At 46.1% G+C, this 72,089-nt stretch overlaps 1 protein-coding gene and 2 pseudogenes across 1 annotated transcript in view; 1 reads left to right on the top strand and 2 right to left on the bottom strand.

Moving 5' to 3' along the window:
* Positions 1–41,530: 41,530 nt before the first annotated feature.
* On the top strand, positions 41,531–43,484 carry LOC144374475 (repulsive guidance molecule B-like; annotated as a pseudogene).
* Positions 43,485–46,679: 3,195 nt separating this feature from the next.
* LOC144374474 (spermatogenesis-associated protein 22-like) lies at positions 46,680–63,702 on the bottom strand (annotated as a pseudogene).
* A 7,919-nt stretch (positions 63,703–71,621) lies between these two features.
* LOC144374476 (uncharacterized) overlaps positions 71,622–72,089 on the bottom strand; it is a 7,355-nt gene continuing 6,887 nt past the window's right edge. Inside the window, exon 1 of the mRNA XM_078037291.1 lies at positions 71,622–72,089. This exon is cut by the window's right edge and continues 6,887 nt beyond it. The gene's annotated coding sequence lies outside the window, so the exon portion shown is untranslated.

The raw sequence follows: 72,089 nt of genomic DNA, 5'->3' as shown, positions 1-72,089 counted from the left end.
GAATTAAAGGTTTGCAGTAGACATCAACTCCATCAGAACCTGGCCTTTGGATAGGGCCAGATGGGCAGCATGGGCAGATCAGGAGAGCAGTGAGGCCAGGAGAGTCTTCTCAAAGAACATGAACTTAGTCAAAGGTCTCCATGGACAGGAGTGAGGTGGAACAGAGAAGAACCAAGGCAGTTTCTTCTTCTTCCCCAAACACAAATCCCAGCCCCCTTCCCTTGTGCCCTTTCCGGCTTCTCCTGATCAGATTTTAATTGAATCCTGTCTCTCCAGTGAAGCCACTGGAATCAACTCTCTTCATTGGGTGGGGGTGGAAGGGTTGCTGCAAGCTGGGCAGCAGCATGAATCCTGCGCTCCTGGAACCCCATCAACACCACTTCCTGCCAGGCAGCAGTGTCCATGTTTTCACCCAAGGAAAGACTGGTGTCCCTGCAGACCCCACATTTCCTAGTCTCTGGTTCAATCTTCAGTTTCTCCAGTCCCAGCCCTTCCAAGTTCTGGGCCAGATGTGTCTCTCCCAGCTGGTCCTACAGTGCTCACTGTGGAGCCAACCCATGTCCCCATCCTGGCCACATACCTGCCTCCTGTGTGCTCGATGCCTGTCTTCTCATCTGCAAATTGGAGGAAACAGCAACCCCTGTGAGGCCAGGGAGCCTTGAGGAGCATGGAGTAACACATGGAGTGTGGCTGGCTTAAGCCACATGTGTGCTGTCCTTGCTGTGGTTATTTCCCAGATGCCAAGAGCTGCCCATGTGGGCTCTCCCCATGTTTACTTCTCCCACCTCCTGCTCTGGCTCTTCCCTCCTCACCACCTCACCCTCTCTCTTCCCACTGTCCCTGCTCGACTTGGCCCTACAGAGTCCCTCCTCTCTCCCCACCCCATCTTGCCCCTTCCTGTGCCCTCTTGTCCTCCACTGTCCCTCCCAAGCTGTGTCCTGGGATCATCCCCTCCTGGATGTTGCCCAATCACCTTCTACCAAGCAGTAGTGATTTTCTCCTGTTCCAAGCCTGCTCCTTCTCATCCTCCCAGTCACTTAACTATGCAGCAGCCACTGGTGGGCTGGTCCAACACCACCCTACTGCCTCCCACCTGTCCAGCCCTCCATCCCAGCTGCCTGGACAAGGCCCTGCCATTTCCCCTCTGTCCTGCCCTCCGTCCTCCTGTCCTGGCTGCAGCACACCTCTGACCTGGTCACTGCCCTGCTCTCCTACAGGGACTTTTTACCAAGGAGTGCTCCTCTCTCCCACCAGAATGAGACCAAACTCCTGGGTCCCCGCTGAAGCTAAGAGGCCCTCTGAGACCGCTGACCCATTTCACTCTCTATCTTTGGACCTTTTTCGGAATGCTTTGCTGTCGCTGTTGTGTTTCTCACTACTGAAAACAAAGAATAAACACAAACAGTAAACACACAAAAGCTCTTACATGAACTTTTACACAGGGATATACCCCTGCAACCACTCTCCTGAAGTCCCTGTGCTACCCCTGCCCCATAACCACTGTTCTGATTTCTGTCGCCAGCTCACAGTCTTTTCTATTTTAGAAACATCCTCAAGTAGAATGTGGAGGTGAGGCTGCTCCATGCTGTGTCTGTGCACCATGGTCCTGTCCCCTCTGCTCTGTGTTGCTGAGTGATGTGCTGTTGATGAGTGTGTCACACTGGGTCCATCTTTCTTTTGTTGATGGACAGACTGGGAATGAACAGTCATAAGTCCCTGGGGATGCTGACTTTCATGCCTTCTGACTATGTGGCTGGGAAAGAAAGTGATGGGGCACAGGGAGGCTGATGTGGAGTGCAAGAGTCAGCTTTCCATTGCTGTAACACAATGCTTGAGGAAGGGTTTATTTTGTCTCACAGTTTTAAAGGTTTCCAATCAGGGCTGCTTTGGGGCCTGTGGTGAGCCAACATATCATGGAGGAGACCATGGCAGAGCCAACTTCACAACTCACGTCTGGGATGCAAGAGAGAAAAAGGAAGAAACGGGGTGACTTGAATAAATCCTCCCACTAGGCCTGACCTCCTAAGTTCCACCACGTGGCAGAAGCACCATCTGGGGACTGGCCTTTAACACTTGGGCCTGTGGGGCACTCTGTCCTCCAGGCAGTCCTGCTGGGATCCATTCCTCTTGCTGCATGAGACACACCTACACTAAACAATTATTCTTGTTCCTGTGAAACCCAGATCCCACCAGTGCCCTTTCTGCTGAGGCAGGCCCAGGGCCTATGGGGTTGCCGATCTTTACCCTGTGGGGAAAGCATGAGGGCTGCCACTTCAGGGGTGAGTTGAATGTAAAGGGCAGGACAGAGCCACTGACATTTCCTGTTTCACTTGCCATCCCCATGGCTACCCCAGTGTCTGTCTCAGCCAGAGCCTTCCCTGCCTCCTGGATGGCATGGCCTCCCTCAGCCTCTTCACCCATCTGGTCTAGGCCATAGGTGACTCCAGGCCTTGGAAACAGCAGGAAAGGCACAGAGCTCTCAGAGCAGATGGGGGGCAGAAGGGTGGGCCTCCTCTCTGGAATCTCCCTCCAACTGTACCCCCAGTGACTGTGCTCCAACGACCTGCCCCAAAGCCCAGGAGCAGCTTGGGGTGGCCTGGGAAGGTGGGGCTCTGCCTTCAGGAGGACTTGCTGTGGGAGTCTGGCAGAGGAGGAGAAGGGAAGAAATGTGGGAGTCCAGGAGAGCACTGAAGAGACCCTGGAAGCTCAGACACTGCAGGTCCAGGCTGCTCATGGCCACTGGATGTGCAGGGAACATGGACAGCACCTCAGTGACGGGCCCAAGGTCAGTAGCCTGGGAACACTTGGGAGTCCCAGCAGGATCATAGGCACAGGAGAAGAACTTTTGTCTTCCTGGGGCCCAAGAATCTGCAGTCCCTGCTGATTGACTGGGGTATTGGCCAACATCAGAACCAAGAGAAGACAACGTAAAAAGGAAAAATGAATTTAATCACAATTTGGCCAAAACAGTGGAAGAAGCTGACCTGCATCTGCCTGTCCCACGGAAACACTGCCACCTACAGGAAGGAAGCCTGGGGACACGGATGGGCGGGCCCTGGGGACTCTGCTAAGGAGCATGGTCAGTCCCCTCCAGCCCTACTTTTCTTCCTGAGCCCGGGCTTTGCCTGGCAAATGCTTCCATCCTGGTCAAGGAAGGCTAGCCTGCAGGGAGCTGGGACACGGCAGGAAATGGCAGGGACGGAGGAAAAAGTAACTAGGAGCTTTTCTTTGAAATTTTCTGATTTTAATTGGGCGGTGTCACTGTCCTCCGTCTTGTCCATCCCACAGTCCTGAGGGATGTCGGGCTCCATGTCATCTGGCCCTTTATTGAGGGGGTGATGCTGAGATCCCCTCAAGGGCACCCAAACCTTGTGAGTGAAAAAGCCAACCTGCAAAGACGTCCACTGGCTCCACCTAGTGGAGGACATGGGAACCCTGCTCCAAGCCTTGACAACACCTGTTTTGGGCCATCTTCATTCTGACAATTCCCACGTCTCTGAATAATTTTTTCTGAAGACATTACTGATTGTCCACCAAGTGGTCTGAGCCCATGTCACCAGGATGGACTTGTCCCGTCATTTAGACTCATCTAAATGATCTTGTCAAAGGGACAGACTGTTAAGAGTCAGTGTCAAAAGACCAAATTTTTGCCAAATTTGAGCAACAAAACAGGCTTAGAAAGAGCGGTTCCCAGGATAAGCATTTACCTGAGTCCTGAAGCACCTGCCTGGGGTCTGCCAGGTGCAGCACCGGGAGGGCTTGCAGTGTGGAGCGAGCCTGGTCAGCATGTGCCCTCCTGCCCAGCCCCAGGCTCCAGGTTCCCTGGCTGCAGTCACTGTCCTGTGCAAGTTCCCAGGACCCTACTTCTCTCCAGGGCTCTGTGGGTGTCCACCATGAAGGTCACTGAGGAAGTCTGTGAGGCCATGGGGCTCATAGCAGGTGCTCAGACCCACCTCCCATCTCATTCCCCATCCTCCCAACCCTGGGTGCATGGAGAACTTTGCCATCTGAGCCCTCACTCTCTCCTCATTCACCCTTGGGCTACCTACACCTGATTGTGATGCCAAAACCCAGACACTTTCTCTAATGCTAGAGCTCAGAGCTCCTGCACCTCCTGTGCCTCATCCTCCCCCTTAAAAGTGTGGATCCAGCGGCTCTAGCCGGGAGTCCATCTGTGATCAGGAATAGGCTCCCGGAGGCCCCAGATGTGGGGTCAATGAGGCATCAGCAGAGTGACCCAGTGACGGTGGCTACAAACTCACACTCAGGGTCTTTAGGAAAACATTTTATCGGCAATTAAATTCTATCTTTATTGTGTTACAAACAGCACACGTCACTGGGGAAGGTGGAGAAGGTGAGAGCAGGAGGAAGCGGTGGGCTGCATGGAGACCCACAGGAGACCTCAGCCCTGGAGCCAGGTGGGCATCTCTGCGGTCTGTGAGCAGGGAGATGGAGCCCAGCAGAGCAGCCAAACCTTGAGCACTCCGCTGCTGAAGCTGATCGGGAGGCACTTGGTAGACGCCTCCACTCCACCTCTGACCAGGTTCACATTGGCCTTCACCTCCTTTCCACATGGCAGGGCTGAGCAAGGCCATTGTCTTAGAGGGCAGGGGACATCTGCAGTCGGATTTTCCAAAAGAGCCAAGGCTGCCTTTCCATGTGAAGATGGCTTGTGTTACCTGTCACTACAGCCACTTTTTCCCTGGAAGGGCAGAAATAAGAACCTCTCAGGTCAGTGTCATCCCTCAAGCCATGGGGATCAGATCTTTTCTCTAGTTATAGTCCCCCCATCAGTCTGTCCCTTTCATCTATGGACTAGACCCATCATCTCAGGCCTGGTCAGGAGCACAATCTGCATCCACACACTGATGTGCCAAGAGCCAGCATTAGGATCCAGGATGATCCCAGACCTGCCTGTGGAGGAAGCGAGTACCCAGCACACCACACCTGTCTCTGCCTCAGCACGCCTGGTCCTGCTGCCTGTGCGCTGTCAGCTGAGCTTGGCTCAGGTGTGTCTAGGATGGGGTTGCCCTGGTCTTTATCTTGGCATTTGTTTTGTCTTGACCTGGCTCAGCTCAGCCTGGACTTGGTCTGGGCTTTTAGTCTTGTATGGACCCTTGGCCTTGTGACTTATCCTACTCTGTTTACACAGGCTTCTGTGTGCTCCTAGATTTAACTTCAGTCTAGGTATGTGCAAGTCTCTGAATGAGCCCCCCAACCCATGGAGCTCCCTGGGGGTCAGCTGCTTGGTAAAGCGCCTGTCATCTCACTGGAACAGTCAGGCAGAACAGCCTCCTAGGCCACAGGACAGGACTCAGACTCTCCTTAGCCGGCCCCTGTCTGCATCCTTCCCTGGAGGGTGCTGCTAGTACCACACAGAGCATGGGCCCGGGGGGCAGATGGGCCTGGATTCTGGTACCTGGTCTGCCCCTCGTTGCTTGAGTTCCACTGACAAAGTCACACCAATCCCCTGAGCACCTTTGCCATTTGGAAACTGAGGGGATCCCTGCTCCCTTACAGACTTGAGGCAGGTGGTCCATGACATCAGGTGTGTCGAACATCCTGCTGACTCAGGGCAGGAAAAAAGCTCTCAACTTAGGAAAACTCTTTACTCCCCAGTTTTACCCCAAGATGGAGCCAGAAGCTCTTCCTACCCGTGTGCCTTTTCAAGTCAGACCAGACCTATGAAGTCCCTTCCCAGTGCCCCTCAGTTCCTGCTCCCACACAGCCGACTTGCTCTGTGCTCACATCCTCTCCCTGTGTCCCTCCAATCCTACTGCCTCTCTCCTCCTGCAAAAGGAGGCTCAGTCCCATGCCTTGAGCTGGGTGCTGGGGCAGAGGGCAGTCCTGCAGCTCAAGAGAGGGCCCTGCTTGTTTTGGAGGGTGATGGTGCCAGCTCTGTGGCTGTGCCCTTCTTGAGGGTGGCCTGCAGGTCTGGCTGAGGGATGGAGCTTGCACAAGAATGCTCCAGGGGGGTGGGCTGGGGATGTGGCTCAAGCCATAGCGCGCTGGCATGTGCGGGGCACTAGGTTCGATCCTCAGCACCACATAAAAATATAATAAAGATGTTGTGTCCACCAAAAACTAAAAAATAAATATTAAAAAATTCTCTCTCTCTCTCTCTCTCTCTCTCTCTCTCTCTCTCTCTCTCTCTGTCAAAAAAACAAAAACAAAAAAAGAATGCTCCAGGGCTACTGGGAGAGAGCTTCAGAGAGTTGCAGGCAGCAGTGCAGGGCTCTGGAGGCACAGGGCAAGCAGCCAGGGCAGAGGCCTGTGTGGGAAAGGCTGCTATATACCATCTAGTAGACAAATAGACTCTCCCCAAGACCAGCTAATGAATGCACGCATCATATTCCACAGACACATACCTGTGGACCAAGGGACACAACTCCAAGGGCAAAACTTCAGAACCAGAACTGTGCAGAGAGGGGGTGCCTTGTCCTGAGACCGTCTGACAGCTGGGTCTGTTCCTTCTCCCTGTGGCCTTCTGTGCAGCTAGCTGCACCATGTTCTGCCCAATCTGTCCAGCTTCTCAACTCCTTCACCTTCACTCTTCATCACATGGCGTTTCCTCCCTGGGTCTGAAACAGAATTTTCTTATCACACTGCACTGCCCAATTCATGGGCTCATCCTGCCTTACTGGATAAACACTTCCTCCTGCCCCTTTCAAGTGCTTTACAATTTCTAGAAGTGGACAAGTGAGCCAGAGTTCCTTCTGATTGTCCCATCTGCATTATTGAGCCCAAGGCATGTGTGCTGAGGCTGGGTTGTGTGCTGGTCCAGTTATGAACTTACTTTCCATATAGTTTCTACTAGCTTCTTGGCCTGTAGTTTATTTGGAAATATCCATTTCAACTCATCCTCAGTGACACTTGATATTTTCATTTTAAGAAATGACTTTGCTTATTAGAGGGTGGCTTTGCTTTTATTTGTGTTTCTGAGTGCCAGATCCTAAAGCCCTACTAAGGTGGATGTGTTTGCCCAATCTCTCAGTTTTCAGCGGTTTCTTTTTCTCCTGAAAGTCCCTGTTGGTTGCTCTGAATGAAGGTATATATGGTTTTCTTAAATTCTAACTTCAGGTTCAGAGGAGCCCTGCAGAGCCCAAGCCAAGTTGTGATCTTTGGTTTGGGTTCTTCTAGAGGGAAGCAGTGGTGGAGGCTCCAGGAGAAGAGTCATTTGGAGGGACTAGAGGGCCAGAAGAAGCCTGGGGAGGGAGAGCAGCCCTGGAAGCTGGATGGAAGCAGGGGAGACAGCAAACGGGTATTAGCCTTCACAGCTGGGCTGTAGGACAGAGCTGGCCCTGTGGCCCCAAACCCTGCCAGCTCTGCTGCATCCTGCCTCAATGCCATGTGTATATTTCCTTGTGCATGGGAACATGCGTGTAGAAGCTATGCTTGGCCATGGCAGGGCTCATGCTTGGACATTTCAGCCCAGCCTAGGCTGCTAGAATGAGACTCTGGGCCTCCTGTTCCCTGCTATTCTCATGGCTTATGACCTGGGGATCTCTCCACCGAGTCTTGCTATCACCTGAGTCTTTTTCAGTTGCAAACATGGCGTGCTCTACTCCAGGTCCCTTCCTAGCCATGCAGAGTACAGGTCACATGAGGCATCTACAAAAGGAAAATCGGCAATCACCACCTGTTGCAGGCTGGTTTGCTGTTTTGATAATTGTCTCAATTTAATGATGAGATGGAGAAAAGGTTAATAATGCAGGAATGTTTATGTCTGTAGCTATTCCATTGTGAATAGCTACAAAAGTGTGTGGAACTACACTTCCAGTACTCAACACTGGCATCCATTCAACGCAGAACACCCCTTTGCCCTACAAAAAGTAGTGCAATACACATGAATGTTCCGCTTGCTTTGTTTTTATCTTATGTATAAATGAAATTATCAACCAACATTCTTGTCAGAACTACACTCAATATCAGCCAGTGAACACCACAAGCAAATTCTCTCTTGAATCAGATAGCAGTGAAGCATTTGCTATGAGATTGATCTCGTCTATGGTAGTTCTGTGGCAACCATCAGCTGGCTACAGATACAAAAGTCCAGCAAGAACTGAAGCATTTGGTGAAAAGCCCTTGATCTGTGGAATTTACAATCAAGAGAGGTTTATTTTAAGATGACTTGTGAAGTCCACGTACCAGTGAAGTTAATAATGAGCACACAAGTGCTCTTCAGAAAGCCTGCTGATCCACATCCAATGGAACCACAGGTCGGGTGCAGGGAGGGGCCCACTGGTGACCTCTGAAGTCCCACCAGAGCTAAGGGGCATGGCACACCACTGGGTGAGGCCCAGGACAAAGCAGGGCCCAGGCCCACCCCACTCAGATCCTTTCCCCACTCACCTGCTAGGCCTGGAGCTCTTGTTCCTCCCCTCCGTGCTGCTCCTCGACTGGGTACAGAGCAGAACTTGGCGAGTATGTCCCCAAAATGCTGCACTCAAGATGGGAAAGGAGAACCCACTCTCAAACCCCAACACTTCCTCCAGGAAGGAACAGCCAGGACAGCCAAATGTCTCCAGCAAGCATCACAAGCTGGGGCCATGAAGGTCAGATACACATTTAGAGCAGCCATGCACCGCACCATGGGCAGCCAAGAAATTCAAACATCCAGTATCTCAAGAACCCAAAAGAAATGACACAATAAGCTCTAAAAAAACAAGCAAAAAAGGAAATACTCAAAAGAGTCCAGGTGACTGAGCAGGCAGACCAGAGTGAATGAGAGCCCAGTAAAGAAGAGGACCTAGGATGAAGACAGAGGAGGACACTGGTAGACAAAAAACACTCACCAACAGAGACCAGACATCAACCACAGGCCTCAGAGAAGACCCACTAAAAACTACTGAGAGAAGGGCGCTCACCCCTCAGGACCCTGAGGGGACTGACCCAGGAGCACTAGGACAAGAGAAACAGAGGACAATGAGTACTGGCGGGCAAGGGGCGCTCACCCACAGGGCCCAGGGCAGACTGAGCACTGGCGAGGGAGGGGCACCAGCCAGGGGCCCCAGAGGAGACCCACTGGGCACTGCTGGGCGAGGGGCGCTCACCCCTCAGGACCCAGAGGGGACCCAGCCGGGGGCGCTCAGCCTGGGGACACAGAGGACACTGGGGACCAGCGGGCGAGGGGCGCTCACCCGCGGGCCCCAGAGGCCACTGCTCCCTGGCGCGCCTGGGGGGCTAACCCCAGAGGCCCGGGCACACCGAGGACCCGCGGGCGAGGGGCGCTCACCCGCGGGCCCCGGAGGACAAGGGGCGCTCACCAGCAGGGCCCAGAGCGCCCAGGAAACTGCCGGCCAGGCCGCCTGGGGCGCTCGCCCAGGGCCAGCAGGCCGGGCCCAGCACCGCCGAAGGGAGGGCTGCTCACCCCCAGGAACTAAGGAAGCCTGATCCCCCGCCCCCACCCCACCCGCCCCCACCCCGAGAGCGCCAGGGCGGCTCCCCTCCACACTCAGGGCCGCCCGGAGCACTGCTGGGTGAGGGGCGCTCACCCCCAGGACCCCGAGCAGCAGCCTGAGCGCTGGGGGGCTGAGGGAGCTCACCCGCAGCAGCAACCCTGGAGAATGAGTGCCTGTGGGCGAGGGGCGCTCACCCACGGGGCTCAGAGTCCTGGGCTCCTTTTGCGGAGATGCCCTCAGCCCCAAGTCTCCCTTACCTGGGCCAGGGTGCCACAGTGGTGCCCTTTTCACGGGTCTCAGCAGGTCCTCCATGAGGGTGGGGAGAGGTCCTCTGCCAAATCTCCCCCCTGGCTCCTGCCCAGGTGGCCGTTGCTCCGGATCCAAGGGTCCCACAGGGTTCTTCCCTGGGGCCCAGAGCGCGCCCGGTGGGAGCGCGCCCCGGTGGCGCGTCCCAGGTGATCCCCACAGGCCTTGGAAACTGGCCCCGCATCCACTGGTGCCAGGGACCTCCGCGATCCCGGGCAGGTTGGGGTCGTGCACAGGAGCGCAGCCCCCTGGGCCCAAAGGCCAGAAAATGGTGTGTCCGGCGGGATGGATCCGGGTCCTGGGTGCCCTTGGACTTGAGATCCCCTAACAGTGTTCTCTCGGGGTCGCAGGTTTCCAGCACAAGCCTGCCTGCAGGGCCGCACCAGAGGCCAAAAGCCAGGTGTTTGCCAGTTGGAGCTCTCCATCCTTGCTCCAAGTCTCCGGGGGTGGCTTCCTCCACAGGGACTCTTCACCCCTCAGGCCAAAGAGGGTGTCCCAGGCTGGGAGAGAAAGACCCCAGCCACACAGTTCACTCCCCAGGCGCCAGGCGGCCTTAGCGCTCAGAGGAGACCGGGCCCTGGCAGGCAAGGGGAACTCCCCCACAGGCCCAGAGGACACTGAGCCCTGGCGGGCGAGGGGCGCTCACCCACAGGGCCCAGGGCAGACTGAGCACTGGCGAGGGAGGGGCACCAGCCAGGGGCCCCAGAGGAGACCCACTGGGCACTGCTGGGCGAGGGGCGCTCACCCCTCAGGACCCAGAGGGGACCCAGCCGGGGGCGCTCAGCCTGGGGACACAGAGGACACTGGGGACCAGCGGGCGAGGGGCGCTCACCCGCGGGCCCCAGAGGCCACTGCTCCCTGGCGCGCCTGGGGGGCTAACCCCAGAGGCCCGGGCACACCGAGGACCCGCGGGCGAGGGGCGCTCACCCGCGGGCCCCGGAGGACAAGGGGCGCTCACCAGCAGGGCCCAGAGCGCCCAGGAAACTGCCGGCCAGGCCGCCTGGGGCGCTCGCCCAGGGCCAGCAGGCCGGGCCCAGCACCGCCGAAGGGAGGGCTGCTCACCCCCAGGAACTAAGGAAGCCTGATCCCCCGCCCCCACCCCACCCGCCCCCACCCCGAGAGCGCCAGGGCGGCTCCCCTCCACACTCAGGGCCGCCCGGAGCACTGCTGGGTGAGGGGCGCTCACCCCCAGGACCCCGAGCAGCAGCCTGAGCGCTGGGGGGCTGAGGGAGCTCACCCGCAGCAGCAACCCTGGAGAATGAGTGCCTGTGGGCGAGGGGCGCTCACCCACGGGGCTCAGAGTCCTGGGCTCCTTTTGCGGAGATGCCCTCAGCCCCAAGTCTCCCTTACCTGGGCCAGGGTGCCACAGTGGTGCCCTTTTCACGGGTCTCAGCAGGTCCTCCATGAGGGTGGGGAGAGGTCCTCTGCCAAATCTCCCCCCTGGCTCCTGCCCAGGTGGCCGTTGCTCCGGATCCAAGGGTCCCACAGGGTTCTTCCCTGGGGCCCAGAGCGCGCCCGGTGGCGCGTGCCAGGTGATCCCCACGGGCCTTGGAAACTGGCCCCGCATCCACTGGTGCCAGGGACCTCCGCGATCCCGGGCAGGTTGGGGTCGTGCACAGGAGCGCAGCCCCCTTGGGCCCAAAGGCCAGAAAATGGTGTGTCCGGCGGGATGGATCCGGGTCCTGGGTGCCCTTGGACTTGAGATCCCCTGACAGTGTTCTTTCTCAGGGTCGCAGGTTTCCAGCACAAGCCTGCCTGCAGGGCCGCACCAGAGGCCAAAAGCCAGGTGTTTGCCAGGAGGAGCTCTCCACCTTGCTCCAAGTCTCCGGGGGGTGGCTTCCTCCACAGGGACTCTTCACCCCTCAGGCCAAAGAGGGTGTCCCAGGCTGGGAGAGAAAGACCCCAGCCACACAGTTCACTCCCCAGGCGCCAGGCGGCCTTAGGGCTCAGAGGAGACTGGGCCCTGGCGGGCGAGGGGAACTCCCCCCCACAGGCCCAGAGGACACTGAGCCCTGGCGGGCGAGGGGCGCTCACCCGCAGGGCCCAGGGCAGACTGAGCACTGGCGAGGGAGGGGCACCAGCCTCGGGCCCCAGAGGAGACCCACTGGGCACTGCTGGGCGAGGGGCGCTCACCCCTCAGGACCCAGAGGGGACCCCGAGCCGGGGGGCGCTCAGCCTGGGGACACAGAGGACACTGGGGACCAGCGGGCGAGGGGCGCTCACCCGCGGGCCCCAGAGGTCACTGCTCCCTGGCGCGCCTGGGGGGCTAACCCCAGAGGCCCGGGCACACCGAGGACCCGCGGGCGAGGGGCGCTCACCCGCGGGCCCCGGAGGACAAGGGGCGCTCACCAGCAGGGCCCAGAGCGCCCAGGAAACTGCCGGCCAGGCCGCCTGGGGCGCTCACCCACAGCCAGCAGGCCGGGCCCAGCACCGCCGAAGGGAGGGGTGCTCACCCCCAGGAACTAAGGAAGCCTGATCCCCCGCCCCCCCCCCGCCCCCACCCCGAGCGCCAGGGCGGCTCCCCTCCACACTCAGGGCCGCCCGGAGCACTGCTGGGTGAGGGGCGCTCACCCCCAGGACCCCGAGCAGCAGCCTGAGCGCTGGGGGGCTGAGGGAGCTCACCCGCAGCAGCAACCCTGGAGAATGAGTGCCTGTGGGCGAGGGGCGCTCACCCACGGGGCTCAGAGTCCTGGGCTCCTTTTGCGGAGATGCCCTCAGCCCCAAGTCTCCCTTACCTGGGCCAGGGTGCCACAGTGGTGCCCTTTTCACGGGTCTCAGCAGGTCCTCCATGAGGGTGGGGAGAGGTCCTCTGCCAAATCTCCCCCCTGGCTCCTGCCCAGGTGGCCGTTGCTCCGGATCCAAGGGTCCCACAGGGTTCTTCCCTGGGGCCCAGAGCGCGCCCGGTGGCGCGTGCCAGGTGATCCCCACGGGCCTTGGAAACTGGCCCCGCATCCACTGGTGCCAGGGACCTCCGCGATCCCGGGCAGGTTGGGGTCGTGCACAGGAGCGCAGCCCCCTTGGGCCCAAAGGCCAGAAAATGGTGTGTCCGGCGGGATGGATCCGGGTCCTGGGTGCCCTTGGACTTGAGATCCCCTGACAGTGTTCTTTCTCAGGGTCGCAGGTTTCCAGCACAAGCCTGCCTGCAGGGCCGCACCAGAGGCCAAAAGCCAGGTGTTTGCCAGGAGGAGCTCTCCACCTTGCTCCAAGTCTCCGGGGGGTGGCTTCCTCCACAGGGACTCTTCACCCCTCAGGCCAAAGAGGGTGTCCCAGGCTGGGAGAGAAAGACCCCAGCCACACAGTTCACTCCCCAGGCGCCAGGCGGCCTTAGGGCTCAGAGGAGACTGGGCCCTGGCGGGCGAGGGGAACTCCCCCCCACAGGCCCAGAGGACACTGAGCCCTGGCGGGCGAGGGGCGCTCACCCGCAGGGCCCAGGGCAGACTGAGCACTGGCGAGGGAGGGGCACCAGCCTCGGGCCCCAGAGGAGACCCACTGGGCACTGCTGGGCGAGGGGCGCTCACCCCTCAGGACCCAGAGGGGACCCCGAGCCGGGGGGCGCTCAGCCTGGGGACACAGAGGACACTGGGGACCAGCGGGCGAGGGGCGCTCACCCGCGGGCCCCAGAGGTCACTGCTCCCTGGCGCGCCTGGGGGGCTAACCCCAGAGGCCCGGGCACACCGAGGACCCGCGGGCGAGGGGCGCTCACCCGCGGGCCCCGGAGGACAAGGGGCGCTCACCAGCAGGGCCCAGAGCGCCCAGGAAACTGCCGGCCAGGCCGCCTGGGGCGCTCACCCACAGCCAGCAGGCCGGGCCCAGCACCGCCGAAGGGAGGGGTGCTCACCCCCAGGAACTAAGGAAGCCTGATCCCCCGCCCCCCCCCCGCCCCCACCCCGAGCGCCAGGGCGGCTCCCCTCCACACTCAGGGCCGCCCGGAGCACTGCTGGGTGAGGGGCGCTCACCCCCAGGACCCTGAGCAGCCTGAGCGCTGGGGGGCTGAGGGAGCTCACCCGCAGCAGCAACCCTGGAGAATGAGTGCCTGTGGGCGAGGGGCCCTCACCCACGGGGGCTCAGAGTCCTGGGCTCCTTTTGCAGAGATGCCCTCAGCCCCAAGTCTCCCTTACCTGGGCCAGGGTGGGACAGTGGTGCCCTTTTCACGGGTCTCAGCAGGTCCTCCATGAGGGTGGGGAGAGGTCCTCTGCCAAATCTCCCCCCTTGCTCCTGCCCAGGTGGGCGTTGCTCCGGATCCAAGGGTCCCACAGGGTTCTTCCCTGGGGCCCAGAGCGCGCCCGGTGGCGCGTGCCAGGTGATCCCCAGGGGCCTTGGAAACTGGCCCCGCATCCACTGGTGCCAGGGACCTCCGCGATCCCGGGCAGGTTGGGGTCGTGCACAGGAGCGCAGCCCCCTTGGGCCCAAAGGCCAGAAAATGGTGTGTCCCGCGGGATGGATCCGGGTCCTGGGTGCCCTTGGACTTGAGATTCCCTGACAGTGTTGTTTATCAGGGTCGCAGGTTTCCAGCACAAGCCTGCCTGCAGGGCCGCACCAGAGGCCAAAAGCCAGGTGTTTGCCAGGAGGAGCTCTCCACCTTGCTCCAAGTCTCCGGGGGGTGGCTTCCTCCACAGGGACTCTTCAAACCTCAGGCCAAAGAGGGTGTCCCAGGCTGGCAGAGAAAGACCCCAGCCACACAGTTCACTCCCCAGGCGCCAGGCGGCCTTAGGGCTCAGAGGAGACTGGGCCCTGGCGGGCGAGGGGAACTCCCCCCCACAGGCCCAGAGGACACTGAGCCCTGGCGGGCGAGGGGCGCTCACCCGCAGGGCCCAGGGCAGACTGAGCACTGGCGAGGGAGGGGCACCAGCCTCGGGCCCCAGAGGAGACCCACTGGGCACTGCTGGGCGAGGGGCGCTCACCCCTCAGGACCCAGAGGGGACCCCGAGCCGGGGGGCGCTCAGCCTGGGGACACAGAGGACACTGGGGACCAGCGGGCAAGGGGCGCTCACCCGCGGGCCCCAGAGGTCACTGCTCCCTGGCGCGCCTGGGGGGCTAACCCCAGAGGCCCGGGCACACCGAGGACCCGCGGGCGAGGGGCGCTCACCCGCGGGCCCCGGAGGACAAGGGGCGCTCACCAGCAGGGCCCAGAGCGCCCAGGAAACTGCCGGCCAGGCCGCCTGGGGCGCTCACCCGCGGCCAGCAGCCCTGGCCCAGCACCGCCGAAGGGAGGGGTGCTCACCCCCAGGAACTAAGGAAGCCTGATCCCCCGCCCCCACCCCACCCGCCCCCACCCCGAGAGCGCCAGGGCGGCTCCCCTCCACACTCAGGGCCGCCCGGAGCACTGCTGGGTGAGGGGCGCTCACCCCCAGGACCCCGAGCAGCTGCCTGAGTGCTGGGGGGCTGAGGGAGCTCACCCGCAGCAGCAACCCTGGAGAATGAGTGCCTGTGGGCGAGGGGCGAGGGGCGCTCACCCACGGGGCTCAGAGTCCTGGGCTCCTTTTGCGGAGATGCCCTCAGCCCCAAGTCTCCCTTACCTGGGCCAGGGTGGGACAGTGGTGCCCTCTCGCTGGTCTCAGCAGTTCCTCCAAAATGGAGGGGAGATGTCCTTTGACAAATGTCCCATCATCCTGCTGAGGAGGAGGAGGGCGTTGCTCCTGATCCAGAGGTCCCACAGGGTTCTTCCCTGTGGTCAAGATAGTGCCTGGTGGCGCGTGCCTGCTGTTCAGGGTCCCAGTGGAGATGTGCTCACACCCTGGGAAATTGACCCTGCATCCACTGGTCCCAGTGACCTCTGCTATCCTTGGCGAGTGCCAGTTTTGCACAGGAGCACAGCCCCAAGGCCAGAAAGGCCAGAAAGTGGTGTGTCAGGCGGGATGGGTCCTGGTCCTTGGGTGTGCCCTTGGAGTTGAGATGCCCTCATGGTGGGTGAGTGGTCTTGGGCTCGCAGGTTTTGTGGACCAGCCTGCCTGAAGGGCCACTGCAAAGGCCAAAGGCCGAACAGAGTGTGGGCCAAGAGCAAGTATCCGTGGTGCTCTCCAAGTTTCCCAGGTGGCCTTGACAGGAGCCCTTTTTGGAGAGATGTGCTTGTCCACAGGGCTCAGAGTCCAGGTCACCTTTTCCAGGGTTTCCTTGGCCTCAAGTCTCTCTTATCTGGTTCAGGCTGTGAAATGAGTAGATTGCACTTGTGATGGAGATGCACCCCCCATGTGTCGCAAGGATAGTGAACACTGCTTGATAAGGGGCTCTATCACTAATGTCCCAAGCGGATTGAGTACTCCTGTGCATGTGTCACTCATTCACAGGACCCTTAGGGGACTGAGTACCACTGGGCAAGGTCTTTTGTCAGCAGTTAATTTCTTATTCCTCATGTGAATTCTGCCTTCAATGTTCTCAGATGTCTCTTGTTCTTTGTGACATTAGTGCTGATTTGTAGGTTTCTTGGGTTCTTCTCTGTTCATGGAAACAGGGCCCCGTGTCCTGTGACTTACTGTGTCCTCTCCCCTGGTGGTCTGAGAAGTGTCTCCGGGTAGTCAGTTGGAGCTCTGCCCACCCTCTCTCCTTTGTATCCAGGATGTTATTGATGTCATAATGGGTGGGGGAGGGGCAGGCACAGCTCATTGGAGAGGTGTCAGTGCCCTCAAGGCTGACTATCCTCTAGTCTAACGTTTCATTGGACCTAATGACCTCTGCCCCTACTGGTTCAAGTCAGAGACCTGAAGAGCCCTGGCCAAATTCAGTTTCTGATTCTTGTCCCTTGAATTGGATGATTCCATTGAGGGTGCTGTCCTGGGCATCAGGGGTTTGGGGTCACAGTGTAACTCTGGAGTTTGAGAGCCCCAGTTTCCCATCTAGTTCCTGCTGGTGCCAGGGGCATCTCTGCCTGCTGCTTTCTAAATAGGGACCCCACACCTGGTCTCTAAACCTTGTTTCCTCTGTGCTCAGCCCCGGGAAGCCTGGGTGTCCCCTTTCTCTTCTCCCCTTCTCCAGCCCTCCCCAGGCACATGCAGACTGCCATGCTGCACTGGGTCTTCTGACCCCGACAGGAGTCCCATAGGCTCCTGTGAGGTGCTCACTGAAGGGTGGGAAGACAGTCCCACCACAGGCCCGGGATCTCTCATAGTCCTCAAGCTCCTCAGCCAGGGGCACTTGTTACCGGGCAGAGCCTGTCTCTCTTCCCCACAGGCCAGCCCCAGTGTCCCCAGGGCTACAGAGCTGGGGCATGTCCTTATTACCAACTTTCACCCCCGCCACAGACTTCCCCAGGGGGCTGTGGTTTTAAAGGAGCCTGAGGTGTCTGGGCCCCATGGGGATGGACAGGGACAGTGGTTTGGCTGCAGGACAGCAGCCCCAGCTGGGCGTGCCTAGGTACAGAGGGCCCAGGTACCTTCTCCTCCTCCACTTCACTCTTCTTCCTTCCTGAGTTTTTGAAGATGATTCCGAGGGCAGTATTTCTAAACCCCAGACTCCTCAAAGACCAAAGTAATGGTGTGTTCACATCACAGTGACACAGGCAGAGAGGTCCTCTTGGTGTTGTTTCTCAGAGCCTGGCTCAGGAGCACTTCTCAGCCTGGGCCCACCTTGCTTTGGACCTGGCCATGAGTCCCTTTCCCTTCAGCTCATCTCCTTTGTCGGGGTGAGGAGGGCACTGGAGCTTGGACCCAGGAGTGCTCTACTGCTGATCTGCACCTCAGCCCTCTTCTTGATTTTAGACAGGGTGTCTCTAAGATGCCCAGGGTGGCTTCAAACTTGATCCTCCTGCCTCAGCCTTCTGAGTACCTGGGTCATTGTGCCCAGCCTCAGCCCTCTTTTCTTGTTAAACAGAGACTTTTCTTCAAAATGGCCTAGTGTCAAGGGAAACTGTAAGAGTCAGACCTACACTGATGCCAACTAGGACTCCCAGTGGGCACGTGCACGCGCGCACACACACACACATACACACACACACACACACACACACACACACACACTTTGTCTCACATGTGCATGAGGCTGAAGCTTGGTGGTCCCCACTTTGAGTAGGGCTGAGCAAAGACCCCTGAAGAGGCTGCCCACACCTTGTAGGGTTCCAGAAGTTCACGTGGCTGCCACTCCACCTTCCAGCTCCCAACCTAAGGGAGCTCCAGGCTGGTTACACACAACTCTCTGCAGTGGTATGTGGGTCCCAGAAAGGAGGAAGGCCCACCATGTTTCAGTGAGAGGTTCCCCTGATGTGGTTCCCCACAGCGTCTCCCACGAGCGATCCCTATCTGCAGGTGGGGAACTTTGATAGATAATAAGTGCTTTTCTGCCTGGGTTCACAGATCATCACGTTTCTTTCTGTCCTGACATACTGAAGGCTCGCAGCAGGACTGGCATACCCACTCCCAAGGACTCTGCATAGCTCTGCCAACTTCATGGATTTCCTGTTGTCCTTGGGAGCCTTGAGCAGGGGCCCTTCCCTCCCCATGGCCTTCTCCAGGAGCCCACCCAGGACCCTCCATGAGAACTTCATGTTAGTTCCCCCTAAGGAGGCTGTTGGGAAAAGGCCCCTCAGCAGAGGCAGGTCATGTCTGTGGCTTGATTCCTTCCCTCCCAAAGCCAGTCCCCAGGTGGCCCACCTTCTGGAGTCTGGAAACTTAAAGCTCAGAGGCCCCAGCCCGATCCCCTCCATCACCCAGGGGCCCCAGAGGAGACCCACTGGGCACTGCTGGGCGAGGGGCGCTCACCCCTCAGGACCCAGAGGGGACTGAGCCATGGGCGCTCAGCCTGGGGACACAGAGGACACTGGGGAACGGCGGGCGAGGGGCGTTCACCATCAGGGCCCAGAGGAGACTGAGCCAGGGGCGCTCAGCCTCGGGACACAGAGGACACTTGGGACCAGCGAGCGAGGGGCGCTCCCCATCAGGGCCCAGAGCGCCTTGGGGACTGGAGGCTGCCTGGGGTGCTTACCCACAGCCAGCAGGCCAGGCCCAACACTGCTGAAGGGAGGGGTGCTCACCCCCAGGAACTAAGGAAGCCTGAGCCCCCCAAGGGCCAGGGCAGCTCCCCTCCACACTCAGGGCTGCCCATTGCACTGCTGGGTGAGGGGCGCTCACCACCAGGACCCCAGCGTGAGCACTGGGGGCCTCAGGGTGCTCACCAGCAGGAACCTCGGTGAGTGAGCGCTTCTGGGAGAGGGGTGCTCACTCACAGGGCTCAGAGTCCCAGGCATGTTTCACAGAGGATCCCTTAGCCCCATGTCTGTCTTACCTGGGCCAGGGTGCGAGAGGAGGAAATAGCACTTGTGATGGGGATATACCTTCCATGTGTCCCAAGGATACTGAGCACTGCTTGGCAAAGATCTCTATCACTAATATCCCGGGGGTATTGATTACTCCTGTGCATAGGGCACTATTTGCAAGACCCTGAGTTGTCTAAGTACTGCTGGGGAAATTCCTTTGTCAGCACTTAATGTCTTATTCCTCATGTGAATTCAGCACTCAGTGTTCTCAGATGTCTCCTGTTGTGATGTGACATTGGCCCTGATCTCTAGGTTTCTTGGGTTCTTCTCTGTTCATGGAAACAGGGCCCCGTGTCCTGTGCCTCACTGTGTCCTCTCCCCTGGTGGTCTGAGAAGTGTCTCCAGGTAGTCAGTTGGAGCTCTGCCTACCCTCTCTCCTTTGTATCCAGGATGTTATTGATGTCATAATGGGTGGGGGAGGGGCAGGAACAGCTCATTGGAGAGGTGTCAAGTGTCCTCAAGGCTGACTGTCCTCTAGTCTAATGTTTCATTGGACCTAATGACCTCTGCCCCCATTGGTTCAAGTCTGAGACCTGAAGATCCTTGGTCAAATTCAGTTTCTGATTCTTGTCCCTTGAATTGGATGATTCCATTGGGGGTGCTGTCCTGGGCATCAGTGGTTTGGGGTCACAGTGTAACTCTGGAGTTTGAGAGCCCCAGTTTCCCATCTAGTTCCTGCTGGTGCCAGGGGCATCTCTGCCTGCTGTTTAGAGACCACACCTGGTCTCTAAACCTTGTTTCCTCTGTGCTCAGCCCCGGGAAGCCTGGGTCTTTCCTTTCTCTTCTCCCCTTCTCCAGCCCTCCCCAGGCACATGCAGACTGCCATGCTGCACTGGGTCTTCTGACCCCGACAGGAGTCCCATAGGCTCCTGTGAGGTGCTCACTGAAGGGTGGGAAGACAGTCCCACCACAGGCCCGGGATCTCTCATAGTCCTCAAGCTCCTCAGCCAGGGGCACTTGTTACCGGGCAGAGCCTGTCTCTCTTCCCCACAGGCCAGCCCCAGTGTCCCCAGGGCTACAGAGCTGGGGCATGTCCTTATTACCAACTTTCACCCCCGCCACAGACTTCCCCAGGGGGCTGTGGTTTTAAAGGAGCCCTGAGGTGTCTGGGCCCCATGGGGATGGACAGGGACAGTGGTTTGGCTGCAAGACAGCAGCCCCAGCTGGGGGTGCGCAGAGTTACGTGCCTTGTTATCTTGAGTGCTGGACTGGCAGAGGCTAGAGGAAATGATGCCTGGTGACAACAGTCCTGCTGAAAACTTAACTTGATATTCCTGGGACTCTGAAGAGAAGAGACAGATGCTCCCTCCAGGGTGCTAACAGGCCAGGGTCCTGACAGCTGTCAGTGGACTGTGACACACAGCGGTCTCACAGTGAGGTAGCAAAGAAGAAATAAGGACCTGGAGAAAGGAGGGAAACAGGGAAGGAAAGAGGGACTTCAGCTCTGTACCTAAAAGATTGCCCTCACCTTCAGCCCCAGGCCTATTTTCCTCCAGGCCTGGATTCTTTAAAAGTCCTATAAGTCTTGGAGTCCTGAAAAGCCACGTAGTTAGTGCCTACAAACTCTGTAGTCCCAGAGCAACTTCACTAGGATGTCCATGGCTGCCTCGCTTTTGTCCTTTTGTGCTTATGGGTTTGGGGGTTTTAGTGACAAATTCATCCTTTGGTTTTGCACACTTAAATTATACATTTGTTTCAAAGGAAGATTTTGGCTCTAGGGCCCTCTCTGCTCCTTTGCTGGTAAGCTCCTCTAAAATGCTCCTTAACTATGTTAAAGTTACGTTGCTCAAAGGGGACTGTCCACCAGTCCTCAAATTAACTAGCCTGCACCCTTGAATGTGAATCTGCTTTCCTAAATAAATCGCCTCTCTGAAAAGAAAGGAAGGAAGGAAGGAAGGAAGGAAGGAAGGAAGGAAGGAAGGAAGGAAATAAATCAACTGTTTGGGCATGGAAGACTTTGATAAAGACTTGCACATAGGATTCTAAAGTGAAGTCATATGACCACGTCGCTTCAGCTTGTTTCAGCAGATCACAGCATGACTCAGATCTAACTGCCTGTGTATAGACTTGGTACTTACATACATGGTGCTTTGGCTCATGGCTAAAATCTTAACATAGCTGAATCTCTGACAAATGGGTTAATTTAGATTTTTTAGAGAAAATAAAGGTTTCTTCAAAACTGTAACATGTTTATTTAGTTTTGTTTTTGTTTGGGGCTGGGGTTTCCTGTTTAAGGATTATTACTGTGATTTTAGGGTTTTAGGTTAAAGTATTTTCTATGTATCTCAAATTTCATGAGTAGGTAAAAAAGAAATAATTCAAAAATGAATGGTGGCCCATTGTTGTGGCAGACACCTATAATCTCCGCAGCTCAGGAGGCTGAGGCAAGAGGATTGCAAGTTCGAAGCCAGTTTCAGCAACAGTGAGGTGCTGAGCAACTCAGTGAGACCTTGTCTCTAAATGAAGTTCAAAATAGGCTGAGGATGTGGTTCAGGGGTTAATGCCCCTAAGTTCAATCTCCAGTACCAAAAGTAAATGAGTAAATAAATAAATAAATAAATTTGGTAAGAATGGGATAAATGTTTATAAATATATGCAATAGAAGTAAAACATCCAAATAATTTATAAGTTAGTTAAAATACTAAGCCATCCTCTACTAAGTATGAATTAAGTACTTGGCTTCTTGAAGTCTGTTGAAAGGTACTGCATTTGGGTCTGTTCCATGTGGTTCACAGATTCCTGGTACAGAAAAACACTGACATCATCAAGGATTATCTGATCTTCTAATAAGTTTGAGAATGACTATTGTAATTTAAGTGTCTAGGATAAAAAAGACTTTAATTAGAAAGCAATCTCATATTAAAGACATAGTCAGTGGACTTTGAGCAATGTAATTTTAAGATAGTTAAGGAGCATTTTTGTCATACATTTTAAAATATCTGGAAGTCAATAAATTTTTTTAAAGAGAGAGGGGGAGAGAGAGAGCGAGCGAGCGAGCGAGAGAGAGAGAGAGAGAGAGAGGATTTTTTAATATTTATTTTTTAGTATTCGGCGGACACAACATCTTTGTTTGTATGTGGTGCTGAGGATCGAACCCGGGCCCCACGCATGCCAAGTGAGCACGCTACCGCTTGAGCCACATCCCCAGCCCTGGAAGTCAATAATTTGTATAAGGACAAGTTATTGAATACTTAAGCTTTAAAATAGCCACCTTCTATTTTAGGTAGCAGTCAGTTTGAGGGAAACATCTTTTGTTTTGTGGTAGGTGGGCTAATGAAGGCTATTCTGATAGAGGCAACAGCTCTGGCCCTTTCTGCCTGTTGAGAACCCTTTCCTATGTGGCCCAATGCCAGCAGCCATGACAGGGACGGCAGGGACTTCTCTGCAAAATGTCAGCTGCTGCTCTATTTCTATCACTTCTTGCTTACATTAGATTCTTTAAAATGAACCTTTTAAAATCCCTCTGGTGTTCTAGGAAAATCTTGCAGGATTCAAAAACAAAAATCTTAAGCTAGACCAGGTGGCACATGCTTATGATCCCAGTGACTCGGGAGGCTGAGGCAGGAGGATTGTGAATTTCAGGACCGCCTCAGCAACTTAGTGAGACTCAGTCTCAAAATAAAAATGAAAAGGTTTGGGGATGCAGCTCAGTGCTACAGTGACCCTGGGTTCAATTTCCAGGACCCAACAAAAAACAGAAATCTTGACCTTTTCACACCCAAATCTGTTGTATGTTGTTGTTGGTGATGGTGAGTGACCAGCATTTGCAACTCACATGGCACTGGTCCATCTGGAGTGTGCACATGGTAGGCATTAGAGTCTTTGCAACTGAACTGTCCCCTCAAAGTCCTGTGTTGAAGTCTTGGTCCTCAGGGCAGCAGTGTTCAGTGTGGGGCTTGGGGGAAGTGATTGGATCAAGACAACTCTGACCTCGCTGACGGATCAGTCCTTTACTGGGTCATCTTGGAGAAGAATACTGGAAGGTGGGGAGGAAGGACGAGGGGCGTAGGGAGAGGAAGGGTGATCTCATCCCCAGGTCCTCCCTCTCCCTCTCCTTCCCAGCCCCCAAGAAGCCAGCAGCTTTCCTCTGCCAGGAGCTCCCCCTCATGATGCTCTACCTGAGGCCCAGAGTCAATAGAGCCAGTGACCATGGACTGAAACTCTGGAACTCTAAGCCAATATAATTATAAGTCAATTTCTCTGGTGTTTTGTCACAGGGACAAAACTCTGAGTAACAGCATCTGCATTCCTTACAAGACCCTGGAGCTAAATTGATGATAGGTTCCAGGTAAGCTCCGTCTAAGAACCGCTGCTTTTAACCCTCTCTGACACTTAAGTTTGACACAAAGTATCTTTCCAACTGTCTTCCTCTCCAATGGGGCAAGTCCACAAGCAATGAGGGACAAAATCACCTGGTGGAAGATCAGCAACATCTTCAGAGAAAGCCACTCCAGAGGACAAAGTTGGCAGAGTCAAAGGTGTCAGCCCAGAGTAAATGAGGTGTCCTCCACCAGGCGCAGTATTGGGCTTCCTGGGCACCTCTGCACCTGGGCTCCTTTTGCCTGCTGCTCTGCAGTTTGTGACAGTGCTCTGTGTTCATATATAAGCATCTGCTCTGTCCCAGGTGTCTTGAGGGGGTTCACACCATAGCCCAGCAGCAAATGCTGACCAGCCAGATGACACGGCACTCAGAGCCCTCAAGCTGAGGAAAAGACAGAAATTGGGGGGTAGACTGTAATGGGGGCCCATTTAAAGTTAAAGAATTCTAAGAAGCCCCCAAAGATATTTTTTTCCTCAGTCCCCAGCCATTTCCTGCTAATCTGTTCATTAAGCTATTATCTCCTACCCAGCTTCCTATAGGCAAGCACCCCAGGTAGAGAAAGGAAACTGGAACTGTCCCAAAGCCCCCGCCCCTGAATCAGGAGAACACAGCACAAGTGAGAGAACACATCCATCTGTGGTCTTCTGTGCAGGCCCCCAGCTTGGCAGATTCTACATGTGTGTGTTTCCGAGTTTTCCTCTTCATGAGTGATACTTCCTACAAGTTTCTAAGCTCCATAGGTTGGGAAAAGGCAAGATAGCTGTCTTCTTAGTATGACCAAGCTGCAAATAGTTTCATTTTTCTCTTTCTCTATAATTTTCTCTTATTCGGATACAGGTGGTTTGGACCTACACTCAGGTTCTAGCCTGTGCTTTGGCAATTCTCTGGGGACCAAGCACCCCATTCCACAGTAGCACAGAGAAGCTCTGTGTTCCCTCCACCTTGCCTGGTTGCTGACGTTTTATGATGCACCTTTAGACCTTTCTAGCTAACTTTTGATCCTGGGGGTTCACAGAAGCGCCAAATCTGTGCCTAAGATGGATAGAAGTATGGGCCCTTGTCCTTTACTCTTTGGGTCTGATGCTGATGTGTGTACTAAACACAACCAGGAAATAAGAGGGAAGAGAGGCTTATTCCTCACCGTCAGTTAGGAAAGCACCACAGATAATTCTCAAAGCAACGTGTCCCCCAAAACAAAGCAAGGGGCTTTTACTGGGGATACATAAGCATATTCCCCCAGGAGACTCATGGCCAGATGCAGAGGTGGGCACACTGCTGGGCTTGCTCAGTTGGAGGTCATATAGCACATCCTCAAAAAAAAAATAGAAAAGGAAAAAAAAAGGCAACTGGGGATGCCTCTGGGCAGAGAATTCAGTATTGCAATGAGCAAAGTTCATTCTAGGTCACCTAAAAACAGTGAGTCAGTGATCAGGGGCTTGGGCTGGTTCCTTGTAAGTTGCCCTGGAGAGTTTGATCTGAAACAAAACACCTCTGATGGAGCATTAAGTCATTTATAGGGGCAGCAGCTCCTCCCTTCCCCTGAAAACAGAGGTGTTTGCCCCTAACTGTACTGTGGCTGACACTGATGCAGGTTGGAGTCGGAACTGAACTGAAGGTGCACCCACACTGGACAGAATTCTGTCACAGGGCTGCAAGAGAGTGGACAGGTGTAGGCACAGTGCAGCTGACAGCACAGAGTGGAGTTGATGTGAGAGGAAGTGGCCTTCAGAGCAGGGTACAGGCAGGGCGCAGCCAGAGGTTACGTGGCAATAAGATGCAACAGTCCTTAGGATGCCAGCCTCCGACGGCCATCTCCAAAACGTCACTGGTTTACTTGGTTACTCTTTTTCTTTATGTCAGTGCCAAGGCCGATGAGTTAGTAACTTGTAGCAGACAGTGTAGGAAACATCAGAGACACAGGCCTTGAGAGTGAGCAAACAGGACTAGGGAACTCCTTGGGGACTCATTGGGGAGATGCAGCAAGAAAGAAGGATTCACAGAAGAATTCACAAGGCTGACCCTTGATGGGTTCTCTGAGGCCAGGGGAAGCTAGGAGCTCAGCCAGAGGGGTCTCCATGCATTTCTGAAGGGAGACTTTCTTGATAGCGCAGGAGCACTAAGGTAACTTCTGACCCCAGTGCCCACATCAATGCAGGACTGACTTGAAGATGAAGCCCTCAGAATAGGGAGGACCCTACAACAGTCTGCAGAGGACTCACTGGGACCAGAAGTCCCCCCAGCCAAGCTTGAGGGGTACAGGTTGCTGAAGGACCTCAGCTCCTGAGACCAGTATTGACAGGGACAAACCTGGATGGCACTGCCAGTGGACCACTGATGAGAGCCCACCCACTCCCCCCACACCCTGCAGTGCTCTCTGCTTCCACCCTGCTCCCACTGGGCCTCCCACTCCACCTTCACTCATCACAGAGTTCTCCTGCATGACTTCCTGTGTCCAACTTTGGAATTTCTCTTACTGGAACATAAGAACAGAGGTTGGGAGCTTCAGCTCCACTATCTCCTGTGACAAAAGTTCCTGAAGGAATAAGGCCTGAAATAAGGGGAAGAGTATGAGCCCAATCATGGCTGGAAGTTCTAACTTCTCTCCTAGGAATAGAACAAGAGGATTAAAGATTCACTAAGAATAGAAGAGACCTGAAGGACACGATTAGCCACTTGCCAGGCCCCATATCTACAATCACGAAGTGAAATGACTGTAAAATGAACAGTCTTCCCAAGTTCACTGAACCATCATGTTACAGCCCCATCCCCACCCACAAATAAAGCACCAACAAATCTCAAAGGATAGCACTGCTTCAGAGTAGGACCAAGACGGAAGCAGATTTGCAGCAGGTAAAGTAAGACATTTAGAAAGCGCTATCTAATTGAAATGGCACTGCCAGTGGACCAGTTAAAAGGCAAAAAGAGGGCTGGGGTTGTAGCTCATTGGCATAGCCCTTTGCCTAGCATGTGTGAGGCACTAGGTTCGACCCTGAGAACCACATAAAAATAAACAAATAAAATAAAGGCATTTTGTCCAACTACAACTACAAATTTTTTAAAAAAAGCAAAAGAAACAAGTGAAATTAGTGTTAATACCATACTTTATTTAAACAAATAACAAATATATCTAAAATATTATCATTTCAACTCGTAATGAACATTTTTTTCTTTCTTTCTTTCTTTTTTTTTTTTTTTTGTAGTGTTGGAGATGAAATCCAGGGCCTCACACCTGTTAGGCAAGCATTGGACCACTGAACTACACCACAGCTCTGAGATATCTCGTGGTCTTTCTTCTGAACTGTTTTAAAACCCAGGTGTATTTTGTACTAAAACAGTATCTAAATCTGTACTAAGTCCATGTCAAGTGCCCAACAGCCACACGTGGCCAGGCACATTAAAGAACTGAGACCTGGGAATACCCAGAATGTCTAAGGTAATGTACATCTCAAATTCCTGTGGTTCAGAGAAGAATCCAGAAGGAAATCAAACAGTGTGTGGAACTTAATGACCCTGAAGGCGCAACATATCAAAACAATGTAGGAAGCATCAAAAGTGGCACGTAAGCCAGGCACACCTGTAATCTCGGCACCCCAGGAGGCTGAGGCAAGAGGATAACAAGTTCAAAGCCAGCCTAAGCCACTTAGGTGAGACCCTAAGCAACTCAGCAAAACACTATTTCAAAATAAAACATAAAAAAGGCTGGGGATGTAGCTCAGTGGTAGAACACCCCTAGGTTCAATCCCGAGTAGGAAAAAAAAAGTGTTGAAAAAAAAGGATAGAAACAAAGATACAAAACCCATGATAGGAGTCTGCTCCTTCAGAAGATGAAAGGAAGAGCAAAATTAAATGTAGAACAAACGCTGTTCTTGAGGGGTCTTGATCCCCACCGTAGCAGGACTTCTCCTGGGGAGTCCCAGTCCCATTAACTTGCAGGAGGCCTTGCTCAGGCTGATTCTTGGTTGGGACCGCAGCAGTGCTCTCGTTTGGGGCCTGCCTACACTGATCTCCAGCACTAGCTCCACATATTCCAAACAACCCAACGTGCAATTTCAGTAACCTAAGGGGAAATGGACTATGTCCTTGAAAAACACAACTTAAAACACCTACCAAAAAAAAAAAAAAACTAAGTAAGGCTGTATCTAAAAATATTAGTTGAAATAGCCATCAAAGAAAACTGCAGGCCCAGGTGGCTTTGTGGATGGGTTCCATCTGAAATTTAATGATGATCTTGGTTATAAGCAAACTCTTTTAGGAAATATGAGGAGGACCCCATCTGCTATGGACACCTGAGAGAGGTTTTGGCTACTAGAGGACTTGGACACCACATTAGACCATCTGGGCCTAAGACAGAGGCCACGAGGCCTCAGAGGGACCTTTAAGGTAGGAGCCTGTGGGCCCCCAGCGATCCCAGGACACTGCAAGGGTGCTGGGAGCTGTGCCTCCCCATCGCAGAGCAGCTCTTGGACGTATTCTAGTGGAAACCAGGAAAAGGCCTGGCCAGGGCTTTTCACCAGAAGGCTGCCAGAAAGGGCCTTGTGGAAAGACAAAGAAGCCAGGGAGCAGAACAGAGGCTTTCTGTTGCCCTAATGGCAGAGGTGAAGGGTGGAGAGTTGGCAAGGCAGCCTCCAGTCATGCAACGCTCCTGGTGGTGTGGATGCCAACAGAGGAGGGAGGCATGGTTCCTCACCTCCCAGGCATGGAGAATCATCAGCTACAGCTTCCTGGGCTCTCCCCAGAGCCTCCACGTCTTGGCCTGAGTTTAGGGGGAGGTTGGATTTCATCCTGTCACTTCATCCAAACGCAGGAAAAAGTCTTGAGAGCGAGGAGGAGCCAGGGCCTGAGGGATCCTGACCACAGGGCAGCCAGGCCTCAATTCCCCCAGGTCCCTCTTTCCTTCCATCAAAGGCTGAACTAGAAGATGAGGGTGTAGTTGGGAGGAGAGGCCCTTTGGGAGGAATCCAAGATGCTATTAAAGGTCCCAGGGTGTGAACACCCTCTTCTCCTCTGCCGTCCACCACAATGTCCAGAAGGTACCTCAGATCCTGAGTTGGACTTGCTGCATGTTGTTCCTGGACTTTAGACTATAGAACCGTGAGAGTAAATCTCTTTTCAAAAGTAGCCAGTCTGTGGCATTCTGTCACATCAGCACTATATGGACTAGGACCAGGGGGAAGCCCAGGGTTGGACAGGGAAGGACAACACACCTACAGTCACTTTGGGTGGGATAAAGGTGGGGATGGGCACCCTGCCCTCTCCTTGGTATCCACCCAGTGAGAGTCTGAGAAATGAATGACTGAAAAGCAAGTAGTGACTTAGGACTCATCAAACCCAACGGCATGGGACATGTCCTCAGAGACTGTCTGGCCACCTCTCCAGTCCATCTAGCCACATGCATATGGCTTGCTGGGCTGTGCACTCACCTGGCAGGTGTCTGCTGCCCACATTTCCTGTGCAGACCACATCTACTCCTCTCCTGTCTCTGCCTGTGCCCTTCACCTCACTGCAGCCTCTGCAGCTGCTCCCACTCCCCAGGCACAGCCTCATTCCCAGCCCTGCCCCATCCTCGAGGGGCACCCGGCCTCAGTCTACCTGGGTCTGATACAGGGAAGATACAGCTCAGTGTTCCCCACAGGATCTCTTCAGATGACCCAGGGGACCCCCAGAGGCCATGCTCCTCACACACACACACACACACACACACACACACACACATACACGGACACATGAGCCCACATGTACAGCCTGAAAGCACAATGGAGAACTCCGAAGGATCTCAAGGGTGGCAGGGATCCCTTTGTTACGGCTCACACCAAGCTCACTTCAATTGATCATTTGATTCTCCAGCTTTATTTTTTATTACAGATGTGATTCTTTCTCTGTGGAAAGTCCTGTCAGTCATCTCATAAATAAACATTACACACTGGGGCTTTCACATGACTTTCCTAACTGGATTCAGAAAGTACAGTGATTTTGATTAGATTTTTTTAAAAAATGAGAAATAGAACAAAATAAGGTACTACTGAACAGGATGGAAATATAGAGTGTACCACATACAGGCAGGATTCCTATGCACCAGTTATGATGGAAAATATAATCCTTTCAGTGTCTTTTAGTAATAAAAAATAAGTTCAAAAATACACTTTCAGCCTACTGAAAGTTAAAGGGGTGAGAGGCAGCTTTCCATTGCTGTGATAAAATACCTGAGAGAAACAACTTGCAAGGAGGAAAGATTTCAAAGGTTTTAGTCCATGGTTATTTGACCCTGCTGCTCTGGCCTGTGGCAGCACAGCATATCATGGCTGAAGTGTGTGGCAGAGGAGGCCTGTCCACCTCATGGCATCTGGGAGGCAAACAGTCAGAGCAAGGGCCAGGTCCCCAAAGACCTGGCCGCCTCACAACAGGCCCCACCTCCTGAGGATTCCACCACCTCCACCTCCCCAAAGCGCCACTAACTGGAACCAACCTTCAACCCAGAGGCCTCTGGTGGACACTTATCTAGACCACAGCAGGGTTCAGGTAGCCTCCAGAAGCAGAGTGTGGAACTGCAGGAGCCCAGTTGTGGTTCACTGGTGTGCTGGGCAGGCACTAGTCTCTGGCCTGGATCATGGGATCAAATATCCCAAGGCCAGAGAGAGTTCCCAGCACAAATCCTGCTGATGCCAGCCTGGGGTGGTGTCACTCCAACTGAACCCCTCTCCTGCCCTTTTATAGTCTGAATGTTTGCCTGACCCCAAATTCAAATGGACTCCTCAACCTTAATGTGATGTTATGAGGGAGGCCTCCCGACCTGCCTAGGTTAGGAGAATGGACTCCTTCAGAAGGGCCTTAGACACCAGGCACAGTCAGCTCCCTACCCAGTCCCCCAGGTGATGTACAGTGGGAAGAGTAGACTCCAGATGTGCTGTGCCTTGATCCTGGTCTGCCAGACTCCAGAACCCTGAGCATAAATTTCTGTTGTTTATGAGCTACCCAGTTTGGTTTTTTTGTTGGCAAAGCCTGAATGAACGAAGACAACTAGTACCGAGAGCAGACAGGCTGTAGCAAATACTGTTATGAATAACTAAATAGTAAAAAAAAAATAAAAATTAAATTTTAAAAATAAAAACCAGGACACTCTCTTAAAATTCTCATATTTTCCATCTCAAATTGTAATAAATAAATAGTAGTAAAGCTAAACCCACAACTTGCCTTGGCATCGCTGACCTGACCCACGAGGTTTCCTTCCAGAACCGTCCTCTGGCCTGCGAGGTTTCTTCTCGACCGTTTGGGGGCGCGCGCGAGGTTTCCTGGGGAACCTTTAGCGGGCGCTAGGCAGCGGGCACGCGGCCACCCACCTCCCTGCTCCCCTCTGGACGCCGCGGAGGGCTTTCTGCGGGCGCCCTCTCAGGCTTCACAATGAGGCTGGGGAGCAAAAGGTCTTGTGCCACCAGCAAGAGATGGTTTCCTGCTCCCTCCCCCAGGATTCAGTCCCAGCAGGGCGCTAGCTTGATGGAATGCCTCTGCTCTTGAGCATGATCCTCCTGGCCATGCTTCTGATCCCAGCCACTGGGGAGGGTGAAGCAGGAGGATCTCAAGTTCTGGCCAGCCTGTGCAACTAATTGAGACTCTCTTTCAAAATAAAAAGTGGCTCAGTGGTAGGGCACCCCTGTAGGGGGGACCCTCTCCAAGCCTCGTGGCACACCTGGCCAACTCTTTTCCATCCAGGAACCGACCTTACCCATGGCCAACTGTGAATGGGATTTGAGATTGCCAGCTCGCACTGCCTGGCCAGGGAGACTGCACTCGGGAGGAAAGGGAACAGGGACTGTCCCGCTAGGAGGCACTAGTGGTTGCTAGGGCAGTGACTCCAGCAAGTGTCCCAAAGCAGGGTTACTTTTGCCCATACAGAGATTCAGAAACTTGGAAATTGAGAGAGGTAATGCCTATGAGGACAGCCAGCCGGCCAGAGGGCCAGCAGTGCTTGCTAAGATGCCCTACCCTTCAAAGGGACAGTGACACTGTGCAGGGGTTGACAGGCAGGGAGGATGGGTGTGGAGGTGGGGGAAACACAAAGTCCTGTGGTCCATTTTCCAGAATTTAGTATTTAGCTAGCTAGCCTGGTGTAAGAGCCAATTGCACCCATTTTAACTGCAGCCCTTCCCTTTTTCTGCTCCAGTTTCAAAGTCAATCACATAGATGCTAGGCCCTGAGCACTTCTTATCAGAGCAAGGGGCAGTGCTGCCTTAGGGGTAAAAAGAGGCAGCCTGCCCACCCCAGGTGCTTTCTCACTGAACTGTTCCAGAGCACATCCTCCTGCAGAAGTAAAGTCTGCCTTGCTGAGTAACTTGAGCAGTGCCTGATTTCTTGCAGCACAGGGTATTTCCAACAAGGGGCTCACCAGCCTGAAGGCTCAATGCAGCTGCAACGCAGGCACTGGAGGGAGACTGGAACATGGGGTGGAGACACTGTGACTGAGGGAACCTGGAACCTTTCCAGCTCAGACTCTTGCCCCACTGGCTGCAGGTGCATCTGAATGTCAGCTGCCCGACCCTCACCATGCACTCAGCACCCTGGCCTGAGTAGGGCGACAGAGCTGGGTTTTTATTACTGTTTATACGTTGTCTCGGTCTAATCTTGAGACTCCAGCTGGAGCTGGCCAGTATAGTCCTTGAGCAGCAGTTAAGTTCAGTCCCCAACCACTTTCCTCCTCCTGCTAACACGAAGCTCTGCCCCAATAGCCTCAGGGCCCAGTACAGGACAACTAGGGGCAGTCCTATGCCCCTTTGTCCACCCAAATTGTTCAAATTAACCAATCAACAGAGATCAGGAAAAACCTAGTTACCCCTTCCCTGTGAGCCATTGTCAGCTCCCTATAGTTCCTGAGGGTCGTCACCCAGCCCCAGGGACACCCCCTGTGGCCCTACCTGGCAGCTTCCTTTTGGTTAGAGCTCTGCCTTCCATCTCCCCAGGGTCACTCTGGGAGTCCACATTGAAAGACCCTTTAAACCTTCTGTAACAGGGCTCTGGGCAGCCTCTGGCCTCAGCCCCAGGAGGATGAGGCAGGATGATCCACAGGAAGATGCCCTGAGTGTGAGAAATAGAAAGTCTGATGCCTCTTTTTCACAGTCTGATATTCAGCCTTTATTGGATCCTAGGCAGCCCTTCCCTTTTGGTGGCCCTAATTTTAAAATTAGCCAACCATGTAGATTTTAACCCGAACTCTTCTGATGGGAGTGAAGGGTGTTGCTGCCTTAGGTTGGAGACCAGCTGATTGCCCACCAAGGCACACTTGCTGACCAGGTTCCATAGCAGCTCTCCACGAGAAGCAAAGTTTGCCTTGCCTACCTACTTTTTGAGCATGCATTTCACTTCTTGCAGCACCTTGGTGTTTCTAACGATTTTGGCAGCCAATGTGGGGCTTCACACACCAGTTGGGGTTCATGGGGACCCTCCTCTTAGGAAAAGATATGTCCGCTGCATTGTTGGGGTGGTCTCAGAGCAGGAGAGAGGAAACTACCCTCCCTGAGGCTGACAAAGGAACCCAAACCCAACAAAAATTGAAAGTACATCAGAGACACAGGGAAGGGCCCAGGCAAGTGCCCAGGTGGCCAAGTAATTCTATGCATAGACTAAGGTAGGAAAATCTATTCTCAGGTTTTAGGGAGAAGTGCTCCTTGGTGGTTGGCCCATCCTCAGAAGTTTGTGAGTGTGTGTGACTCACAAACTCAAGATTGTTACCAAGAACTCAGTCCTTGTCCCCAATGTCAACCCAATACGGAGGATGTAGTTTGAGAAAAAGGCAAAGAAATTTTATTTTTTTGGTAACAAAGGACAAACACAGGGGACTCCTGTCCCAGAGGCTGTGATTCTGCCCAACAAGGAAAACAGAGGGCTTTTAAAGAAGCTGTTCAGTGGGTCCAGGTGCACCCTGATGGTAAGTTGAAATTTACTTGTCAATTGGAGAGACAGTCACTTCCCAGTTCTTCAAGTGACATCTCCTTCCTATGGAGGACACGATGAGTCTTTTTCTCCACCCCCAGGTTAGGGAGGGAGAGAAAGGAGAAGAGGAAAAGAAAAACACATCCTTCTTAAAATAAGCAGCCAGTGCTATATGAAGGTGAAGTGGATCACTGTTAGAAGATCACACACAGAAAATCAGTATGGGAGAGTATTCAAGAAATCCCTAAATGAGATGGAGCATACAGGGACCTAAAATATGCAAGAAATCCCCAGAATAGGGGTTTGAATACATGATGAGGTCACAGGGTGTGTAAGAAATCCCCAGTAAGGGGGATTGAATGGGGAGAGGGAAGGAGAAATTAAATGCACAGGAGGTAAGCCAAAATAAACTAAACGGGAACAGATCTTAACAGATTAGCAAGCAGTCTTTGTTCAGCAACAGCAGAATATCTCATTTTCAGTGGAGAATATGGCAACTGGTCACATGAGGGGTCTTTTTTTATAGGGTTTAATGAGAGTTAATCATAGCAGAAAGTTTAATGTGACTTAATAGTTAGGTGCCATTGAGCAATCAGGAAACTAGTTGTATAGGTTTAAAATCTAACTCAGGAAAACAGTTGTAAAAGCTTGAAACTCATTTTGACTGGGATGAAAGTCCAGAGTCCAGAGGCTGTTGTTTGCCTCCTCCACAAAAGACCCAATGTCACTCAATAAGAAAGGACGAGCCCAGGGGCCCATAGTTTGCCTTTCCTCCTTCCCCCCCCAGGGTCACACTGTCCTCCTTTTCTTCCTGGGGACTGTCATTCCCCTTTTCTATTTTCCATATCCTTCACAGGGGGAAATTCAATTACAGGAATCTAACAAAAACAAGGAATAAAAATTGTAGAGCTAAATACGGGTAAGAACAATGGAAAGAACCCATATGTACAAAATCTTTTTTTTTTTTTGCCTTTAAAGAGTTCTGAGCAAGAACATGAACAGTGATAACATGGAATAAGAATATCTTAGTTTTTTTCAAACATGGGAAATACACCAGGAGGAGGCTAAGTGTAGATGTATTAATGAGCACCATCAAGGCATATTTCAAATGTAAATGACCTTGAGGCTCCTCTGTGGGAACTAACATCTCTAACCAACTCCTTTCTCCCAGAGGTGGAAATCTGAAGATGGAGGTGAACCCAGATGGAAGTTACAGGAAGAAAGTGGCGTGAACCCAGGGGGAAAGTAAGACTATGGCCTTGATAAGATGACGGTTTAACATACCTTTTGCTCCATGCTCTACCCAGAACCATGTATAAATTCCTAAGCTGGCACACCAAAGTGGGTTTCTCTGCTGTCAGGGCCCCTCCCACATGGCAAGATTTATCCCTTCTCCCTTAAGTAAATCTTGCTGCTTGTACCCTTCTCTTCCATGATTGTCTGTGGATTTTATTCTTCAAAATTTGGGAGACAAGAACCCAGAGGAAATTGGCGAAGTCCTCCATGAGGCTACAGGAAGCCACGCTCCTCCTGGGCACTGGAACCACCAGCTGACGGCTATCTTGACACTTCTCAATCTCAAAGACCTTGACTTATATGTAATTCTCAAGAGAGGTTCCTTGTCTGCCACAAGCTGTGGACACAGGGAACTTTGTCATCACAGTAATTGCCATTCGCCACCAGAGGGCAGGGTGGCAACAGCTCTGATCTCCATGATCCTGAGGGCCTGGCCCTGCAAAGGCACTGTCACCCTGGAATTGAGGGAGGAAGCATACACACACATGCCAGGTGCACATTATCCAGGACAGAAGAGGCTAGATACCTGAAGACTTTTCAAGAAGCAGGTTTACTGATGGTGGGGTCCAGAGGGCTATCACCTAAAAGATTCTCTGGACCCTGAGTCTGGAAATTCCCATTTTTAAAAGACCAGACAGAGGTTTTACAAGCTTTTTCTTCTTCTTCTGCAAAGCTGGTATTTAAGTAAGAGAAAAGTACCAACCACAATGCCCCCTGCAGATGTTTGTCTGATATCCTGTGTAAAAAGCTTTCTGAAAAAAACAGGAAATTATGTTACAAATAGGATGTGAGTTTCAGGTTAATTATAGTAAGGGTTGTCAGGGTGAGGGGCATTGTGGAATGCTTCCCACACACACCTCCTTACATATCACACAACACACACACACAACCCAACACACATGTCACACACACTCACTCAACACACAGTACTACAACTCACAAGCCACAAAACACACCATCCTGTACAATCAACACATGACATGCACAACACCCTACTATCCAACACAAACATAGCACACACAGGGCAGGTACATATCACATAAACATTTCACACACACTTCACACACACCACATATGTACACATTACACTACACACTCACGCCATTCTTTGAATGCTATTGAAGTGTTTTTGTGGCTCATTATATGGTCAGTGTGTAGACATGTGTCCCTATGTCCTGAGGCTTCAGATCATGGTCCCTGTGTCATGTGGGGTGGCCATGGGGAAACTGGGGTCTGGAGGAGGGCCTCACGCTCCCTTGAGGCTCATCCTCCTGGGCCCTGTTGACCACCCACCCTGCACCCCAGCTACCTCTGGTGATATTGAGGGATCAGGGCCCAGCCCTCTCACTGACCATCAACTCAGGCCATGCCTGGGAGCCCACGGGTTAGCAGCCATACCACACAACCCAGCATCCTCATGCTCTAGAGCTGTGGGCTCCCTCCACCCCTCACCCTCATAGCCTTTCCTTCTGCTGGCCCAGATGCCAAGGGCTTCAGCTCATGCAAGCTGCATGGTATCCTCCATTTTCTCTAGTGGGATGGACTCCAGCTGCTGCTTCCTGGAATGCAGAATGGAAAGGGGGCTATGAATCAGGGGGTGGGGCTCCAGGGTGGGGCTCAGAGACCCTCCTCTCTGAACTTTCCCTCTAGTCCTAACTGTGTGTAGTGACATACCCTGAAGCCCAGGAGTAGCTTGGGGTGGTCTGGGCAGGTGGGGGCTCCATGCCCTTAGGAGAACTTGCTCTGGGGGCCTGGCACAGGGGGAAAAGGGAAGAAAGGTGGGGAGTCCAGGAGGGAACTGAAGGGACCCTGGAAGCTAGAACACCACAGGCCCAGGCTGGTCATGGCCACCAGCTGCGTAGGGAACATGGACAGCGCCTCAGGATGTGGACCCTTGGGAGTCCCAGAAGGGGAGCAGGCATTGGGGGAAACCTTTTCTATTCTTGGGGCCCAACAATCTGGAGTCTCTGCTGACTGTATTGGGGCATTCACCAGCGTCAGAAATAAGAGGAGACAATATAAAAAGGAAAAATGGATTTAATCTCAATTTGGCTAAAATGGAAGAAGAAGCTGATCTGCCTCCACCCGACCATAGAAGCACTGCGGTCTTCAGGAATGAAGCCAGGAGACACCAGGGAGAAGCTGATCTGCCTCTGCTGTCCCACAGAAGCACTGCCATCTACGGGAACGAAGCTGGGAGATTCAAATGTGTAGATCTGGGGGACCCTGCTAGTCATTGTGGGGAGATCCATCCAGCCCTGAATTCTCCTAGCCCGGCCAAAGCTCCCATCCTGGGCATGGGACAGTTCATTTTCAGGGAACTGGGAAGTTGGCAGGAAATGACAGGGACTGAGAAAAAAAGAAATTTGGAGCTTCTTTGAAATATTCTGAATTTATTTGTGCCCCATCATATTTCCCTGTATTGTCCATCCTGTAGTCTTGAGAGATGTGGGGTTCTTTATTGAGAAATTGTGTGCATGGAGAACTTTGCTATTTGAGCCCCCTACACTCCCCTCATTCACCCTTGGGGTACATGCACCTGAGTGTAGTCCCCAAACCCAAACCCTTTCTTCAGTGGTACAGATAGGAGCTCCCACATCTCCTCTGCCTCATATTCCACCTTCAAAAGTGTGGATCCTGCACATCTATCTGGGAGTCCATCTCTGATAGGGGACCGTTCCCAGAGGACCCAGTAGTGAAGTCAATGTGGCATCATCACAGTGACCAGGTGATCCTGGATGTTAACTCACACTCAGGGTGGTTGAGAAAACATTCTATCTGCAATTAAATCCTTTCTTCATTTTGTTACAAAACAGCACAGAGTGCTGTGGAAACCTTGGGGAAGGTGGAGAAGATCAGAGCAGGAGGAAGCAATGGCCCACATGGAGGAGCACTCCAGACTTTTACCTCTGAACCTCGGCGGTGTCTGAGTTCTGTGAGCAGGGAAATGGAAGCCATCAGAATCAGGGAAGTGTTGCACATTTGGCTTCCATAGCTGACCTGGAAGGCACTTGGTAGGTGCCTCCACTCCACCTGACCAGGGCTGGATGTGGCCATTGCCTTCTCTCCACTTGGCACGTATGAGCAAGGCCATCATCACGGAGAGTTGGGGACATCTGTGGTCTGGGTTTTCCAAAAGAGCCAATGCTCCCTTTGCATCTGGGAGATAGCATATATTTTTATTTACCTTTCACTACAACCACTTCTTCCATGCAGGGGCACAAGTGCCTCTCAGGTCAGGGTCATTCCTCCAGCCACATGGGCCAGGTCCTTTTTTCTAGTTCTGGGATGGACTTGTCCCATCTTTTGGTCTGTCCCTTTCATCTATAAACTGGACCCATCATCTCAGGCCTGGTCAGGAGCACAATCTGCAGTCACATTCCCAGCCAAAGACAAAAACTACCCCAGCCCCCATGGGCTAAAGACTCAGGAGGCTCCTAGAACCTGTCAGAAGTTCACTCCAGATGAGACCTCAGAACTCACCCTGCAGTGTGTACCACCCTGAGTGTGGTCACTGGGTTTAAACATCCATATAGCCTGGTGCATGGCCAAACCTGCAATGCCAGCTACCAGGAGGCTGAGGCAAGAGGAACACACATTTGACGCCAGTCTGGATGACTTCCTAAGATCCTGTGTTTGAAAAAAAAAAATTCTGGCAGAGTGCCCCTGGGAACCACACCTAGTACCACAAATCAACAAATACATATATGTTCTTTAAACATTCACACACTGATGTAACAAGAGCCAGTATCAGGGCCCAGGATGATTCCACACCTGCCTGTGGAGGAAGCAAGTACCCAGCACCACCACACCTAGCCCTGCTGCCTGTCACAGTTACCAGCTGAGCTTGGCTTGAGTGTGTATAAGAAGGGGTTGCCCTGATCATTATCTTGGAATTTGGCCTTGTCTTCACCTGCCTCAGCTCAGCCCTGGGCTTAGTCTGGGCTTGGTTTTAGTCTTGAACTGACCTTTGGCCCTGCACCTTACTCTGTTCAATACACAGGCTCCTGTGTGCTTCTAGATTTAACTTAAATCTAGATATGTCCAAGTTTCTGAAAGAGCCCACCAACCCATGGGTGTCCTTTGGGGACAATTGTTTGGTAGATCACACCTGTCATCTCACTGGAACACCCAGACAGAACAGCCTTAAAGGCAACATGACAGGAGCCAGCCCCTCCTTGACCAGCTCTTGTCTGCAACTTTCCCTGGAGGGTGATGTTAGTACCACACAGAGGATGGCTTGGAGGTAGCTGGGCCTGGGTTCTGGAACCTGCTCTGCTTCTTGCTGCTTGGAAAAGTCACATCAAGTCCCTGAGATTCTTTTGCCATTTGGAAACTGAGGCAATCACTGTTCCCTTAGACTGGAGGCAGATGGTCAAGACATCAAGTGTGTTGAGCATCCTGCTAGACTCAAGGAATAAAAGATGCTGTCACTACATAAAAGCTGTGCCCTCCCCAGTCTTAGCAGCAGGGTGGAGCCGGGAGCTCCTCCTGCCTTCACACCCTCAAGTCAGCACCCTCACTGGGAACCTCCTCCCCAGTAGCCTGCAGTTCCTGTCCCCACACCCCCTACTTACTCTGTGCTCACATTCTCTCCCTCTTCCTTCCAACCTCCACTACCCAGCTTCCCCTGTAGCCTCCAGAACACCCATAAGGAGGCTCAGTCCCATTGCTTAGGCTGGGTGATTGTGCAGAGGCCAGTCCATCTCCCAGCTCAAGGAGGGCCCAGTCTGGCCAGGAGGGTGATGGTGCCAGTTCTGTGGCCATCCCTGCTTGAGGTTGGCACACAAGCCTGGCCAGGGCACTGCTAGGGATGGAGCTTTGCCAAAGAATGCTCCAGGGCTGCTGGGAGAGAGCCTCAGGGAGTGGCAGGCAGTAGTGCAGGGCTCTGGAGGCACAGGGCAAGTGTCAGAGCTGAGCCCTAAGTGGGAAGGAATACTCTCCAGCTTCTAGCAGACAAAGAGATGTTCACCAAAGATCCAGGTAATGAATGCACACAGTATTCCATGAACATGTACCTATGGACAAGTGCACACAACCCCATGTTCAAAACTTCAGAAGCAGAAATGTGCAGAGCCCGGGGTACCTTGGCCTAAATCCATCTAACAGGCAGGTCCGTTCCTGCTCCCTTGGCCTTCTCTGCAGCTGCACCATGGCCCTGCCCACTTGTCCAGCTTCACTGCTTCTTCACCTTCATTCTTTATCACCCAAGTGTTTCCTCCCTTGGTCTGAAAAAATTTTTCATATCACATTGCACTGGACATTTCATGGGCTCATCCTACCTTACTGGGTAAACACTCTCCTCCTCCCCCTTTCAAGTGCTTTACAATTTCTAGAAGTAGCCAAGTGAACAGAGATTCTTTTGATTGCTTCATCTGCATTATTGAGCCCAAGGCATGTGAGCTTGAGGCTGGGTTGTGTGCTGGTTCAGTTACCAACTTGCTTCCCAAATGCTTCCTACTGGCTTGTTGGGTTTGTACTGTATTTGGAAACTTCCGTTTCAAGTCATCTCATTGACACTTGATATTTTTATTTTAAGAAAGATCACTGATTAGGAGGGTGAATTCTGACTTCCAGGCTTATGTTTCTGAGTGCTTGGTCCTAATGCCTCTCAAGGGTGCATGAATTTGCCCAGCCTCTTAACTCTTGGTAGATTCTTTTTCTCCTGAAAGTCCCTGTTGATTGTTTTGAATGAATATAGATACGATTTCCTTAAACTCTGACTTCAGATTCAGAGAGGCAGTGCAGACCCCAAGCCCAGCTCTGACCACCATTTAGGTTCCTCAACAGAGATACAGTGCAGGAGGCTCCAGGAGAAGTGAGATATGGAGGGGCCTGAGGGACAGGAGGAGCCTTGGGATGTAGAGCAGCCCTGGATGCTGGAGGGGAGCAATGGAGGCAGTGAGGTTGGAGGAGCCTCAGCAGTTGCCGCCAGAAGCGAGGTCACTTTAGCTCTAAACTTTCTTGCATTGTCTCACATACGAGTTTTTGAGGGACACCATTATATCTAAATCATAACATAGTGTATCATGTTTATTTATTTGTGTATGTTGAATCATCCTTGAACCTATGGGATATATCCCACTTGACCCATTGTGATAATTTTCATAGTCTGCTGTTGGATTTGATCTTCTAGTATTTAGTTGAGGAGTTTTGCCTCTATGTTTATCTAGAATATTGACCTGAGATTTTCTTTCTTTTTCTTCTCTCTTTTTTTTTTTTTTTTTGGTATTTTTTCCAGTTTGGGGGTCAAGGTAATACTGGCCTCATAAAATATGTTTGGAAGAATTCTTTCCTCTTAATTTTTGGGAATAACATAAGGGATTGTTAAATGTTTATGAAACCTGACAGTAAAGTCATGAGGCCTGAGCTTTTTTTTTTGGTGGAAGGATTTTTATTACAAATTCAAATTTGCTGCTTGTTATTGGTCTCCTCAGGTTTTTTATTTCTTCATGATTCAATAATAGTAAGGTGTATTTGCCCTTTTTTGTTGTTGTTGTTGTTGTTCATCAGAAGTATGCCTGTTTTCTTTTTTCTTTTCTGGTACTAGGGTTTGAACACAGGGGCACTCAATCACTGAGCCACATCCCCACCTTTTAAAAATTTTATCTAGAGACAGGGTGTCGCTAAGTTGCTTAGGACTTCATTAAGTTGCTGAGGCTGGCTTTGAACTTCTTATATTTCTGCCTTAGCCTCCCCAGCCACGGGGATTACTGCATATGCCATATGCCTAGTTAAGTGTGTCTCAGTTTAAGAGCTTTTGAAGACGAATTTTGATATAATAAAAACAATCAATTTAATATTCTAAAATTTAGAATACCTGACTAGCATGCATAAGACCCTGGGTTTGGAGAGCTTGTGCCCCTCCTGTAGGTCCACGCCAGGACTCCACGCCCGTTGAGGCCACGCTGGCCGGGGTCAGGCGCTGGCACTCTCAAGGCTGGCGCTAGCTCACCTCACCATCTCCATATCTTAAGCTCCCGCTCCTCTCTCCTCGCCCGCAGTCTGAGGCCACGGTGATGCTTTTGCTCCGCAGGCTGTGCTCCCATGAGCTGCGTTGGTAAGCCGCTGGCCTTGCTGCTACTGCTGCTGCTCAGCCTTGGACTTCTGCACGCAGGTGACTGCCAACAGCCATCCTAATGTCGAATCCAGAAATGTACCACGGACTTTGTATCCCTTCGAAAGCCTGCCTTGGCAACCTGGTGTATCATTCTGCTGTGTTAGGGCTCAGTGACCTCCTGGGCTGGAGGAACTGTTCCAAGGGTGGACCCACATCCTCTACCAACCTTGAAGTGACCCATGATCCTTGTAATTATCACAGCCACACAGAACCCAGAGAACATAGGGGAGGGGACCATAACCCTCCCCCAGTTATTTTTTTTGTGTGTGTGTGGCTTGTTCGGGGATCTTTACCTTAGAACTTTGAAGGATCACTTCCAAACTTACAAAATGGAAGGGAACTGGACACTCATAGATAATAATTAGCTTTCAGTTCAAGTGACAAATGTGCCTGCGGTCCCTGGATCCAGTGCCACTGCTACAAATAAGGTAAGTGTGCTTTCTTTTTTTCCCTCTTTCTACTCATAACTTCCAAATATTTGATTTTTCGGGCAACTTTCAAAATGTGGTATAAAATGGTTATTCTAGAGGAATGTTTTTTTTAATTTTTTTAATGTTTTCTTGAAATGCAATTAGCAAGAGTTGATAAAGGATTCAGTAAGGAACTTGCTCTGGAATATAAAGTGTTGGTCTAAATTTAAATAGACAATGATATGAAAAATAAATATTAAACTGTGAAATGGCGTTCTCCTGGATGAAAATGCAGGCCAATTTAATGAAAAACTGTGTGTGTAGGGGTGTGTGTGTGTGTGTGTGTGTGTGTGTGTGTGTGTGTTTCTGGCCAATTTAATGAAAAAAAATATTTTTTTTGGTGATATCTTTTGAGGGCATGTGTGTGTAATTCTTCTTGAAGAATTCCATATTCAGTTTTATCAGATGACTGAAGTGGGCATTTAGAATAAAGAAAACTGTGAAGCTTGAGGCAGTGACCCATAAGGAAATATATTTTAAAAAAATATCTTCAGTTGTAGATGGACACAATATCTTTATTTTATTTATTTATTTTTATGTGGTGCTGAGGATCAAACCCAGTGCCTCACACCTGCTAGGCAAGCGCTCTACCACTGAGCCCCTGCCCCAGCCCCATGAAAACATATTTTATTGGTGATTTGGAAGCTATAGTAAAATGTAATAGCTATACACCAAACTTCCCAATGGCAAACCCATAATGGTATTTGTTCCTAACCTTTTGGTGACCAAGGAAGTTACAAATTATATATTGCATAAAGAGATATATAATCCCCTTGTAATTTCAGGCCTTGGGTTAACAGTTTAAGTCAGAGCTAAGGGAAAAACTGGCAAAATTAAGTTAAGCTTACCCTGCCTACTGTCCACTGTCTATAGCCCATGTCTAATTATTTTTAAAGCCCAACAGCAACTTCCAGGCACCAGTGTCTTCCTACAAATAGGTAGAAAGGAACTATCAATAGGGTTTCCAATTGCCAGTCAATGCTAGTCAAAAAGGGTTTCTACTAAAAGAGCATCCCAAGTAAACCACTTCCTTCCCTAGTATCCTAACCACAAAACCATACATATGGCTTTGTATGTAAAGCAAGGCCATCTCATTTGCTTTAACTTCCTTTATTTATTATATCTATTCATAAGCTGCTTCAGATTAAAATACAATTGGTGAGCATCAAGCTTTTAAGATACTTATGACTTTCTTTTGATTTTGGGACACCTTCCCTTGCCTTTAAACATATGTGGTATATTTTTTAAAAAAATTTTAATTGTTTGACTTGGCATTTTATGAAGGCAATTTTATAACACTTGCATAGATATCTGCATAACCCAGGGATTTGTATCGCACTGAGTTAATTCTAGCTCCTTACCTCTTTAGGAAAAATTTAATAGCACCCATCACCACCATGCTCCCAACTAGTCTTTATGTCAGATTACCTCGTAGCCAGCTTTTCCTTACCCTAAAATTGATCATGAAAACACAAAATTGATATTTATAATTCCTTCTTCTACACCTATTCCATGTTTCCTTTATTATCACTTTAGCTAGATTCATCCTTCATTCCTAGGGAATCTGAATCCTCATTATATTTCCCTTTATTGGGTTACTGTAATGGTTTTCCATTAACATTTACTTATGACACCCCCCACCAATCTCCTGGATATCATAATGGTCTCTTCTTTCTCATGATGTAGAAAAAGGCAAATTTCCATTATTAGTTGGAGTTGAATTGTCTCTGGCAATATAGTAACCCCCTTGTTTATTGTTCAGTGACATAAAGAACTGCCAACTGGTAGATTTGGTAGAATCATTCCTTCCTTGGGAATTGTATCAGATACTTCTTGTGTGCCACTGGAAATTCTCTCGGCCATTATCTTTTACATCAAACAGGGCTGAAGTAAGCAGTTCTGCACAGATTTCAACCACCAGCCTTGTGCATGTAGTTAGTCTGACAGCATCACCTCAGACATGTTCCACGTGCTTCTTGTGTCCTGCCATTGGGTCTCTCTGATTCCATGGAGGGAATATCATGGAAAACCAGCTCAACTCTCACACATGCAGAACTGGTAAGTACATGGAGTTAATGCCAATGAGTCAGTTCTTACAAGTGCTGAATGATTATGAATTCATGCCTCAGTCATCACAGAGCCAAGTTATTAAGTAGAGTAGTATATCGTGTTCCCTAATATCCCTCTATTCCTTACTTCGAAAAATCATATACAATTCTCAAATTACTTGCAAATAAGATTTTATCTCAGCCTCTGCTTTTTAAAAAAATTATTTACATCACAGGATATGACAGAAAATAAGATCTCTAATCTTCAAATCAACAAAGCCCAACACTGTGGTTGTGAGAAGCAAAAATTCTGTGTTATTTGGCTTAATAATGAGAGATGTCCTGCTACCATCCCTTTGATTCCCAGATCTGTGAATCATGTCTATGGTAAAAACAGCACCAAAATGGATTTCTGGTTCAAATATATATCATATTCTATAAGAGACTACAATGACTTTTTTTGTTATTCTGTTTAGTACTTTGTTTCCAGCATTTGAAAAAAATGCTTGACATAGAGTAGATTCTCAATAAATATTTGAAGCAGTGCTTTCTTTATGGCACACATCTAAACGCAAATTGTCACCAGCTGGCCAGGCTGGCAAGATGAGCTGTGTTCAAAGGAGCTGGCTGTATCAATAACTAAGAAAATGGTGAAGAAACCTGTAGCACATGAACATGAGTTTCTAAGATCAAAGACAGGATGGCTCAGTAACCCCAAAGGTCAGCTCCATGCTGGGCAGTGCTGGAAAGAGCAAGAGAGCAAGCACAGCCTAAACTCCACTATTTATTGAGGAGAAGACATTCGATAGAATATTCCACCCAAATAAGGCAAGGGGTAGGGTTTCAAAAGGTGGAGTCTTGCTTGGTGATGTCTTGTGGTCAGCAGATTAATTGACATCTTGGCAAGTCACACCCATCTCAGTTGCTATGGTGGGATCACGGGCTGAGAGAAAGGAAAGGCACATTTTTTGTTGCACAATGCCAGACCAGTCCTCTCATATGTTCAAATGTGCTTAGCTCACACACACAGCCCATGGATGGCTCGTGACACCAAATAATATAAAGAAGATAAGTGCCAAGGTCTCGGCTTGGCACCAGAAGAGCCACCACACACCTTGTAGGTTCAAACAGCAATTCTTTATTCCCGCTCTTACACCGCCTCCACACAGGTCCAGGGGCAATCACGTTCTGCTGTCTCCCGCACAATTCACCTACTCCACGAAGCTCTCTCCAAATCCCATTTTAAACTCATGAAAACTCAACGGGAACAAGCAACAGAAACACCCTAATCCCAGCAATAATCTTCAACCTCTAACTTCCCTAAAACCCATTATCTTAAACTGGCAATGCCTTAAACTCAAGGAGCCGGTTACTTCCTCAAACCTGATCAGCTCTAAACCCGGATCCGCCTTGGTCCTTGAGCAAGGTCACCTTATTAAAGCATGCATGCAATGTCCCATCGAATGTCCTCTAAGCAGTATGAGGTACGCTTGGCAAGGAAATTTCTATGCGTCATTCCTACTTGGTAATGGCCCTCAGCAGATAAGCATAGGCTCTGCACCAAATGACATACAAATGCATGAAGTGATTCATATTTTTCTGAAGAGACAAACATGTCATTAAAATATAAAAAATAGGTTTGGGTTTTAAGTAATAAAATAGAGAAGCATTTTGGAATGAAAAATGGCAGGCAGGTTAGTATAGCTAAGGATTGTGACTAGTGAAAGAACCTAAATACCTTGCACTAGAGTTCATACCTTGTAACCAGTTCTTAAAACATTTTAGAAGCTATCATTAATCTATATCGCTTCATCTGTCTATTATCCCATAGACCAAGGAGAAAGACCAATTGGGATATGACTGTAGTTGCCTGTCCGAAAAGCAGAAAGAGGATGGGAAAGAAGGAAGGAAAGTAACATAAAATAAATTAGAAGGAACAGAATTGAATGAAATAAACTGATACCAAGTAAAAGGAACACAGGATGTGTTACTTGCTATGTCTGTTGAACTGCGATTGAAGCTACGTAAGGTTAGTAACATGCCTCCATAAAAATAATTGACTTTTATAGCTTAAAACTATATTAAGCAACCATCTTTCAAATCCTTGATTTAACTGTTTCCTAGTATTTTATACACAAGAGGAACAGAATAAAATGTTGTTCTTTAAATTTAAAAAAAAAGATGACCTAATTAAATGAACCACATAGACGAGCAGTTCCAGAACAGCACTTAATAATAATACTGAAGAGGAATGGTACTGATAGTGAGAATGCCTTTAGTGATACCCACTTAAGTGAGACATTGGCTTTTGGGCTGCTTCAGATATATTATTATCCCATGTTGAAAAAGCACCCATCTATTTCTATTATAGTGAGCATTTTTATCTGACACAGTCACTGAATTTTAGCAAATGCATCCTATCTTTGAAAAATTATTTCCACATTTTCAAAAGGACTTAAATGTTTTAATTCAAGAAGTAAAATACAGAAAGACAGTTGCTCCATAACTATACAAATGGTAAATTAAACAAGATAAGAAAATGTTTTAATTTATACTATTTAAATTTCATTCATTACTTTAGGATAATAACTCATCTCAACATCTACAATTTTAACAACCATCTGGGAAGTTTGTTTAGTAATTGTTCAGAAACAGATGTTGGCCTGATAGAAACACATTTGAAAACATTCTTATTCTGGTCATAGTTTCCACTATACCTATGAACAATGCCTCTAATCAGTCTCAGAAGTTCTCCTGTTTTTCAAAACATAAATATTTTTTTAAAAAGTATTACTTCACCTAAATTTTATATTTTAACAAATAGACACCAGAATCACTCCAATGCTAAAGTTTCCTCACTTTAGTCAGTGCCCCACTGCTGACAAAGACTATGACAGTCATATAAGGATGCCCTGTCACAGAGTAAAGACATGAACTTGGATAGGGCTTCTTACAAGACAACAGGATGCTACTTCTTAAATGACTTAATAATTCCTAATGTAATGGCACAAAAATTATCCACTCTTCTATCAGACTATCAGAGTTCCACTTTCAGTACATGGCAGAACAGGTGGTTCACATCAACTAACTCCCAGCTAAGAAGTAGAATAGCTGGATAAAAAAACTGTTTAAAATCCCCTGCATAGGCATCAGACATATCAAAGCAGTGAGAAGTTATATAAGCCTCATCTGGGGGAGCATGGAAGTTCAAGATGAAGCCTGATTTGGGGGTGCATTCTCCCTTAAGATATCTGCCAACTACAGAAAGGTCATTTACAAGGAGTGAACAGAGATTTTAACAGTCTTAGAGCTGGGAAAACAAAAAATGGAGTCTGATGACCTTAAAGAAAGAGAATCTAGCAAGCACTCCCGCCCCACCCCAGGTTTAGGGTTAGAACCAAAACAAAGCTACGCATTTAAGGGGACTAGTTAATTAGAATAAAAGACCAGAAATCTCCAAATCCCCTCAATCATGAATAAAACTGAAGAATTCTGAAGTTGGTTTCATTAAAAGGTCACTAAAAGCACTTAAAATAGAGGGAAGGACTTATGATTTTTAAAAAGGACTACAATAAAATGAAGAATTTCCCTTCATCAAAAGCCACCAGTGAAAAAGCAGATCATGGAGTATGAGGAAAAATATCTGCAATAAATGTTAACAGAGAACTTGTACCTAGAACAATTTTCTTCAAAAAATTCCCAAAAATCAATAAGAAAAAGACAAATAATGCAATAGGAAAAAAAGCAAGACACTGAAACAGACTTTGAAAAAGAAGAAATCTAAATGGCCAGTAGGTATATGAAATGGTGCTCAACAACACTTGTCACCAGGCAGAGAAGTGAGATAACACTAAACTTACTGAAGGAAGCTATAATAAAAAGAAAATACTAAGTGTTGATAAGAATGCAGAGAAACCATGACTATCCTACACTCCTTGTTGGAGTGTGAACTGATACAATCCTTGGAAAATCCTTTGACAATAACCACTGTATTAGCTCTGTAATGTGACAGTTTTACTTCTACAGATAGACCAAACAGAAATGCATGCAGATGCACAAGAAATATATACAAGAAAGTTCATATTCATTATGTTTATTATTCATAACGGCAAAAAACTCTTCAACTATCCCAAATACCCATCAACAATAAAATGAAATTCTAAATTGTGGAATATTTGCACAACCAAATATCTACATAGCAGCATGAATGAATGAACAATAGCTACATGCAATAACATAGATGAATCCTACAAATATTGTTGAGTGATAACCATACATTTAAAAAAGGATATACCATAAGATACTATTTATATAAAATTCAAAAGCAGGCATAATTAATTTATGACATTAAAAGTCAGAGTAGTAATTGCTTTTAGGTAAGAGGCAGTTAATGGGAAGAGGTTCAATGGGGCTTCAGAGGTGATGACAACATTTTGCTTCTTAACATGGGAAGTGTTCACTTTGATACTTTATTGAGGTATACAATTTGGGTTCGTGAACTTTTCTGTATATGTTATACTTCAGTAACAAGGTTTTTTTAAATGCTTAAACTGGAAAAAATAAACATTCAAGATATTAAAATAATTAATATGACAATTACTATTTCTTGATCACCTACTGTGTGTCAGGCACTGTGCATTTGTTTTATCGTTTCATTTCCACAACAGCCTTTCAAAGCAGGAATTCATCTCCCCATTGCAGATTTTTAAAAACCAGAAGCTCAAATAGTTTGAGCAGCTTACTTATGTCATAAGGCTGGTAAGTGATGAAGCACACTAAACACTGGAAACCAAGTGTGATTTCAGAATTAAGGCCAATTTCAGAAAATAAAGTCAAGTTCTTTTACAAAACATGTAGGACTTATAAGGTCTCTAGCCTCCTTTGGGATCTATAACCTTATTTTTCACCAAGCTTCTTATATTTCAGGCCACTCCTGCCATAACTTCAGAATCCCTATCTTCAACCCCTTCACTTACTAACTCCACTCTCTGGTAATTATATACTACTTGCAGCTCCCCGAAAAAGTCAGACTTTCTCATAGATTCGTGTCTTTGCATATGCTGCCCCCTCACCTTAAAATGCATCTTCCCCAACTCTTGCCCTACCAACACTTGGGCTGAGCTGGCTCTTATGGGTTCTTAAATATCTAAGGTAATATAAGTGATGATCTCCTTTGAAAGTCTTTCTCTGATCTGGCCCACCCTTCTTATCTACACGTGTAGCACCCTACTTGTACCTCTGTCATACCACAGTGGAACATTTATGTATCTGTCTTTCTATATGAGATTAGAAACTCTTGGAGAGAAGGAGCCATTTACCACTTATATTTACCTTTCACTAAAAGGTCATTAAAAACACTTAAAATAGAGGGAAGGACTTATGATTTTTAAAACGGACTACAATAAAATGAGGAATTTCATTTTATTGAATGAAATTCTTAATAAAGTGAATTTCATTTTATTAAGAATTCAAGGGTGTATCCCTTGCACCCAGTGCAGTGCTTGGCTCACAGGAGGCTCTCCAGATTAGCTAAACAAATAAACAACTTTAATATCTGAAATAAAAGCAAACAAAATGTTTCAAAATGGAATTTCTATTGCCATGAAATTATGGTCTGCATTTTTGTTTTGTTGGCACAGGCTTTGCAAAGAATCCTTTCAGAATTTCATTAAACACACAAGACAGTATATTTTTCCCATCTCTCATAAGAAAACTTTTTGAATAATATGGTCCAGGTGTAAAAGCTGAATCAAGAACAGCTAAACCACATTGAAATAAGGGGAAAAAATAAATGTTGAAAATGCAAATAAAATGTAACAAATAAGCTGTTATTTAAATAACTTACCACATCAACCTCTTATAGTTCTATTAACAGTGATGAAGAAGACAGTTTTTAAAAAGGAATGATATTTCTGAAACAATGTCAAAGAAAAATCCAAGCCCTTTCTTATTTAGAAAGAGATTACAAGTTCATACAAATGACAATGGGGGCCATCTGAAGATTTTTTCCATAGAGTATATTCTCTATATTGGTTAAATCCCCAGACAAGTGTACTGCATTATAATAGTAAGTACATTATTAATAATAACAAGCATGACAGCTTAACGGAAAAACATCGAATTATAATCAAAAGTCATGCATTCTAGTCCCAGTTCTTCAACTAACTAATATTTTGTAACTTCAAGAAAATTGGTGGGGCTGGGGATGTGGCTCAAGCGGTAGCGCGCTGGCCTGGCATGCATGCGGCCCGGGTTCGATCCTCAGCACCACATACCAACAAAGATGTTGTGTCCGCCCAGAACTGAAAAATAAATATTAAAAAATTCTCTCTCTCTCTCTCTCTCTCTCTCTCTCTCTCTCTCTCTCTCGCTCTCTCTCTCTCTCTCTCTCTGTTAAAAAAAAAAAGAAAATTGGTTTTGAAATTTGTTTTTCTCATATGTATTTAGGGTGTACAGTAAGATATGTACATATATGGTATTGAAAAACTGTGAAATACTTAGTACAGATAAGCAAATTAACATATCCATCACCTTCCATAGTTACCTTTTTGTATATGGTAAGAGCACCTAAGATATGCTCTCTGCAGTTTTTCAACATGTAATACATTAATATTAACTACAGTCCTCCAGCAATAAATTAATTAGATCTCTAGGCTTATTCATCCTACAACACTGAAAGTCTCCCCATTTCCTTCCCCTTGAGCAAATTATTCAACCTCTTTACCAAACTGTTTATCTATAAAATGCAAATCCTAATCCATGCTTATCTTCAGAAATTTTTATCAAATTACATTACTTATTCTTTCAATAACTATCTACTGAGTACTGATAGTAGGCATTTGATATTTTGAGGTCTACTTACATTTATCTTAATAAGATCCAGATTTTCCTGTAGGAAATCTCTATTGGAAACCAGATCTATTCCATTCTTAGATTTGGATGAGCTTTCTCCCCACGCCTAGATCCAGGAGTGACCTATAAGTCACTTAAGCCACTCAGCATATTCCATTCCCCAGATATACAGGTCAGGGTTTCAGTGACAGGGATGTTTCCAGTCAGAAATAACAATACACAAAAGTTCATTTGTTAATTTCTGGGAAAGAGCAACCAAAAGAAATTCATCTAAGAATGTGACAGTGTGGTGTAAGTCAAAATGGGTCAGGCAAGTCTGTGTTTCTTTTGGAAGCTTCTGGACACTGCATTCTTTGACTTCAGACTCCTTCCTCCATCTCAAAGCTGGCAGATAGTATCTTGCAATCTCTCCCTCTCTGACCTTCTGACTTTGACCTTCCTGCTTCCCTTGTAATTATGTCAGGCCCACCCAGAAAATCCAAGATCATCTTTCCTCTGAGATCCTTCATTTAACCATATGATCCAAGTCCCTTTCACCACTTAAGCTAATATTCATAGGCTTTGGAAATTAGGACAGGCATCTTAGGGACCAACACTCTAACTACCTTAGGCAGTATCATTAAAACTGCAATTCTTTGAAATACTTCAGAAAACAGCAAAAATAAGACTTTCATTTCAGAGGAAAAGGACTAACAAGAGATGGAAGTTAAAGCAATGAAGAAACACCATGGCTAATCTCAAAAACAATACTGGGTGAAAATGCAAGCTGTGTAGTTCTATAAAACATAAATCAAAAAATAAATTATTAGAATCAAATGTACATTATAAAACTATAAAAATCATAGACAAAAGATACTACACTAGTTATCTCTAGAGAAGCAAATGTATGGAGGCTTCAAATTTACCTCTGACATGGGCATATGGATATGTATTAAATTCTCTGTACTTTTCCATATGTTAGGTTATTTCATAATTTAAGTTAAGTAGTATTTATTTAATTAAAATAATGGAAAAAATATGTTTTGGATCTCTACTTGTTTATCTCTTCATTCTAAGTAAGATCAAGCTCCAGAAACATTCCACAAAACTCTCCCACTTTTAAATGCTAATTTAGAAAACAGATTAATTACAGTGTGGTTATTCTTATCAGTAAAGTATTCTTATTGTTCTTTCAGAGTATTTTATATGATTTAATTTATATTGGTATGAGCATTGTCCCATTTAAACACTAGATTTACAATAAGGAGATTCATGATTCTACATTCATTTCTGCTAACTAGTTTCATAATTTTAATTAAGTCTATTTTAAGTATTTGTCCCATTTCCTCACACAACTCAAAGAGGATAGATTACCTGCAAATTTCTTTCCAGTTTTAACACTATGAATCAGAAGGATACTACCACAAATAATCAAATACTTAACTCACACAAATCAATGCCAAACCTAATTAAGAACTTAAGAAAATTCTAATAAACCATATTTTGCCTTCGCAAATTTTTCTTCTTCAAGATTCCCTAGGTATTCTTATCAATATTAAAAACTTGTCCAAATACTATGACCCCCACATATTTTTGAAGTATTACACCTATCCAGAACTTCAAAGAAGTAGTTTTCTATGCATGTTCACAGCAATATTTCATGCTTTCAGTAACTGCAGAAATTATTCTTAGAGAATCATTTTTTCCTTAAACTATAACTGACATGAGGCTTCCTTTTGAAAAATAAAAACATAACATTAGACAAAATCTTTCTATTTCCTCATCATACTTTTTACCTTCTATGTTACGATTCTAGGTCTTTATAAGTAAATGTGTAAGACATATAAAAAGAACTACTGAAAGTTTCAGTATAATTACTTCCCCAAATTAAAACCATCAATAGTATACTATAATAGGATAAATCAGGATGCACACAGAGACAATCAAGAAGAGAATTATTTATATGGCATTTATCCACTCATTCATTTGTTCATTCTTTCAATAAGCATCATGTGCCAGATCCTGTGATAGATGTGTGAGTAAAACAATTCCTTTCTCTCATGTGCTCACGTGTGAGGTGGTGAACCGGACACATTCATTCATTCCAAAAGTATTTTTCGGGTACCTATTGTGTGCTAAATATAGCTTCTAAGGAAGTAAAGTGAACAAAACCAAAAAGATATCAGCCTCCACTTATTTTATAATCTAAAAAGGGATTTACATAGTAAATAAAATATAATAGAACATTAGGAATTGACATATTTAAAAAAACAGATAGGAGGACAAAAAGAACAGAGATTATTATTTTAGGTGGGTGGTTAAGTGGGAACAGAGAGAATAGCAAGTATAAAGGCCCTTAGATAGAAATCTTTTTGGTGTTTTTGCAGATCAAACTAAGAATACAATGTAAGATACCAATTTTCAAGGGTGAGAGATAATTTTATTTGTCAGGATGAGTGTTGTGAAGGTCACATGATAGGAACCTTTTTTGAAAAAAGGTACACTTAACCCCTTCTCCACCTCCTAACTACAACTCTAATATGACTCCTGTTGAAGATTATGTTATAGGGAGCCACCGTTACTAAGGTGATTATGTCATATCATTCTTTTGTTCAAGGAAACATAAAGTTGAAAATCACTATAAGACATGGTATATTGGTCACATGCTATATTGGTCTCCAGAGAAAAAAGAAAAGTGGAATTTACCCTGATGACTTACTTAAAAGACTGCTTTTTCAGACATATGGACAAAACAAACATGGGGTACTTAAGTACCCAAAGGCTAACATTAGTATGAAACTATTACCATTCCCAGGCTGAAAGAACAAGGGAAAGAAATAAAATTATCAAATCTTTGAAAGCCAGACTACTGGACTGACTATGTCATGTAGATCCTTCTATCAGTACAACATTTAAGTAGAGAGAAAAATGGGAAAACACAACCTCTCCACTCACCCTTTGATGTCCTCCCAATGATTCCCATTGGGTGATCTTTAGCAGAAGCCAGCAAATAAGGGATCCCAGGATGAGGCACTATGTAGATGATTCAGCCTTTTAGGGTATGAGAAGAAAATATGGAGAATCCATTGGGCCAGGGGTGAGACAGGGACAAATAACCAGCACACAGACTATATAGAAGACATTTATTAAAACAAGTAGAATACTGTGCATAAAGAGAATGTGAAGCTGAGGTACAGGTATAGAGAAGATATAAACCAAAGCAGGAATTAATTAGAGTGCATGCCATGTTTGGAGAACTGTGCAGAGTTTGGAATGACCAGCACATTGAAGAATTAGTGGAATGTGGAATATGAGGCTGGAAAGGTAGAATAGGACCAGATGATGAAGCAGAAATCAGTAAAAAATGGCCTGTACTCCAAATCTAACCTGCTGTATGTTTCTTTACACTTATTTATACTGGAACACTGCCATGCCCATTCATTTACACATTGTCTATGGCTGCTCCAAGTTAGAGTGGCCAGAGTTGAGTAGCATAGTTGTATAATTGCAACAGAGATAGTATGGCCCATAAAGGTACAAATACTTATTATTTGGCCCTTTACAGAAAATTTTTATGTTCTCTGTTGGGGGAAAATATGTAAGAATGACATACAAAAAGTTGGATGATTTCTGAAAGTAAAGAATAAATTGTTATCCTAAATCAATGATCAATGAAACCTAGTATTCACTAGGAAACTCTAAAACAGTTATGAAAAAAAGCAGCTACATGCTAAGAAAATATTTTAGAAACTAATATTCATCCCCTCCAGTGGAACTGGATATTTATGCTAATCAAGCAACATACCAGGGGACTGTATTCAAATATTCTTATCCTCTATAACTTTCTAAATATCTATTTACTTCACATTTTCAAAATATACATAAGTCACTCATTCATTAATGTTTAAATGTTTACCTTCAGAGTGTTTTCTTCTGGAATATCATCCAACATTTTGTTCTTAAATTAATTTTGTTGAAAATTGAGCTTAATGCCTGTAATTCACTGTTTTGTCTGGGCATTTTTTTGTAGAGCCAGAAACTTTTGAGGAACGCATTTGTCTTGAGTACCTCAATTTTTCTGTGATAAATACCTTAATGGATTCTGTGGTTGCATCTCAAATTCACTGGAAAATAATGTATTCCATCATTTGTCACTAGGTTTATTCTTTTACATTGAGGGATTAAGTCATTTTATCCCAAGTTTTCAAGCTACTATTTTTGTTGTCATCTCTGTAAATGTATTAGGAAGAAAGAAGGGGGAAAAGGTAAAACGCTTATTTCTGTATACTTTTTTAAATTAAAGGACAATCATAAAAATGTTTATTTATATGGCAATTCCTGGTTTACAAACTACTTTGTAACTAACTAGCTTGAAATTACAAACACATCATCACAACAACCCTTCAATAAATTAGGTCTCTTTCCAGATGAGGATAAAGAACCTTAGTGTGCAAATAATGTACTCAAAGTCTTTTATCAAGTTACTTACAAGTTTAGAACTAAGAGAACACTATACCATATATTTTTAAACTATGCCAGTCTACACATGATAGTGATTGTCTTCAAGTGGAAAGAGTTTGCTTAATTCTTTATACATTTATACATCACTACAAAGTTTTTTAAGTTAAACTATGGTTTATAAATCACAAGGAAAAATGAATATACACAGGGTATATACCATTTTGATAGATATGTTGTGCTTTTCCTGTGTAGCTAAAAAAGCCTACTAGTCAATCTGTTGTAGTATTTACTAACTACAATTAACCTAAATGGAGTTGTATCAACCGAGCAGAACATGTTGTTAATGAGGGTAAAATCAGAAGGGTGTTTTCTAAGTAGGCTAGTAGTTTTCTAAAGGAAAAAAACTAGTACAAGTCACAAATTCTTCCTGAATAATTTTCTTGGAAATATCACCAGTATTATTACAAGAGGGCAATCAATACAATCCATCTCTTGTTTAAGAAAGTAATCCAAGAAAAGGTCTACATTTGCTTGTGACAGGAATAAATCTAGGTTTTATGTGACCTGAAGCTTGTATAATTTGGAAAGTACAGGTGAATAAATTAAGTGCAAAATTAAATGTGAACAAGATAGAATTTTAAAAAATCACAATTTAAAAAATTAAGTTATACTATAAACCTTACAATATCCAGGAAAAATATAGCAAGGTTTATTATTTATTAACTGTCTGATACACAGACTTTTTTCCAACATTGATCACCTCCTTTTCCTATGACAACAATTTTGTTTCTTTATTTCAGTAGAGAGTACAGAAGTACAATTTTGTCTTTCCTCTCTCATGGCTATTCAAATTATTTTTATTAATTATAGTCTAGGAAGGTTTCTTTCAGCTTCACAATTACATAATAGTTCATCTAACATCAGCAACATTTTTACTCAGAAGGTATTCCTGGCCTGGGGACTATCCCTGGGAGAACTACAGTCCTTCCACCTCTGTAGTGTGGCCCATACAGAGATGCTGTCTCAGAAGCCAATCTAACTCAGCCATGTCCTCAACACCCAACCAAACAACAAAGCCCAAGTTGCAGGGCCTTCTAAGCATGCAAGCAGCAGTGTCTTCCTTGAATCATTCTTTTTGGAGAAACTATAGGTCCAATAGTCAACAAAGCCCCCAAAGCAAGCTGTTGCTGAGTCCAGATGGATATGAATGTAGCAGATGACTCTAGGTTAAGATGACACTATAAGGTAAAAGTTGCTGCCTTCTTCTCTGGCCCATGGATGGGGACATGACTTTGAAGGGGACAATATAAATGAGGCCTTGATGAGTAAGCATCATTAATTTCATGGGAAATTCTCCTCTGCTAATGAAAACTTCCATGCTTTTTTTGTCATTTAATTCTTTAATTGGCATATTATAATTACACATAATAGTGGAATATACTTTGTGGCACATTATACAAGCACATAACATTATTTCATTCCTCAGTATCTCTATTTTCTTCCTCCCTCCCCCTGATCCCCTTTCTCTACTGGTCTCCTTTATAATTTCATGAGCTTCTTCTGCCTTTTGTTTTTCTTTTCTCTCTAGGTTCCACATGTGAGAGGAAACATATGGCCCTTTGATTTTTTGAGCCTGGCTTATTTTGCTTAACATAATCCTCCCAAGTTCCATTTATATTCATGTAAATGATATAATTTTATTCTTCTTTATGACTGAGTAAAATTCCACTCTGTATGTATCCCACATTTTCTTTATTCATTTGTCTGCTGACAGACACCTAGGCTAGTTCCATAACTAGGCTATTGTAAATCATGCTGCTATCAACATGGGTATGTTGTAACATGCATGTAACACTACAGTATGCTGATTCTAGTCCTTTTGGATAAATATTGAGAAGTGGTAGAGTTGGATAATATGGTAGTTACATTCCCAGTCTTTTGAGGAAACTCCATGCTGATTTCCATAGTGATTGTTCTAATCCTACCAACAGTGTATAAGAATTCCTTCCCACCCATATCCTTGCCAGCATTTATTATTATTTGTGGTTTGGATGATTGCCAGCATTTATTATTATTTGTGTTTTTGATTATTCTAAATAAACCTCCTACACTTTGAATACCCTGCTGAACTATACTCAATCACTAACAGTTCACATCAATAGGAAAACAAAATCTCCTTGGACTGCCATAAAACATCATGAAAAATCAATCAAAAATTCATATATATGTATTTTAACATTTTCTAAAATTTTTGCTATAAATTCTATAATGCATATTGTTCTAACATACTTTAAGAGAATATGTGTAACAAATTTAAAAAACTATGAAGACCCTACAAATTATTGGACCTAATTATTGGAGAAGTGAGGCTAGAAACATCTCAGAGGGAAGTTAGAACTTAGGTTCAAAGTCAAAAATCATCGAAGAGAAGAGAAGCTATTGGAGTGGGGAAGCACAACTAATACAAAAGAAAAGACAACATGCTAATTTTAAGAGAAAAAAACTAAAATTTTCTTCTCCCTTCACCAAATGCCTGTAAGGACATGGAAACATCTGGTTCACAAGTATTTAAGCTAAGGTTAAATTACCGGCAGTTGCCAAGAAACTTAAAGGTCTCAATAGGTTTTATATTACAAGAAATTCTAGAGTTCTTCAGGTTGCAAGAGAAAGATGTTAAAGAGCAACATGAGATTAAATTTATGAAACTCATTGGCAAAGGTACGTATGTAGATAAAATTAGTACTCATAGGTTTCCACATTTACAGATTCAACCAACCAGAGCTCAAAAATATTTGGAAAAAAATAGTGTTTGTCCTGAACAAATACAGACTTTTTCCTTGTCATTGTTTCTTAAACGATATAGTAATGACAACTATTTACACAGAATTTGTTATATTAGCTATTGTTTATAATCTAGAGATGATTTAAAAGTAAAATGAGAATGTCCATAGGTTATATGTAAATACCATATAGAAATTTCTTAAATGCCATTCTGTCTAAAACAGGAGGAAAAGATAAAGGAGGGGAGAAGGGCAATGAGGAGGACGGGGAAAAGACAAAAATAGAAGACAAATTTTAAGTAGACTCACTTCCAACCACTTTGGCTTCTTGCAGTATTTGATTGAATTGATTCAGAGACAGAATCTTGGCTTCTTAGGAGATGAGAAACTGAAGGTGGTATCTGACTTTCAAGGAAATAGCTCTTGTTAAATATAAATAATTTGTTTCAAATCAATAAATGTAAAATATACACAGAAAAATGGCATGAGACACACATTTATTGGCTTATATTTTTTTCTCCATACCCTATATTCATTTTTTTGTTGTTGTTAAAGGAGTCAACTCTGGATTTATAGCTTCCCAGGCCCAATCTCAAAAGAATAAGAACATAGACAAAAGTAAAATTGGTAGCATTTTTCAAAATAACCATTTCATATTTATTTAACTTAGAAAATGTAAAAACTTGAAAATAAAGGCCTCTTCAATAGCACTTTACTGTTGAATTTGCCATAGCCTGCCCTATTGATTTTTATGGATGTATTTTTTCCTCTTTGTATTTAAGCAAATATAATAAATTCTAATATAGAATCTTATACTTTGTAACATAAAAATTCTAATATTGTATCTTGTACTTTGTAACATAAATGCAGTCTACCCCAATTTTTTTTTATTCTATACTGCAGCAGGAAATACATCATAACCCATAACAGATACATACATAATGTGTTATGAGAGAGATGAATAGAGGCAGACCAATAGTGGGTAAGAGAACATAACAAAATTTCACCATCATATCTTATCCTTATTATGTAGGACACATACTGGTATTTTCTATTATACTCTGGTCTCTTCTATTCCTTCCTTCTTTCCACCTTCCCTCCCTCCCTCCCTCCCTCCCTTCCTTCCTTCCTTCCTTCCTTCCTTCTTTAGACTGGTTATATCCCAGCCCAACTACTGAGTCAAGACAAAAATTTGGAACACACTGATGTAGTCCTTTCTTTTATCCAGTGTAAGAATCTTATTATATCTGTGACAAATAGTAATCCTAGTCAGAGCTTGATCGGTTTAGTAACTGAGGAAAATGCACATTTCCTTATGAAGTAGTTCATACTTGCTATTTTTCAAGTCAACATTCATGCTACTTATAAAAAATATTTTAAGTGGTGGTGAACTTTTATATTTTTTCCATATTTATATTGGTGCATTATAGTTGTACACAATGGTGGGAAATGTTGTTACATATTTATAGTATATACAATATAACATATAATTTGGCCAATATCATTCTCCAGTCCTTCCCCTTTCCCTGCCCTCCTTCTCCTCCATGGTCCCTTTCTTCTTCTCTACTGATCTCCCTTTGATTTTTATAAGATTCTATCCCACACCACACACACACTTTATTTTCCTTTTTTCCTCTTTAGCTTCCACATGAGAGAAGACATATGACCCTTGACATTTTGAGTTTGGCTTATTTGGCTTAACATATTGCTTTGAAGTTCCATTCATTTTCCTACAAATGGCATGATTTCATTTTTATTTATGGCTGAATAAAACTCCATTATGTATATACATCACATTTTCTGTATCCATTCATCCAGTAATGGACACCTAGGTGGGTTCCATAGTTTGGCTATTGGAACTGTGCTTCTATAAAAATGGTTATACATGTTTCACTACAGTATGGTAACTGTATTTCTTCAGGATGAATACTAAGAAATGGTTTAGCTCAGTTATATGATGGTTCCATTCCCAGTAGGAATGGTGGAGAATTTTTTTAAATGGTAGGTGATGACCAGATAAATGCTGACTGTGCCTACCCATTTGAATTTCTAATTTTCTATCCATAAAAATGGGAATAATAGGAACTTTATACCACAAATTCCTCTAACATGGAAGAAAAAATAATATTAGAACTACATTAATGTCTCTGGGAAAAAACTAAAAGAAATTAACAATATGAGTATTGCTATATATAAAGATCTTTTTAAATTGTAGTTGCATAATATGATATTAATAATTTTAAGTATCTCCCAAACTTAAATGTATACAGTCATCATGCACCAAATACACTTCCAAATATCTGCCTGCCCATGCCTTCATCCAGAGGGAAGTACAAACACATCTCCCAGTACTCACAACGATAGCTAATTGGTTCAGAAGTGAGAAGCCTACACATAAAGCTAAGTCAGGATTTTAGTGGTCTCACTTAAATAACAAAAAGAACCAAAGCCTCCCTTTCCCTAGAATTCAATAAAGAGATACAGAAGGCAGTCAACTAATGACCTTTGACAGCTAGAACTATAAGATTATGTAGCTGGGTGCATGCCTGTAATCCCAGAAGCTTGGGAGGCTGAGGCAGAAGGATCGAGAGTTCAAAGCCAGCCTCAGCAAAAGTGAGGCACTAAGCAACTCAGTGAGACCCTGTCTATAAATGAAATACAAAATAGGGCTGGGGATGTGGCTCAATGGATGAATGTCCCTGAATTCACTCCCCAGTACCCCCAACCCTCCAAAAATGATTATGTAAACTCTTAGCAATGGCAACTTAGCTCATGTGATAGTTGAATCTATAAAGGAAGCAAACTGGATGGGAGTGCTTTAGTCCAATTAGGTTGCTATAACAAAATACCTTTACTGGATATGTTAGAAATAATAGAAGTTTACTTTTTAATACTTGTGGAGGTTGGGATGCCTTATTAAATCACTAACAGTTTAGGTATCTAACAAAAGCTCACTCTCTACTTCACAGATGGCACATCTTACATGACAGAAGAAGCAAAAAACTCCCTCAGATACATGCACAGTGTGTGTGTCACAAATCCCTCCTTGAGGGCAGAACTTTCATGACTTAATCACCTCCTACAGGTCCCATCTTTTAAACTACTATCACATTGTTGATTAAGTTTCAACATATGAATTTTCAGTCCATAGAAGAAAGTAAAGAATCAGCAAATGAAGAAAGGCAAAAAAATTTCCATAAAAAAAGAAAGAAGAAATTAGAACAAAGCACCAGAAATTCCTGGGCTCCTCCCCTACCTAAAGTCTAATTTTTTTCCACATTTTTCCTGTGTTCCATGCATACTTATCCCTGTTCCTGAGGCAACTTGAGTTCCTCATTCTTTACTACAGATCACAAAATGTATATCTGTTGAAAAAGAAAAAAAAATCTTTGCAATGTAGGTTACTACTTCATTAGAACAAATCTAAGATATTCCATTTTAATACTAAGCAATCCTTGTAGACAGAAATTCATATTCTTGTTCCAGAATATTCAGGAAAAGCCAAGAAATCTCTGCATTTGTATAGTAAAAGAAGATAAAAAAAATTCTACTCTCATTATAAAGAAAATTTCCAATCTTCCACAATCCCAGTTCTTGTTTACTGAAATATTTCACCTTACTCATTTTCTTACCTGTTGGTATCAGAGGGAAATCATAACTATCTGAAGCAATACTGATACCTGGATCATTTTTAAGTGGATTAGATGTTAAGGGCTAACTATTCCTCTTCTTCTGATTGAACAAAGGTACAGGCAAACAGCCTACACTGAATATTCCAGTAAATTAGTCCATAACAGAAAAGCAATCAGATCTACTTATAGAATGATTACTAATATATAATGCACCAACTTAATTTCTACTTCTATATTTTAGCATATTTATTATAGATATGTTTCTAAGCCCTTGAATTGGTTTTTGTATTCTTTTTAAAATCCTAAATATCCTCCTTTGTCTCTCTAAAAAGTACTTTTTGTTCTACCTTAATATTGCTTTCCTCCTGTTTGGAATTAATTCCCATTTTTCTCTCATTCCACTTTTTGTTTTCCTTATTTCTCTCATGTGACTACCTTCTACCATTTCAACTGTAGAGAATCCATGATGTACAACAGAGATGAGGAAAAATCAAAATTTCAACCATGCTTTTCAAAACCCCAACCATTATCTGGATAGTAACAGCACATCTTTTAGGGTCATAGTTCTCCATGTTTAGTTTGACTTAAATTTAATCTAGAATTTTGCTTAACATGCAAGTTCTAGGAACATAAACCCACTCATATAAAATTTTAATTCAACAGGTATAGTTTGGAGCCCAAACTCTAAGATTTCAACAAAATTTCATCTCAGTGTTTGTAATGATATTTCTTATGGTAATTTTAAGAATGCCTTAGAGAGAAACAATATCTAATCCAAATGAGAAAGAAAAAAAAATCTCTACTTCCTCTAGACAGCAGAACTAGGATCTCAAGTCAGGCCAGAATTCACAATGTATAGACTTTAAAACCTATAAAGAAACTCAGAGGAATAGAGGTCCAAAAAGTTTGTCTATTTCTTCAAAGAGAGTCACTGGAAGATCTCAGATAGGACCCAAGCTTCTTAAATCTCAGTTCAGATCTCTAGCCACTATTGTCTCGCTGCACTACAGGAAAATTCTGAGTCTAAAAACTCTCTGATGAAATATTAAATTATGTGCACTCTTGAGTCAGACTACCTGCATAATAATTATATATTTGAATCACAACTTCAAAATATAAACATGGGCATTTTCTTTAAACTCTTTGTGCCAACATGACACAAACTGAGAGGCAAAATAACATAATTATTAAGACATGAGTTTTAAAGCCAGATTCCTAGGTTTACATCCTGGTTCTACCATTTAATAGATTTCTTGTTTAACCACTTTGTGTCTTAGTTTCTTATAGGAAAAACAGGGACAATAATAACAACTATCTTAGAGAGTTGGTGGAAGAATTAAATGAATTATGTTAATGTCTAGAAATGTTCACCATAAATAATAGTTATCATTATCTTCATTGTGGATCATACTCATTCCCTGGTTCTCACCATTCTTGCCCTATACTTATATTACCTAATAAGTTAGGAAAACAGAAATGATAGCTGTTAGGAAACATATGTACTTCTGGAAATATTTTTACTAAATCAATCATGAATATAATTAAAAATAGATCCATTGTTTTCATCTTAAAAAGCATAGAATAACTCAAGCTCCTAAGATCTGTGGAATAACACCAGAATGAATGTAAATTTTTATTTTACTCCCACCTCTGCCACTAAATACTTTTGGTTGAGTAAGTTTTATTTTACCCCCTTGACCTAAAAAGAAAAGAAGTAAGACTCAATGTTTCATCTTTCTTAAAGTTCCTTCCAAAAAGTTTCACCTACAAACTACACAAGCTTTATATGGCATATACAAAATAAAGAGGCTTCAAAAATAAACTTGTTCAATACCTGCTGTACTTCAAGTTTAATTTTCATTTAAGTTTCTCTTCATTTTCTTTTATATTAGTCTATTAAGATTCCTTTTGCATTCTAAATTCACAAAGTGAAGTTGTGTAACCAAACCTTCCAAGAAAGAACTTTATAACTCATATTGTATCAACAACAAAATAAATTCCCAGCATATAATTATGGAAATTATGTTTGAAAACTACACTGAAACCTGATACTGTAAACATTTTAGATATTCCTTTGCTTCTGAGTTTTTACAACAAATCTTATTTTTCCAGCATTGTTCAAAATAAGCTGATTGGGGTGAATATAACCTTGCTTTTTAATATGTGCATATTTTTACATTGTCTATAAAATGTATTTCAGAATCAAGGAAACACCATAATTCTGAGTCAGATCTATAAAGAGGGAAATGGACTACAGCTTTGGAAAACTCACAAGTAAGAAATATACAGTACTGAACTAGCCATATGAGAACATGGTCTGTGTCCTACTTCATGACACTATAAAATATAATCACTTGCGTTGGACATTAGTTTGAGACTACCAAAGACTAAATACTCACTTCATATGAAAACAAATACAATGATAAATTTCCACTCAGTTTTCACAATTTCATCAAATGAAATAAAAGGTTTTTTTTCCGTTTTTTTTTTTCTTTTACAACATATTTGCTGTGGTGATTTTTCCACCTATAGCTTCCTAATATATTTCAATCAAATCCAACAAATACTTGCTTATTGCATGGGTGAAAAGGAAAGACACAAACTTAATTAAGATCATTTCCAAATTCCATACCCCAAAATACATATGGACATAAACAGAAATAAGGAATGATGCAAATCAGATTTAGGTAAATATTAACTTCCAAATATCACTATAAAAATCAAATTTGGAAAACATGAGGTGAGGGACTGCCCCTGCTTTGTTTCTCTACCTTGACTTGAAACTAGATATAGTAGGCCCTTTTGGAAATATTTCTGGTTCTATTCTAGGAACCAAAACAGAGGTTGTGCCACTTTTTCTCAAAACAGAAACAGCAGTGCAACTTATATCCTAATCATAAGGGTGCTTAAAAGGGCCATTACATCTTTCACTATCCTATGGTCAAAAGTAACAAATTTTTAAAGTGAAAGAATCCTCCCCTGGATCCCCTACCTCGCAGAACTCCTACTTCCAGTTGGACCCCAGTGCCTTAGTGATGCGGTTGTGTGGCACAGGTGTGCAAAAAGTTTGTTCAACTTGCCAACACTTCTCGTCCCCAAAGACTGTTGCCAGATGGGCATGTTTGGGTCTCCCCTTGCGGGGGGAGGAGGCGCTGTGCCCATTAGGGTCTATGGTCTTTAGGTTCCCCAAACCTCCCTGACCCACCCAGGGCCCTGCGGCATTTTGTAACTAGGGTAAATGCAGGGGCTTTGCCTTCTTGAACTCGACCATTACATGACACACAACCAGAACCTTCAAATTCCTCCACCGTGGTCAACCTTCCACAAGACACCCCAGTCAAAGATTGCCAGCCTTCGCCTTCTTCAAAAGAAACCCGCGCAGGCGCACTTGGCCTCGCAGCTGACTGCGCAGGCGCACATGCCACCTGTGCGTTGGTGCGGGCGCATTTGGAGTTCTTGCCCCTGAGAACCGCGGGAAGGACAACTTTAAAGCACTTCTCCTGCTTTGTCACACTGTAAGGAGATGGCCCTACCTCTTCAGCCCTTTGCCCAGACAGTGAAGGCGCTTGTTCTGGTCACTGGAGAGGCAGAGACAGATGTTCCATCCAGTCATCCTCTGTCCCAGCTGCATGGGAAAGTTGTGAGTCCCTCTTTCCTGCACCCCTGGTCATCTCTTAACTTCTAGACTTCAATTTTCAAGATGCTGGTGGCAACCTGGACTGTGTCTAAAAGAGGATGACTCCCAGGAACATAAAACCAAAGCGTCACTATCTTGCTTGGTCTGGCTGCATTTCTGAGTCAGATCTATCTGTTGGGATGAGAGTTCCCAGGATGTTGGTGGGTGAACTGAGGCCTGCCTGTGGGTGACAATCATGCGAGGCAGAGAGCAGTCAGTAAGGCAGAGCCAGTGCTGCTAGAGCAAAAGAGCCCATGGCCACGGAGATACTTGTCAGATCAGGCTTGGCAGGCAGCAACCAAAGTTGGCAGATTTAAAAGGGCCGCTGAACAGGCTTTATTGAGATATCACTTCCGGCCGAACTGGATCAGACCCACAGAAGGCACAGGGGAAGGGTCTGAGGAGAGAGTCAGTGGAAGCTCCACCGGACTGGACTTTCATGGGGCTTACAGCAGGAAGGGAAGGGCTTGGGACAGGAAAAGGTGTCTCTAGGGTCCCTTGCCCCCTTGGAGTTTGTCAGGGGAGTTGGCTGAACTCCAGGATTGGCCAGGGGGTCCTGCTGATTGACAGGCGTTAGTCAGGAGATCTGGCTGATTGACAGGTGTTTCCTCCAGCATCTGATTGATGTTCAAAGCAGCAAGGGCTGCTTTGTTCTAAATTGCCACGAAGTTGCCACCAAGTCGCTGCCACCGACCTAACAACTAACATTATCTGGAATTTATATAGATACATAAACATTTTCATTCTTCCAGAGCTAACTCCACTAAGCTAATTTCATTCCATATTTATTGTTTTATAGAACACAACTAAATGATTTCTAAATTTTGCACTAGAAAAATCATTTTCTATTGGAATAAACTTCCTTCTGAATGTTGTAGTAAAAATGTGTCAGTTGACTTTATGTATTTGCGATGGGGGAGGGTAACTGGGGACTGATCAGGGGCACTCAACCACTGAGCCACATCCTCAGCCCTATTTTGTATTTTATTTAGAGACAGGCTCTTGCTGAATTGCTTAGCGCCTCACTGTTGCTGAGGTTGGCTTTGAACCTATGATCCTTCTGCCTCACCATCCTCAGCTGCTGGGATCACAGGCATGTGCCACTGCACCCAGCTCAATCTACTTTAGCATGTAAAGTTTTACCAAGTATCCTTCTCCCACTGTAAATGTTCTGTTATGTTTCATTTGAGTCGAAATCCTCAGGGTCATTTTTTTCAGTCGTAAATTTTGGCAAGAAAACTTTATCCTTTCATCGAGTTTTAGTTATTTATAAAATTTTTAATGTGCCATTTAGATCATTGTGGTTTCAGTTTTGGAGATTCATTATTTCTATTGAGCCTAATATTTTGACTCAATTGTTATCATCTTCAGTGTTTCTAATTAGATGTGATTTTTTTTCTTAATCTACAACACATGGCTATGTAGTGTTAGTCATTTTCAGTTTTATTTTTATTATTTCTGACAATCTGCCAACTCTGTTTTCTCATGTATAAAGTAGGAGTGCTCATAATAATAATGCTTCTGCCAGGTGTTACTATGAGAATTAAGCAAGTTAACACATGCCAGCACTTAGCTCAGTGCCCAGCACTTAGTTCAAACATAGCACAAAAGACCCTTTGTGAGCTGCTCCCTCCTCCACAACCTCTCTAGAATCCATTCCCATTCTCTCTGTTCCAAAGCCTCTGTGTTGTTTTATTCCTGAACACCTCCATCCAAACTGATTCTTCCCCCTAAAATTTTCTGCCAACTTCATGCATATCCCTCCCACACACATATATACCTACCCCAGGCCTTGCTCTAGCTAATTCCTGTATTTCCTTCCAAATGCAACTCAACTCTTATATTATGTATGAAGCCTTAGTCTCTATCTGACTTAATTGTCCCTTTGCCCTTCCTTCCATCTATGCCATGTCAAGGACATTAACAGTGTCTTTTTCAGGGTCTGCAATCTATTAAATGCCTAATAAAGGTTAGTTGAATAAATGAGTGAGCCCAAATGCCCTTCTCTACCTAAACATCTCCACATTCCACCAATCTCCCTGCCTTCTTTTTTCCTTCTTTCTCAGTCACCTCTTGGGTCTTCTCACTACCTCTCTTGAGGGAAACTCACTCCATTCTACACTCTTCAGACTGTTACTATATCTCAAAGGACAGCAGGAGAAAAACAGTAGTAATAAAACACACTTTTAAGCCTACAATCCCATCAGATTAAACAGGGAAATGTTCCCACTCATTAGTTCCCCCATGTGAGACATTTTGGTGGCTTCTCCTTACCCTTGAAATGAAGTGTCAAAGCCTCACTTTGATGAGACAAACCCTACATGCTCTGGGCATGGCCACCCCTCCAGCATCATCTCATGTTACTTAGCTCCTTGCTCCAGCAGTTGGGCCACACAGGCTTGATTCTCCAGACCTCAGATGTATCAAGCTTCCTACTACCTGGAGGTCTTTGCCCATGTGTTTTCATTTCTTGAAAGTCTGTCCCACCCTCTCATCCCTTGACCCAGATGACACTTGTCCTCAGTGTGATCCAGCTTAGGTGAGGCCTCTCTGTTATAAAAATACAATAACTTTTATATCAGACTAGAACATACCACAACTGTAAAAGTCCTAATTTATGAAACTGGGGTAGAGGGCAGTTAAATATTTGTTTACTTAAACTGCAAAAGCTCTAAGGGAGCAGGGAGAGTGTCTTGTTCTTTGAAGAATCCGTAACTGAATACATTGCTTACCACCTAGAAGTCAATCAGTCTTGTTGGATACATGAGATTGATCTGATGAGTGTGAAGAATAAATTGACTCGGAGACCACAGAAGATGTGCCTGAAGACCACAGAGATGCCACTGGGGCAGGAATGGTGAACCACATACAGTTATTTTTCCAACAGGAAGAGCAAGTGGGAAGGGGCAGTGGAGAAACTCTGAAGACCGAGGTGACCAAGGCCATGGTATTGGGAGAGAAGCCTACAAGTCCTGGGTACACCAATGCAACTGGACCAGGGCACATCTGCAAGGCCTGCATTTGCATACCCCATGCAGGTACAGTCTGAAGGGAAGTGACTGCTTAGGGACTCCCCAAAATTTTTAACACCCCTGTATTTCCACATATATTGCCATCAAAAGACATATAACTTACCCATAGAGACTTTCTTTATACCCCCCACCCCAACACAGACACACGAAGTCCAGTGCTGGGCAGATAGTAGTTCCTTAACACATCAAATCAATGACTTGGAGGCTCTCTATGGAGTATTTCACCCAGGGCTGCCACATAAGGCTTCCTGGGTCACACAGTACACAACTCCAGGGAAGCAGGGCTGTACTCACATAAGACATAAAGTGAATGGTCAGCCCAGGGTTTTACATCCTATCAAACTGAAAAACAGAATTGGTATTTCCTTTCTTGGCTGAGAAAAAGAACAGGGACTTGATCAAGTTATTTCAACCGCCCTCAAAAAAACTGGGGTCTATAGAAGATTGCTATGGTAAACATATAATTAATATGAAGTGAAAATTTAGAAAAATATTAGAGCCAAATTAGCTAAATATCATAAAACATTTTATGATATTTAGTGTGACACAGGTTAGGTTAGGCCCTAAATATCATTTTAGGCCCTTTCAGTTAGGCCCTAAAGTTAATTTTAGAAAAGAGATCTGTTAAGTGGAGAAATAAATTTCACTATCATGAAATAGCATAGGAAATCTCAAGGAAGTAGAGTGCGTCCCCTGACAGGATATTTCAATGTTGTGGGTATGAAAACACATAACTTTGTAGGTTTGGTGGTCAAAAGTTGAAGGTGTTTCCATCTGATGGCTTCTATTTTCCCCACTAAGTAGGAGATTAAACTACCTATAGGTTTTTAAAGAGAAATGGGGTCAAGAATGACAGCTTTGAAATAACTACTAGAAAATATAACAGAACTGATGAAGGAACTAGAGTAACCAACCACTGGGGTATTGTAAGGATTAAATAAGACTCTGTAGGTAAAATGCATGGCATGTTGTAGGCACTCAATGTTCACGTCCTTACCCCTCCTTCCACCATTTTTAAGGAAAGAAATTTCTCACTCATATTTGTCTCCTCTATCATTGGGCATATTGGATGTCTAATTTTTATTGAATTAGTTCTAAGTCCTCACACACAGCAGGTGAGATATATTTTTATAGAATTGCATTGTATCCCTTCCTTTCTGCGAAATGTTGCTGCATTGTCAGATAAATGGCCTGGTACAGTTAAAACAAAACAAAACAAACAAACAAAAAAAAGCGGTCTCTCTTGATACCAGCCTGACTAAACTTCATAGAATTTGGATCTTCAGGCCAGGAAAAATCATGAGCTTTGCATCTCATGCCATTTATTCCAGGTCTCAATTTCCCCACCTATTAAACTGGGATATAATATTGAACCTATAAAACTATCTTATTAAGATAACACACAAATGAAAGAGCTATAGAGGATAGCCTATTGTTTCAAAGGCTGAAAAAACTGCTGTGACCATTTTGGCAGTTCATTTTTCACAGTATCATGTGCCATAAAAATGTTCATGACCATTGACCTAGGTGTCCCATTCCCAGAAATATATCCTCCAAGAAGGGTTTCCACCCTTTTTCTATCAGCCTACCCAGAATGTTCCCATGAATGGCCCATTCCTAGATCCTGAACTAAAACCTATTTACACTAAGATGTGATTGTGTACAAGAGCATTTTTTTTTATACCAGGAATTGAAACCATGGGTACTTTACCACTGAGCCACATCCCTATGCCTTTTTTATATTTTATTTAGAGACACGGTCTCACTGAGTTGCTTAGGGCCTTGCTAAATTGCTGAGGCTGGCTTTGAACTCCCAATGCTCCCACCTCAGCCTCCTAAGCCACTGGGATTTCAGGTGTGCATCACTGTGCCTGGAAAAATAGCCTTTTCTTGGCCCCTCAATAAGACTTGCCCCAGTGAAGGAAGATATTCTGGGAATCATTTAAATCCAGTACACTAAATGCAGTATTTCACTTAATAAATTGGTCACACTTTCCACAAGATAAAGCAGTATGGGAAGAATCAAGTTGAAAATAATCATCTTTATGAAATAGCTAATGAGAAGTTGTACTCTTTGTGTACAATGTCAAAATGCATTCTATTTTTAATGCATAACTAATTATAACAGATTTTTTAAAGAATAAAAATGCTCACACATATGAGTTGGGCTGATGGGCAATAAAGATAGTAACAGTAGCAGCTCTTTCATGCTCATTCTTCCATTGCCTCCTCATGAAAATTCTATAAGTCAGATAGGAAGATTTGGACCTTTGGTCTCCTCATGGAACCATGGGGTTATAGCCATGCAAAATAAGCTGAGAGCCAGCAGGTCCAGATGGGTAGAGCACTGCATGGGCATCTTGTGGCCTGAACCACTAACACCATCTGACTGTGAATCCTTTACTCGAGCTGCTTCCACCGTTGCTAAGTGGTTCAGATAGAATCCTTGACAGGCATGCACATTGAAGTGTATACAGTATGTGACGGTCACATGTCTTACAGCATGCTGGCCCTGAACTGGGACCAATAATGTTTTTGGCCCAAAAACTGGCCTTCCTCACATCCATTCCTGTTAAGCAATACTCCAGGATTTCTAGTCAGTCTTCACATTCACATACCAAGAATAAAACGTGGCCATAACAAGGCAAAATAAATATTTGTTAGAAATCAAAAAGGCATTTCTTCAATGAGATTAAGATATTTCACTCTTTCTATGATCCCTTTCTTGAACATAGCTTCACACACACATTTAAAAAAAACATTAAGAATATAACTATAAATTACAACTTACAAGGGTCAGCACCACTGATGAGAATGGGGTGACAATTTTCTGTTTGGAACCAAGATCACAGGAAAAAAAACAATTGATACAGACATCAAGTATGACTTACAGGCCTGGTGGCCTGGATGACAGCCCATCCCCCTGGCCTCCACCCAGAGCAGAGGATACAGTTCACTCAGCCTTGAGGAAGGAAAGGAATGTCAATAATACTGCATTTTTCTCTTTCTCCTTCCTTCCTTCCTTCCTTCCTTCCTTCTGAAAGACCCCCGAGACCCCAACCCAGAATGGAACACGCGAGTCACTGGATGCAATCAGCAGGAGGAATTTATTCACATAGGCGCCTATGGATGCAAAGCAGAACCTCAGCCGTGGCTTAGGCAGCTTGCATGCATGGGCTCGGGGTTACAGGATTTTTATAGGTTGCAAGGGATAAGATTCCAACTTAGCACAGTAACAGTTATTTCATTGGCCCCCCCATGACAGCTTGGCACAGTATCAGCTATTTCATTGGCCCCCTCTCAAGCTCCCCTAAAAGTGGTCACAGGGGGCAGAGTGGGTTTGGAGACCCCACCCATGTGCTCCTATTTTTGTCCTCTTTTGCTCAAGTCTGCCCCTCTGGAACATCTCGTGGTTTCTTAACTGTCTGGGACATCTTGCGGTTTTGACATGAGGGTATTAACGTATGGGTTACAACATGGGGGGTGTGGGGCATGGGTTGCGGTTAGGAGGAAGCATCTTGTGACTGCAGAGCAAAACGTTATATTTCTTAACATT

The sequence above is a fragment of the Ictidomys tridecemlineatus genome, unplaced genomic scaffold (assembly GCF_052094955.1).
Source record: "Ictidomys tridecemlineatus isolate mIctTri1 unplaced genomic scaffold, mIctTri1.hap1 Scaffold_712, whole genome shotgun sequence".
In the NCBI taxonomy this organism is placed as follows: Eukaryota; Metazoa; Chordata; class Mammalia; order Rodentia; family Sciuridae; genus Ictidomys; species Ictidomys tridecemlineatus.
The sequence above is the reverse complement of the archived record's forward strand: the minus strand, read 5'-3'. Positions and strand labels throughout refer to the sequence as shown.